A 66,830-nucleotide genomic window follows, 5' to 3' on the forward strand; every position below is an offset into this window, starting at 1 on the left:
AAAAAAATATTTTACATTGTTTAAGAATTAAGAGTGCATGTAAGTATAATTAATAACAAGCAAATAATATGTAAATATAATAATTTAAATAATAATATTTTATAAAGAAATAATAATAATAATAATTTAAAAATAATTAATTAATTACTTACACTTCCACTGGCCGGCCTGCACCAGCTCATCGTTAGCGCCAAGAACGTCAATACGACATCGTCAAAGCCCCCTCCAACTTCCATTTTATAAATCGCCATTTTCTTTTTCAATTTTCAATTTAAAAAAAAAAAAAAAAAAAAAAAATCAACCGCCATGGCCGGACCTTGGCTCTGCCTCCTCTTCCTTCTCATCTTCAACCACCCGCCGTCCTCCGCTGCAGCCACCGCCGCCGAAACCCTCCTCCGCTTCAAATCCTCTCTAACCAACACCGCCGCATTATCAAACTGGAACACCTCCGTGCCACTCTGCACCGGCGACCACCACATCTGGGCCGGCTTGATCTGCAGAAACGGCCAACTCTACGGTCTACGCCTCGAGAACATGAGCCTCGGCGGCTCCGTCGATACAGCCGCCCTAGCCGGCCTGCCAACACTCAGAACTCTGAGTCTAATGAACAATGGGCTTCAAGGCCCATTGCCGGAGGTAAAGCAAATTCCGGCGCTAAAGGCTCTGTATCTGTCGGATAACAATTTCTCCGGCTCGATTCCGGGAGATGCGTTTGAAGGAATGGGGAATTTGCGGCGACTGTATTTGAGCCGGAATCGATTTTCCGGCGAGATTCCGGCGTCGGTGGCGGAATTGAAGAAGCTGGTGGAGCTGGGATTGGAAGATAATTCATTTGAAGGGAGGATTCCGGCGTTTGAAGAAAGGGATTGGAAGTATTTGAATTTTTCCGGTAATCGTTTGGAAGGGGCGGTTCCGGCGGGGTTGAAGAGCTCTAATTTCACTTCGTTTATTGGTAATTTCTTAATCCCAACCTCTTAATTAATTACAATTAGTTAATCACATTTATATTTATATTTTTCAAGGAAATAATAAAATAATTACAAATAAAAAATAAGGAATATAAGCATAATAATATTTATATTTCCATTTAATGCATAATATTTCCGGAGTGTCACGCACGTTGGCTCAAATATCCCTAACCATATTACAAAAGATTATAGTATAAGATTCTTATTCTCAAAGTATCAATTAAATTTCAATTTTAATATTTATTGGTTAAAGAAAATGTCTTATATATATATATATATATATTCGAAAACTATATTATAACATTAAATTTTAAATTTTAGAAATTGAATTTAGGATTTAGGGTAATGTTATATATATAATATATTCGAAAACTATATTATAACATTAAATTTTAAATTTTAGAAATTGGATTTAGAGTTTAGGGTATGTTATATATACATATTATATTATATTATATATTTTCAAAAACTATATTATAATATTGAATTTTAAATTTTAGAAATTAGATTTAGGGTCGAAGGTAATGTTCGAATATTATAATATTGAAATTTGAATTTTTAGAAATTAAGTATTCTTGTTGGAGTTATTAAGATATTTTTACGTTTAATAAAAATTATATTAAAAAAAGTAAATTATATATTAAGAAAATATTTAAGATGGTTATAGGGATACGATATTAAAATTTAAATTTTTAGAAATTGTTTATAATTATAATTATATTTAATTTTATGAAATATTATTGAAGTTATTAAATATTTTAAATTCTTAATTTAAATTTGGTAGAAATAGAAAATGAAAATGGAAAAGCTTAATTTTATTTTTAAATAAATTATTAATAAACAAAATTTGTTTTTTTATTTTTTTTATTTTTTTTATAGGTAACGATTTATGTGGAGAGCCATTAACACCATGTAAATCATCTACAAAGAAGTGGCCCATTCTGATCGGAATCTTCTCCGGCGCCGCTGCCTTAATCCTCATACTTATCCTCCTCCGCTGTTTTTTCCGGCGATCGAGATCATCCGCCGCCGTATACGACGACGCGAAACCCAAGACAAAATTATTCTTCTCTCCCAAAATCCTCTTCAAAAGGTCGGAAAAGACCTACCAATATTCCTCGACCGACTCGGACGAGAATTCGAAGAGGAGCGGTTCGGCCGGATCGGGTCTGAGTTTTATTCGAACCGATAGGCCGCGGTTCGATTTTCAAGAACTTCTTGGCGCCTCCGCCGAAGTTCTTGGCGGTGGGAGCTTTGGGTCGTCTTATAAAGCCGTGCTTTCGAATGGGTCGGCGGTGGTGGTTAAGAGATTCCGGCAAATGAACGCCGCCGGAAAAGACGAGTTTTACGGCCACATGAGGCGGCTGGGACGGCTGTCGCATCCGAATTTGCTGCCGCTTGTCGCGTTTTATTATGGAAAGGATGATAAGCTTTTGGTGTCTGACTTTGTTGACAACGGCAGCTTGGCTAGTAATCTCCATGGTAATTTCTTTATATATATTAATTTGATTTCTATAATTTTAAAATTTATAATAATTTTACGAAAGGTCGAAGGTAATATTACAACTTATTTATTTTCTACAGCTCGGCGCGCACCGGAAAATCCGGGGTTAGATTGGCCGACGAGGTTGAAAATAATAAAAGGAGTAGCGAGAGGCCTTCTCTATCTTCACAATGAGCTCCCCAATCTGAACCTTCCACACGGCCATCTAAAGTCCTCGAACGTCCTTCTCGACAAAAACTTCACTCCATTTCTCTCCGACTACGCCCTTTTTCCAATCCTCCAAAGATCCCATGCCCATCACCATATGGCTGCCTTCAAGTCCCCGGAGTTCACCCAACATAACCAGACTTCCAAGTCGACCGACGTCTGGAGCCTCGGCATTCTCATTCTCGAGACCCTCACCGGCAAGTTCCCTGCCAACTACCTCCGTCAAGGCCAGGGAGCTAATGCTGACCTTGCTGCCTGGGTCGAGGCCGTTGTTCGAGAGGAGTGGACGGCGGAGGTCTTCGACGGCGACATGGTTGGAAGTGGGGATTATTGTGGCTATTGGGATGGAGGGATGTTGAAGCTTTTGAAGATTGGGATGAGTTGCTGTGAATGGGAGGTAGGGAAGAGGTGGGGATTGAAAATGGTGGTTGAGAAGATTGAGGAGTTGAATTTGAATGAGAGGTCTTATGATGAAGACGAAGACTATTACTCTTCCAATGGGAGTGATGGGGCGTTCTATTCTAATTCATCGTTCAAGCGGCGGACAGAGGACGAATCGTCATTTTTGGGGTGATAAATTGTTCGGGAGGCTGAAACGTCAACACGGTGCTCGTGATTTGTGTATTTAATTGAACCCATCACAATGTGACTGCTACCTAATGACTGTTACATAGAGATTCAAGAATATGCATGTTTCTAATAGTTGCACGATACAAGATTCGATAACGTACTCGTTTTTTAGATTGGATAAATGCAAAACAAAATTGTTGTCTAATCCTATCTCAAAATACATCAATTCCCTTAAAGGTAGATTTGATACGCTATTGAACTCAATTTCTCCGAGCTTTTTTTATGAAGTTACATCTTTCTCAACGATCAGGAGTGCTTTCTAGATAGATTAACCATTCCAGAACCAACACATTTTAGGACGACCGTTCCATTGGAAGGATCGGCTTCGATATTAAACATTACCTTCAAGAAGTCTTCAATGTTTCTGAGAGTTTCTATCCCATATGGTGTTAGCTTTCCGACCCGAACCTTCGAAACGTCTGCAGGGCATAATGCACAAAGAAGGAACAATAATCCCTGCAACAAACGAGACATGAATGTAGAGACAAAATTAGGTGAGCATATATATTCATTAAAGTTTGGCAGGGCAAATCAGACTGCAGAGTAAAACTAGCCCCCCTCGTGATATAATACTCCCTCTGAGATCCCACATCGGTTGGAGAGAAGAACGAAACATTCCTAATAAAGGTGTGGAAACCTCTCCCTAGTACACGCGTTTTAAAACCGTGAGGCTGACAGCAATATGTAACAGGTCAAACCGAACAATATCCGCTAGCGGTGGGTTTGGACTTGTTACAAAAATCTATCCTCCTAGGGGGCCCAACGTCCGCGCGGGCACACCACCCAGTGACTGGCTCTAATACCATTTGTAATAGTCCAAACCCATCGGTAGCAGATATTGTCCGCTTTGACTTGTTACATATCGTCGTTAGCCTCACGATTTTAAAACGCGTCTACTAGGGAGAGGTTTCCACACCCTTATAAGGAATGCTTCGTTCCCCTCTCCAACTGATATGTGATCTCACACTCCCAAATTGTCATAACGCAAGCAAAGTGCTCGAAGATCATATATGTTGATTTCAGAGTCTTAACCCTGTTTAATTCTTATTCTTCTAGCAACAAACTAGCACGTCACCGGTTATTTCGCCCAAGCTCTACTCGACGTATCTATCGATTCCACCAACAAAAGCCCTTCAATTATTCATCTTCATACATTGATCTTCTCCCATTGCATTTTTACAAATCTTGCCAATATATGAAATTTATTTTTTAAAAACAATCATCAAACATGTAGATTTTATGTTTTAGAAACAGAAAAACCAAAAAAAAATTCAAAAAAAAGAACACAAAATCAAACGATTATCAAATCGAGCCTTAACTTTTTGTTTTTTCTTATTGAAAATTAAACTTATAAATTGTACTTCCACCTATAACCTATAAGTTTCTCTGTTTTATACCTATTTTCCACCAATGTTCTAAAAAATCAATCCAGTTTTAGAAAATAAAAATAGAAAACTAAAAATGAAAATCATTATCAAATGAGGCTCCTGTTATTGGAGAACACTAACCTGGTGTGTTGAGTCAACTACGCCACCTTGATTAATCTCACCGAGCAGAGCATGCGCCATTTGTTCACCAATATCTTCGGGAGGTGGGAGCTCTTTCTTCTCTTCTTCAAACTCAGTTGATTCTCCAGCATGTCCATATGAAACTGTAGTATCAGCAGATATAAAACAACCTTTTGTAGTTTCCGCGACCAGTGAAATGCCAAACCCAGGTGAGCTGCCATTTAAAATCATCTTTTAAAACTTAAGAACAAGCCAATCTAGGATGGAAATTTGAAGATATTAATTCAAAGGGGGAAAGAACGCATACTTTCCAGCTTGAGGTCCCTTTCTATGATCAGTGAATATGTGCACATCTGGAAGTAGACGATTAAACACTCCACGAGCCGAAGTTATCATAGCATGCTCGAACTGAGAAGAAACTCTAGTTGAAAATGAAACCCCTCTAATGCTTTTGACCATTCCTTCTTCAGTCCAAGATATTGCCTGTACAACATCAACAACCATTTTTTTAATGAGAAACGGAAGAAAAAATATATTAAGTAAACCCAATTGCCATAAAGTGTGTACGTTCGACGACCAAGAGGTCAAAGGATGAAATCCTAGACCCCACATATTGTCAAAAAAAAAAAAAAAAAAAAAACTTCAATGCCATATGGAAGAGGAACCCTAAGCAATGGGAGTATCAGAAAATGTTTCGAGTACCGCAATCCAATCAGTATAACATCAATAAACGCAGCCAACTTCAAACATACTTTCCTCCAATAAGTTCTAAATAAGTTCTAAATTTTTCAGAAATACCCCATTTAATTTAAAAGTTGCAATATTACTCTTGACCTTTCGTAAGCACTATAAAACTACCTTGTGAGTAGAAATCCATTCGAATGCTAGACAAAAAACTCGACATGACGATGACTTCCCAACATTGCAATAACTTGAAACGACATGTGACGAAGATGCTTGTCTGAATAAGTCTAAAAGAATGACATTCCATGTTGGCTTTTTGTTCGACACTCTAATGATTTTTCTACTCCAATAGTAGTTTTAAAACATTTATGAAAGATTAAGAATAATATTGTAACTTTTGAAAGAATAAGAATATTCTCGAGTCAATTCTAATCAACCCAAATCAATTTTGAGATACAATCACACACAGTCAAGTGGATGTGACTGGCTCAATTGTTTAGTTTCTCACAAGTTTATCTAATAACATGATGATATATATAAAATGATGCAACTCACCGATAAACTTCTAACCGTTGGGAGGGTCAAAGTCACTTCTCCCCCACCATGAGGTGGTACTCCACGACTTTCTATTTTCAAGACCACTTCTTTTAGATCAACTCCGAAGTGCTTTAACATGGGCAAGGTCGTTGATTTGAAAGTATCTACCGATGGATCCTTCGAGTCATTAGTAATACCTATAAAAGTAGAATACTAATCAATTAGATTGGAACTATTAAGACTTTCTTTTTCTAAAGCATTGAAATTAAATTCTTTATATAGTTCCAAAGCCGAAATCAATGCCTAAACTTGAAGAGGCCAAAAACTAACTCAGGTAGAAAAACACAAACCTTTCAGATTAATGGAGAGGGGTTTCCTACCAAACAATGCAAGAACAATCAATGGTTCGAGAAAATAACCAATAGCACGACTGGTACCACAATCGTGCACCAAATGTCTCCCACCCATCACAATGCCAGGTTTGTACTTCAATTTTGTGCCTTCAAAATTAGAAAAACAAAACCATATGCATATTGATACAAAGAAAAGAGAACAACCAGATAGAATTAAAAAAAGAATTGAACAACGATGGAAATCATGATTATGAGTACCGGTCTCATTGATTTCGATGAAAGAGTCATCGCAAATCTTCTCCATCAATCGGAGAAACGAGACCTCATGGGGTCGAAGGCCTGGCCAGGTCTCATCTGTTCGAATGTCCTCGATTAGAACCGGAGTGTGGCTCAATGTTGCTAGCAACAACCTTTGCCTCAGAATTTGGCTTCCCTTCAATCGCTTGTACTTTGTCTTCAGCATTTTCTTTCTCCCCTTTTTCTTATTTTCTCAATTAAGAAAAGTTTTAGGCTGAACCCTGATGCAAAATTGTATACATGAGATGCAAAACCACAACAAACATCCAACCATGCTTCAATTCAAAACACAACAATTCTAGAATAATACATATAAATACACAACATGCTAGCAATCGAATAGACTCAACAGATGAAGACTACTCATGAAAATGCCCTAAGTTGCTCCTTAAAACAATTTGAAAAGATATCTAAGCAATAGGGACGAGGTTTTGAGATTAGAAATTAATGTAAAACCCTAAAACGAAGTTGCAAGAGTGATCTGGAAGGATAATCTTACTCGAAATAGCCTTAATCGAACACTCCAACTTAGTTCAAATCTACAACACAAGCTTACGAGAATTACGAACTGATCTAAAACACCTTATATCAGTCCGTGGGCAATGCAAATATATGGTCAGCGGTTCAGCGTCAAACCTTGTCGAATATGAGAAAACTGCTGCTGGTTGCCGCTACTTCGTTCGTCAAGTGGGAGGAAGGAGAAGTCGCCGGACTGCTTTGTACGCTCGGCGGAGAGACGCCGCTAGAAACGCCGCCGCGTGAGTCACAATCGCCAAAAGGAGAGAGAGGCCGCAGTTGCAAGTGTGGCGTGGAAGGGGAACGCGCCGCCGGACGTAATGTAAAGCGTGGCGGGCAGAAGAACGGGATGGTATGAAGGGGTTTGTACGGATGACCTAAGAGGTTTCTAATCCTTCCCACAATTTTCTACTTAAATATATTTACTCTTTACCGCTTTATTTTATTATTATTTTATTTTCTTTATCTTTAAATTTTAAAAAAATAAAAATCTAAAAAACATTTCACATTTTAAAAAATACCTTTAAATTTTAATGTAAAAAAGTTTTATTTAACCAATTTTTTTAATTTAAAAATAAGATAAATATAAATCTCATCGTCTATAGACGAAAATATCTCATAATTTATTTCTAAATTTTTTAATGTTACGAGTATTTTGAAATATAATATTAAAAAAAGTCTTTTTAAATTTTTTTTAAAATTTGAAGATATTATCAAATTAAAAAAAAAATTAAGTATATTAATGAAAATTTTAAAAATTAAAACGGATATTTTTGAAATACTTTCAAAATTTAAAGATTTTACTTCAAATTTTTGAAGTTTAAAAAATACCATTTTAAAATACTGTTAAGAATATTTATTAGATGAGGGGTATTTTTATTAATTTAACATAAATATTATTTCGCACGAATATATATATATATATATGGGCATTTTTATTAATTTAAGATAACTATTATTTCGCACAATTATATATATATTAGTAATTTAAATGTAATTTTTATTTTTTATTTTTACTATGGACCCATATTAGAACATTAATTTTTTTTTTTTTTGAAAATTGTCGGTCTCTTAATTTATTAAATTGTGGTGTCCTATTGTAAATGGCCCGTCTTTTATAACATCTTCTTAATAGTGTCCTATGGTCTATATATCTCTCTTAAACTCGAGCGTCACATTCATATTCCTATTCGTTGTTCGAAAAATTGTCTGGTCGAAAAAACATTTTAATTTAATTGAATTATTATTATTTTTATACACAAATAGACATAATACCATATATATCCATTAAAAAAAAAAAAAAAAAAAAAAAAAAAAACAAGACAGGAAAACGACAAATTGTAACGAGAAAAAACGACAAATCCGAAATCCCACCCGGACTATGGCTCCCTCGAGTTGGCTTGAAAACAAAAAATGAGGCCGCAAATCGTGGCTCTCCCACCCTTCGCCTCCATAATCAGCCATACATACGCCCAAAAGACAGGGACAGCGCCAGAGAGAAGGAAGCAACCCAGTTGCTTCTTCATTTTTTTTTTTTTTTTTTTTGGGTTCATTTCTTCTTCTTTGTTCTCTCTGTTTGTGTTTTTTTTTTTTTTTTTTTTTTTTTTTGCTGCCATTTTTGTCTGTGTAGGTTAAGCTGAGAAATGTGGACTCAGAAATATGCAAAGGAAAGGAAAGAGGTGGTGGTCGCCAGCAACCAATTGGTCGGAATCGCCATTGACAAGGATAAAGGAAGCCAAAATGCTCTCAAATGGGCTACTGAGAATCTCCTTCAAAAGGGCCAAACCGCCATTCTTATCCATGTCAAGCTCAGATCTTCGTCCCATTCAGGTTCTTCTTATGCTTCCTCTGGTAAGGGAAATTGTCGGTTGATTGTCTGTTTAATCCCCACGAACTGGTTCCATTTTGATTGACAAATGGACCCCAATCCGTCCTTGGTGGCACGTTGCCTTGTGTCCACCCTCCTTCGGGGTTCAGCCTCCTCGCTAGCCCATCGCTTGGTGTATGACTCTAATATCATTTGTAACGCTCAAGTCCACCGTGGTAGATATTGTAATCTTTGAGTTTTTTAAAACATGTTTGTTAGGGAGAAGTTTCTACACTCTTAGGATCTCACAATCCACCCCCTTCGAGGCCTAGCTTCCTCGCTGGCACTTGTTTCCTTTCTCCAATTGATGTGGGACCCTCCAATCCACTCTCTTTCGGAGCCCAACGTCCTTGCTGGTACACCGCTTCGTGTCCACCCCCTTTAGGATTCAGCCTCTTCGGTGGCACATGGCTTGGTGTCTGGCTCTGATACCATTTGTAACAGCCCAAGCCCACCGCTAATAGATATTGTTCTCTTTGGACTTTCTCTTTCGGATTCCTCTAAGGTTTTTAAAATGTGTATGGTAGGGAGAAGTTTCTATCTTCTAACCCTTACAAAAAATGCTTTGTTTTCCTCTCCAACCGAGGTGGAATCTCACAATCCACCCCCTTCGAACCCCACCGTCCTCAATGGCACTCGTTCCATTTTTCCCATCGACGTAGGATCCCCCAATCCACCCTCTTCGGGGCCCAGCATCCTTTCTGTCACATCGCCTCGTGTCTACCCCGCTTTGGGGTTCAGCTTCCTCGTTGGTACATCGTCCAGTGTCTAGCTCTGATACCATTTGTAACAGTCCAATCCCATCACCGTAGATATTGTCCTCTTTGGGCTTTCCGTTTCAGGCTTCCTCTCTTTAAGATGCGTATGCTAGGGAGAAGTTTCTAGCTTCTAACCCTTACAAAAGAATGTTTTGCTTCCCTCATCCAACCGATGTGGAATCTCACAATCCACCCCCTTCGAACTCCAACGTTCTCGCTGACACTCATTCCGTTTCTCCAATCGACGTCGAGGTCCAACGTCCTTGTTGTCACATCGCCTCGTGTCCACCCCGCTTTGGGGTTCAGCCTCCTCGTTGGTACATCGTCCGGTGTCTAGCTCTGATACCATTTGTAACGGTCCAAGCCCACAGTCGCAGATATTGTTCTCTTTGGGCATTTTCTTTCGGATTTTTCTCAAAGATTTTAAAACGTATCTTCTAGGGAGAGGTTTCTACACTCTTATATCGTTCCCCTCTCCAACCAACGTACGATGTCAGATCTCCCATATAATGATCATTTTTTTTTGTCTGACAGGAAAGTTTGAAACAGGGTAACTTTGTTTTTTGCTTGGTTTTCATGCCATGTTCTTCAAACTTACAAGCTCAAATAGCTTCCATGAAAGTCATATTGTTATGTTTATTGGGTGCAGATTTGATGTCCAACAATGGCAGTGGCAATGTTTTAGTAAGCAACGAAATCGACCCGAGCACGAGGGATTTGTTCCTTCCTTTTCGATGCTTCTGCACCCGAAAAGATGTAGGTTCTCCTCTTCTCTTTTATGTTTAACGAAACAAAACGAAACGAAACGAAGAATCAATCAAACCGTGTGGAATTCACCTCATTTTCTCTGGCATTAGATATTCTGCAAAGACATTGTTATTGAAGATGTAGATGTTGCAAAAGCATTGATTGAATATGTTACTCAAGCTGGAATCGACACTTTGATCGTCGGTACCACGACTAAAAGTGGCTTCTTGAGGTTCGTTATTCGTTTCGTAAATTCTTCCCTCAGCTCGTTTGGTAACATTCTCGTTTCTTATCGTTCGTTTTCAAACTTTCATACACAATACAAACGAAAACGAGAATGTTACCAAACGACCCCTTTAACTTGTTTCGATGTTTCATTTGTTCGAGTTCGAAAGGAACTGAACTTTCTTTTCTTTGGGCTATTTCCCGATACCATTTTGTCTCGAAAGATTCAAAACGACAGATATTCCAGGCACAATTCTCAAAGGAGCACCAGATTTCTGCAATGTTTATGTCATATCAAGAGGGAAGATCCAAACTATGCGATCGGCCTCACGTCCCGCTCCAACTTCTTCGCCTCTACGAAACTTTTTGCTAAACCAATCCGGTATCAAATCGCAATCATCGGACTCGCAAACGCCTCAGATTCAAAGTATGTCGTAATTCACTTTCTTATGTTTTAGTACACTTATCTACCATGATCTAGCTTAAATAACCGATCCGTTCTTAAGTAGGACCGGAAAAGCCTCCCATCGAACCAGCACGAAGATCACACGAAAACATCGAGTTCAGGTCGGTGACACGTTTTAGAAACTGTTATTATTATGACATCTTATTGAGTTTGATATATTAAGGATTGTTATGCAAATTGTCTTTGGGAACAGGTCTCCATTCACTAGGAAAGGTTACAATGGCAAAATGCCAGGGGAAATGAGTGTGCCGGATACTGATATTTCTTTTGTTGGCTCGGGAAGGCCGAGCGTCGACAAATTGTTCCCGACGTACTATGATGCCGTGGATCCAGGACGAATGCCCCCACGACTGTCGAATGGCACCGATGGTGATATATATCATAGCTTTGAATCGCAGCCGTTCGGACGCAAATCATTGGATGTAAACTTACAAGAATTTTCATCGATCTTCTCGGAAGGCGAAAGATTATCGACTTCGTCACAGAGTATGGTAAGTGCTAGATTATAGAGATTGATTTGATTCTCGTCCCGTTCACGAGCTGGGAAAGATATTGAATTCGTCGTATAAAACGACGATACGTCGATGACTGCAGGAAGAAGTAGAGGCTGAGATGAGGAGGCTGAAGCTGGAACTAAAGCAAACTATGGAAATGTATAGCACAGCCTGCAAGGAAGCACTTACAGCTAAGCAAAAGGTGAAAGAAGTTAAATTATTGTACGGAAATTGTGAGATCTCACGTCGGTTGGAGAGGAGAACGAAACATTCCTTATAAGGGTGTGGAAACCTCTCTCTGGTAGACGCGTTTTAAAAACCTTGAGGGAAAACCCGAAAAGGGAAAGCCCAAAGAGGACAGTATCTGTTAGCGGTGGGCTTGGATTGTTACAAATGGTATCAGAGGCAAACATCGGGTGATGTGAGGGGTAGACACGAGGCGGTATGCCAGCAAGGACGCTGGGCCCTGAAGGGGGGTGGATTGTGAGATCCCGCATCAGTTGGGGAGGAGAACGAAGCATTGTTTATAAGGGTGTGGAAACCTCTCCCTAGCAGACACGTTTTAAAAACTTTGAGAAGAAGCTCCAAAAGGGAAAGGCGAAAGAGGACAATATCTGATAGCGGTGAGCTATTACTGAAGTTTAAAACAAACTCTTCACATGTATTGCAGGCGATAGAGCTTCAACGATGGAAATCGGAGGAAGAACGGAGAATCGAGGAGGCTAGACTTGCTGAGGAAGCTGCATTAGCGATGGTCGAGCAGGAAAAGGCGAAGTCTCGAGCGGCTATGGAGGCTGCTGAAGCATCTAAACGGATCGCGGAGTTGGAAGCACAAAAGAGAATTAACGCGGAAATTAAAGCATTCAAGGAAGCAGAAGAGAAAAAGAAGGCATTGGATGCATTGGCAAACAACGACGTCAGGTATCGGAGGTACACGATCGAGGAGATCGAAGCTGCTACCGAGTTCTTCTCGGAATCTTTGAAGATTGGAGAGGGAGGCTATGGACCTGTTTACAAGGGTTATTTGGATCACACACCTGTTGCCATTAAGGTCTTACGTCCAGATGCAGCACAAGGAAGGTCACAGTTCCAACAAGAGGTGAGGAACCAAACAGTATCCTAGGATTATACAAATGTTCTGTTTGTTGTAACATAATCTATTAATATGCTTCTTGCATCGTTTATAGGTCGAAGTACTAAGCTGCATCCGACATCCGAACATGGTTCTTCTCCTCGGAGCATGCCCCGAGTACGGCTGCTTGGTCTACGAGTTCATGGCAAATGGTAGCTTGGACGATTGCCTCTTTCGTCGTAAAGAAAAGTCGAAACCTCTTTCTTGGCAACTTAGATTCAAAATTGCAGCTGAAATCGGCACGAGCTTGTTGTTCCTCCACCAGACTAAGCCCGAGCCACTCGTGCACCGTGACTTGAAGCCAGCCAACATCTTGCTCGATTTTAACTACGTTAGCAAGATTAGCGACGTTGGTTTGGCTAGGCTTGTTCCCCCATCGGTAGCAGATAGTGTGACACAATATAGAATGACGTCAACTGCTGGCACGTTCTGCTATATCGATCCCGAGTATCAACAAACCGGTATGCTCGGTGTAAAGTCCGACATATATTCTTTAGGAATCATGTTTCTGCAGCTGATTACAGCAAAACCACCCATGGGATTGACTCACCATGTCGGAAGAGCCATTGAGAAAGGGAATTTGTCTGAAGTTCTTGATCCATCTGTTCTTGATTGGCCAGCTGAAGAAACCTTATGCTTTGCAGAGTTGGCTTTAAAATGTGCCGAGTTGAGAAGGAAAGATCGACCCGATCTTAGTAAGACCGTTCTTCCCGAGCTCATCAGATTACGATCGGTAGCCGAAGCGAGCTTGTATTCGTCGGACAAGGATGGCGTTTAGCAGTCCTGTATTGAATGCTTGTCGGAATTCTACCAGAAGAGTGAACCAAAGCAGTTCATGATCTAGCATAACGCTATGAATTCGGTTCTTGATCATAACTTCTCGTGGATCGTCGTCTCAATCTTGCAATAGCTCGGGCGTCTTACCGTGCTCGTCGTCGTTGTAAGATGTTGATTTCCAAAGAATGATGTCTGAATATATCTCCATTGGGCCAGAAAAGAGATAAATTTTGTAGATAATTTAGTGTTCATATGTAGCATATTTATGTCTAAAGCTGTAAGAAATTTGTCTATTCCTATCACTTTCCTTCTTCATTTGGTTTGACATCCATGCAAGTCCATGCAAATTCTGCCTTTAAAAGTCGCAAAACACTATCCCGAGCGTAAGTCGCTATTAACTTGATGCATTTTATTGGACTCGTTAAGTACATGATCAGGACATAATGTGAGGTCGTGGTCCCCCGTAATACCACTTCGAACGGTTTTGTTTGGTGGCTGAACGATGAGTGCTATTGTACCACAGTGTGTCTTTGTCTTTGTCTTTGTCTAATTCAACTATTTCAAAATCATTTTCGAACATGCGCGTATATCAAAGCAACAAATATGACTCACTTTGTGACACGCGCCCAGCTAGTGTGAATATTACATAAAATGTTATTTTCATTTTTTGTCTAAATATTATAATGACAACCAAACGTCTCATAAAAAGACGAAAAAATAAAGAAGGAAGCAAGAACGAGAGTGATAGAAGGAACCCACATGAATAAAAGAAGCCCGAGCAAGAGCTAAAGCGAGGATAAAAAGAGGGCTATAAATACACCTTTGATCGTCTAAAAACCCCTTCAATTTTCATAATTTTCAATAATATCTTTTTAAAAACTTCATATATATATATATATACATATACATACTAATGTATGATATATACATATATATGTATGTACATGTATGTATGTATATAAAAAAAATATGTTGTCTACAGAAGTTAAATTTGGATGAACTAAAAAAGATCCTCAGGTATAAAGACACACGAAAGAAGCTCAACCTTGAAAAAGAAAGGGGGTAGGCCGACGTTGAACGCTGAAACTTGGGGAGAGAAGCAATGAGACCAATAGAATAGGTTTAGGAGCTCTCGTGTCAAAGCGCGTGAGCCCTACAACTAGCATAGCACAATGTAATATACCCTTTTAACTATTTTAAAATTTAAAAAATTTAAAAAATTTAAAATAAAGTATATTAAAAGCTTTATTTAAAAAAAAAAAAAAAAAAAAAAAAAAATATATATATATATATATATATATATATATATATATATATATATATAGATATCATTTCCGCAAATTTGAGCCTACAGTTCCAAAAAATGAATATTATTTAATGAATAAAAAAGAAAAATAAAATAAAATGAGAAATTAAGAGCTTGAGGTTGAAACTTGAAGAAGACGTTGAGAAAGAACGAAGTAAACGAGGGCAAGAGAGAGAGAGAGTGAGCAGCCCACGAGTTCCGAGTAGATCTTGATTCGTGATGTTGCGGCATTTAGCGACAAGATGGGGTATGAACCCTAAAGCCGATGGCTATGGCCTTTTCCATTCCCATTGTGCATTCACGCTTCCTTTTCTCATCCACCTGTTTCTCTCAAATCCCACACTCCCTCTCTCCAATTTCAGTCCCATTTCGCGAAATTTTCCCTTTTCTTGATCCGCCACAATTTCAGTCATCTGATCACGTGTCTTTTGATCCCGTGAGAATGTGATTGACTGCAATTTCTCAGGTAACTGATTCGTTCCCTCTCATTTCGTTTCCTTTTGTTGATTCATGATTGTCGTCATCACCGTAGGTGATTTGATTAGATCTTTTATCGATATCTATGCGTTTAGATCTTTGCAGGATGTTGATTTTGATTATGAGTCTGCATCTCTTTTTCTATAGGTGATTGATTTTGGGAAGTTTTCGCCGTTTTGATTTTTGACCTAGCCATCGACAATGGATATCCTTGGCGATTCGGATAAAAATTCTTACCGGAGGTATTTCGAATTGTTGCCTTCTGAATTTTGATTCCATTGCTTTTTTTTCTCCTTGGATAACATGTAATTGGGATTGCTTGTGCTTCGTTGTAGTCTTTCAGCGGCCGTATCTTATGGAATTGCTTCGATGGCTATGGTTTTTCTGAACAAGGCCGTACTTATGCAATACTCGCATTCAATGACCCTTCTCACTCTGCAGGTAAATTTTTTCCATTGGGTTTCATTTTGATTTATCTCGTTCTCTTTTTTTAATTGCTTTCTATCTTTATTTGTGTTAGCAATTGGCAACCACATTACTTATTCACTTTGGTAGAAGCATGGGATACACGAAATCCAAGGGGCTTGATATGCAAACAGCTAAGAGAATTCTTCCTGTCTCGTTGTTCTACAATGCAAATGTGGCGTTTGCTCTTGCTAGCTTGAAAGGGGTTAATATCCCAATGTATATCGCCATTAAAAGACTCACTCCTCTTGCTGTTCTGATTGCGGGATTCTTTTCAGGCAAAGCAAGGCCCACCACACAGGTTTTTCCTCAATGCATATTGCTTAGCTCCCTGAAATGCTTGTCTTGTGTAGCTTTGAAATTTGATCTCTCTTTGGCTGTGAAAATCTTCGTAACCATGCCTTGGTATAGTATTACTGTCATCACGATGACTTGTGTTGTAATTGTTGAACCAAAACCATGCTTCGTGTCGAATTCAGGTTATTCTTTCAGTACTCTTGACTGCTGCTGGGGTCCTTGTTGCTGCATTGGGAGATTTTTCATTTGACCTCATTGGTTATAGCATGGCCTTCACTTCTGTTTTCTTCCAGGTATGTTATGAGTTGGTTTTCACTTTTGTTTTTGATAAGAGACTTAAATGGTGTTTTGGTCTAGTGTTATAGTTTATACGGGCGAGGTCAGGTTTTTGGGTTCATCGGAAAACGAGTTGGTGTGCTGTTTTTTACACAGGTCCTAGGGAAAGGAGAGCATTATAAATAAAGAGATGGTGAGTGTGTGTGAAAAGAGAAATATGAATTTTTTTTGGGCTATCCGAGTAGGTTCAAGCTATGGTGACCACTAAACTAGGATTTAATATCTGGTAGGGTTAGATCGTAGTTTTGTGAGAATAGTCGAGATGCGCGCAAGCTGGCTTGGACACTCATAGATATCAAAGAAAAGAAAAAGAAGCTTTTTAGCCCTCTTGAAAGGCAACTATTGAGTTTTGACCTTTGTATTTTTCTTTTCTACGGTATATGTAATGAGTTCCTATCAGTTTTATCATTAGAAATGCTTAAGGACGTCTGATAATTAAATGTTTGAACTGATGAATTCACATATCTTTCTCTCTTTTTGTTTATTCTTTGTTGCAGACTATGTACCTTGTATTGGTAGAGAAATCGGGTGCGGAGGATGGGCTTACTTCTATTGAGATCATGTTTTACAACAGCTTTTTGTCGCTTCCATTTTTGTTATTTCTCATTATAGCTACAGGCGAATTCCCAGATTCTTTATCACTTCTATTTGCAAAGGTCAGTTTCTTTTTAGCCCATTTAATTTTTGTCGAACTCGTTAGTTTATTCAAGACAACAGTTCATAAGGAGAAATGCTAGATTACTGGAGGAGTTTCCCCTCGACCTTTGTTAGTATCGGCATACCAGGCATTCTATGCCTCCTTTCCTCTACTGATGTTTTAAACTATTTATTTGGTATACCATAGCTTCTTTCGGTGGAAAGAGCTGGACTGCTCGATACTGGTGCTTTTGTTGGCATGGACTCCTTTTTTAACAGATCTCGGGGAGTCGAGTTGAAGTTGCTTTTAGAAATGTTTTATGCATTATATTAAGCGGTAATCGTTTGATTGAGGCCGTGAAATGTTTTGTGCTTTTGGTTTATGTCATCAACCTAGAGTTCAAACGGTTAGAACTCACGACTCTTCACAATGGTATGATATTGTCCATTTTGAGCATAAACTCTCACGGCTTTGCTTTTGGTTTCTCTAAAAGGCCTCATACCAATAGAGATATGTTCTTTATTTATAAACCCATGATCAACCCTTTAATTAGTCGATGTGGGACTCCTCTCCCAACATTCCTCAACACAAACACTTTCTTGTGTGATCTAAAAGATCGATTTCAAATGAAACGCGAACTATTGACAGGGCTTGTGCTGTTATTGCATATCTGATATCTCCCATTTAGTATGGATGCCTTCATGGCATAACTATAATTTGCAAATTAGTTAGGATTTTTTCATTGTTTAGGCTGTGTGCTAAGCCTAAGACTATGATCCATGAAATGAAAGGAAAAAAAGATGAGATTTTGCTTGAATGTAGTGATTCATTGCTGCTGTCTGAGTTTGAGATAACTTTTGAGAGTATATATCATTGCATAAAACAGATGTGTTCTAGTTTATAACTATAATATTCTTTTTCAATATTTTCAGAGTAATTCATTCTCCTTTTTGGTTATCTTCCTTCTATCATTGGTGATGGGGATTGTTCTCAACTTCACAATGTTCTTATGTACCATAGTAAACTCCGCTCTAACAACAACGATTGTCGGAGTCCTCAAAGGGGTTGGATCGACAGTAAGCGTTCTCTCTTTCTAGACTTGGTTACTCTATCTTTGTAGCCAATGAGTTATGTTATCTAAACAAAGCTCGTCTCGTTCGTCCTTTTGTTCCACAGACACTTGGATTTGTTATATTGGGTGGCGTGGAAGTGCACGCTTTGAACGTGACAGGATTGGTTATCAACACGGCTGGAGGTGTTTGGTATTCGTATGCCAAGTATCAGCAGAAGAAGAGCAAGCCACCGAAGTTGACATCGACGTAGAGACTCATCATCGTAAGTAAGGTAGTATGGTAAAGATTAAAGTTGGTGACAAAAAAGATATTTAGGTTGCATTTTACTTCATATTATAGCATTTGTGATTCGCTTGTCAAATAAGAATGTAGATGATACAAGCAATTTGTTTTCATTTCATACGTTTTTAGGTGAAAATTGTTGTGCTTGAGCTTGAACCTTACTTGTTATTGTTGCTCGTGGAAACCTAATTTAAATGAAAATATGTGTAACTTTGATCTTAATTCAACTAAACGATTCGATCAAAACTACCTCGAGAGAAGTACTTTGGAAGCTCCATCACTTTAAATGCAAGTCGTAGTAACCTTCTATTTAAGATTTAATATCTTACTAGTTATAATCCATAATATTTGGATGTTATATGACACCGTTCTTCATTTATGGGCCGTATTTTTCTCTCCACGTCTCTAAATGACGTCGTTCTTAAAACGTGCAACTATTCATCTGAAGTTTCACTCAAAATTTAGTGAAAATTGAAGAATTTTTTAATTTTTTACATTAATGTAAATCTACTTAAAATATGTAGTTAAATGATATATTAATTCGTTATTTTGTTTTTTTTTTTTTTGTTTAATAAATGTAGAAATTATAAAAAACAACATTTTTGTGTTTTTATTTTATTAATTTGAAATTTGAAAATATAAAATATGTTTAAATTAAATAAAGCTCAATTTAATTTTTGAATTAAATTATATATAAAATAATATTTTATTAATTATATGATATGGTAAATTAATAATTGTACAAATTTTATAATAAAAAATTAAAAAATTAATTAATAATAATTTATATTCAAATTTTGGAAGAATCAAACATAAACAATATATGAATATAGATATAAATTTATTTGACATGTTTATTTTTTTAAAAATTATCAGTTTATCTCGATATTGATTATTGCATAAAAAAAAGTTCGTTGTTCGAATCTCTATTCATCGCATAAAAATGTTTTGTAAATAATTAATTTTTAATTTTCTTTTTATAAATTATTCAATTAGTTCCTCTCTTCAAAATGGACATTACAAAAATAAAATGAAGATATTTTAACCATTTTTCTCATAATCATCCTCATTGGAGTTGTCTATAAATACCCTCCCACCCGTTGGCTCTTCTAATCGAAACTGTAGCAAAGGAAACCAGACAGGACCGACCATCCGAACACGACCTGAGTCGGTTCCCAGTACCAAATCGACTTACGATTTTCAGGGTTTAGGGGCTTCGTCGTTTCGTTCGATCCTGATTTCTTCCATCATATGTAGAATGGGAGAGGACAGACGATAAGCACTCGAAACACCTGGTAACCCTAATATCCGTTTTTTTGTTTTTGGATCTTTTTGAATCTTGGTATCGCCTGTTCTTCCATCAGCAGTACGTATTTGTATCTTAATTATCGATAAGATTCTGTTCAAGATTTTGAAATAAAATCACTGAATTCGACCTTGAAAATCCTTTTCCTCCTGTTGATCTTGATTCGGGTTGAATCCCTTGGTAGTTTGGTGAAGCAGGGAAATGTATAACGGTATTGGATTACAGACGCCGAGAGGCTCTGGCACTAATGGCCACATTCAGACGAACAAGTTCTTCGTGAGGCCGAAGACTGGAAAGGTTTCTGAAAACACCAGAGGATTCGAAGAAGATCAGGGCACTGCCGGTGTTTCCAAGAAACCTAATAAAGACATTCTCGAACACGATCGCAAGCGTCAGATTGATCTCAAGCTTGCCATACTTGAGGACAAGCTCATTGATCAAGGTTATACAGCCGATGAAATTTCTGAAAAGTTGAAGGAGGTTCGCAAGAATCTGGAGGAGGCTTCAGGTTCTGAGGAAAAAGATGGGCCTTCTGCCATCGTAATTGCAGATAAGAGGTATGATCCTCATGTTTTAATGCATTTTTTGTCTTGCGAATGTTAATACTCTGTATATCTTTTGTTGATTATGATCTATGATCGTATAAGTAGTTTTGCGCCTGGTGTGATTTTCTTATTTTGTGTGCAGAATGGATATCTAAATGGTGTTTTCCTTGATGGAATAGGGTATCAGTGACACAGACTCACCAAATTGCTGCGAGAAAGGAGGAGCAGATGAAAACATTGAGATCTGCTCTTGGGTTGGGTTCTTCAGACGATTCGGAAAAGCTCAAGGAAGGGATTTCTGATTCATCTAGAAGTGGAAGAGAGGGTCAAGATGCTGATACTAAGCGTCGTGAGAAGACAGAACATTCTTTTTTGGACAGAGAATTGAACTGGAAAAAGCATGCCGTTGACGACGATCAGAATGACGATGAAGATGACAAAAAAAGGGTTTCGAAAGAGTTGAAAGGTCATCAGAAGGATAGAAAACGAAGGGCTAAGGATGATTCTTCTGATACTGATTCTGGTGGAAAGCATAAGGGAACCAAGAAGAACTTGAGAGATAATAGAAGGAATGATTCTGAAAGCGACCTTGACAGAGATGTTGACAAGAAGTACACTGCCTCGAGAAAGTCTAAGAAAAATAGAAGGCATGATAGCGATGATTCTTTCGATGCCGATTCCGGTGGAGAACGCAAGGGAACCAGGAAGCACCTGAGAAAAAACCGAAGATATGATCTCGAAGGTGACCAGGACAGTGATGCTGACCAGAAACATATCACTTTAAGGAAGCATAAGAAAAACAGAAAGCACGGTAGTGACGATTCTTCCGGTACTGATTCTGGTGGAGAGCGCAAGGAAACCCAGATGAACATGAGATATAAACGAAGAGATGACCATGAAAGTGATTTCGACAGCGATGTTGAGAATAAATCCACCACCTCAAAGAAGCAGGAGAAAAACAGAAGGCATGATAGTGATGATTCTAATTTATCTACAGATGGTGATGAGTTTGGTATGGGTAGCCACAAGAAAGGCTCTGGTAGACCTAAAAGTCGAAAGGTCAAGAAGAAGCAAAGAAGTCGAAAACAGGAGTCGACTGATGAATCCAATTCCGACAGTGGGATTGATCACAAAGACAGGCAACTGAAGCACAAGAACCAGCATGGTAAAGGGTATGGAGTAGATAGTGACAGCTCTGACCACGACAATTCTGGTTCCGATTTTGGTCGTGACGAGAATAAGCATAGGTATCGTAGCAATAGTACAGGAAAACGCAAGGTAGATAGGGAACCCGAATCGAAGAGTTCAAGAAAGCATCCTAAGGAAGACATTGGGAGACGCAGACACGATACCGATGACGATGAAAGTGGTGGTAAGACAGTCGCAAAGGAAAAAATGGCTGCGGCTAAAAGGAAATATGATGACAGTGATGATTCAGATGATAGAAAGTACCATGGTAAACACAAGAGAGCTAAGAAACATTCTTCCAGTGATGATTCTGATCTAGAGAATAATTTGTACAAATTTAGTCAGCATACGATGAAAAGCAAGAGAAAGTTCGATGAAGGTGGTGAAGATAACCAGCGAGAAGCGAAGTCTAGAAGTCGAAAATCTACACGAGAGTCGGATTTCCATGGGGACCCCAAGAAAGAACCTGAATCAAACAGAAGAACTGGCAGTCGTCGGTATGACGAGGCAAGGGATGGACGGTTCAGGGACGACTCCAAAATGGATAGAAAGTTGACTCGAACAGGAAGGAGATTTACAGAAGAAGAAGAGCACGGAAGTACTCGTCATCGGAAAGCTAATGAGCCTCGCCGGGGCAGTAGGACTGATGAAGCTATTGAAGAGGGAAAAAGGCAGAGCAGATATGAGGAGCATAGAGGGAGAAAACATGAAAGAAGGTAACGGTTCCATGTTCTTCGTAGTTTTGGCTTATTGTCTGTATAAACTCTCTCTACAACTTGAATCATGATGTTTCTACTTTTATGTAATGAAACAACTTGATCTCTTAGGGTGAAATTATATGCTTTAACTAGTTAAACTATACGCTTTACCTCACCGCTCATTTAGAGACTAACTCCCACCTTGCATGAAACCATCTGGACGGTAAGAACTTGTCGGTCGGGATCACTTATAAATTTAGTGTAGGGCAGCTTCAAAGTTCAAAGTTCGATCTCTAAATCAAATGGGTCTTAAGATTTCAAGTTCCAAGTATAAAATCTCACAAATTCCAAGCCCTCACAAAGCTCGAGCTTTGCTATAAGCTTCTTGAACCGCATTTCATATAGAATCACTCAACCAATTCAACAAGTTCCTTTCTTGATGTAAACATTGTGGTCGTTTTTGGAAGAACTAAACTTGAAGGTAATCCAAATCCGTTCATCAACAATCTCTATTTTACCGAATAGAATTGTTCCTAATCCCATGTCGGGAGGGTACGGTCGGGTAGACAAGAAGAACTACAGAGAAAAGGTCCTCATCTTATTCTCGCCTGAAATCTTGTAGAAGAAAGGACTTGTACACTGTAATGTGCATCATTATCACTAAAACATTTTACATCATGTAAAGGAGCAATCAGCAAATTCAAATCTCAACATGATATACAGCTAATGTACGTGAAGAGTGTAAGGTAAACTAATGACTAGCACTGTGGTTGGGAATCAATCAAAACATAAAATCACAAAACCTGCAGCGTTGTCTGTCGTCGTCGTCGTTTTTCTTTCGCGCTTCCAAAGCATCGTCCAGCAAATCCCACAGTCCAGCATTTCATGTCTTCCTCCTCTGTTAAAAGAAAGCACAAAGTTCCAATATATATGCACTTTGCAATCTGAACAACACGACTAACTCGGTTCGAAAATGGATGCATAGAGCGGAGCAGAAATTCAAGCATATGGTTATTACACGATCCATCCAACAAAAAGAAGATTATAAGATCCTAAAACATAGATGCAAAAGAGGGCAAACGATACTTATAATTTTTTAATAGAAACCCGTCCTATGGAGGTTTGAACATTGCTTTCCCGGAACAGTAAGCTGTCTGGTAAACAACACTCCCTTTCAATCAAGGATATTATGCTTTTCCGGTGAACAAGGCTGCACAGCCTATGCTTTGCAAGCCTATCACGATCGACTGTTTCAACCAGATAGTTTATTCATGAGAAAGAGTTCTCACACCTAAGAGAAGTCGATCCTTTTGATTAGGGAGGTCCAATCAAACTTAAAGGAGGTTCCAAGATTTGAAATATTCAGAATCACTCGCACAATGCAAAAAGATAGAAATAAAAAGACATGGAAAAGAAACGAAAAAGGTACAACTTACATCAAAACGCTGTAGTTGTTTTTCCTCGTTACGAACATCTACAAAATTTGCAAATACGCCGCAGGCACCCTCAAAGTTTGGTGCTTCTTAAACGACTTCAGATGAAACGTTAGCAGCCAAAAGCGTTCCACGAAACCCTTTCTCGGTATGTTGCATGTTCATTTTATGATCAGAGAGTTCATCTGTCCATGACATCAAGCATACAAGTTTAGGACATCAACAACCACCTTTTTTTAAGATACGAGACCGATTAGCATAAGAAATTATCGAAAACCTATAAGAACGCTAAGATCGCTGTAAGACGCGTTGCTGGCGGCTACAAGCATAAATGGCAGTACAAGAAAGTGTATTACTTTGTTAGAAGAGCAGGGATAACAGCCACTCACTGTCTACAGTAAGTCATCTATGCCTCAAAAAAGATCTAAGGATGCAGAAGATTCCAGTTACATAATTGGGACGACGCTAGATCACGAGACGGTTAAGTTATTGACGGGTCCTCAGTGAATCTCAAGAATTCAGTGAGCAGGCAAACATACAGAGTTAGTGTATCTAAAATCACCTACTTCATGAAAATGGTCAAAACTCAAATCTAGAATGTGAGATCCTATGTCGAATGGATAGGAGAACAAAACATTCTTTATAAGTGTGTGGAAACCTCTTCCTACCGCGTTTTAAAAACTTTGAGGGGAAGCCCGGAAGGAAAAGCTCAAAGAGGACAATATCGGCTAGCGGTGAGCTTGGGCTGTTGCAAATGGTATCAAAGTCAGATATTGGGCAGTGTGCTAGCAAGGACGTTGGGCTCCGAAGGAAGTGGATTGTGAGATCCCACATCAGTTGGGGAGGGAAATGAATCATTCTTTATAAGAGTGTGGAAACCTCTCCCTAATAGACGTGTTTTAAAAACCTTGAGGGGAAGCCCAGAAGGGAAAGCTCAAAGAGGACATTATCCACTAGCGGTGGGCTTAGGCTGTTACAAATGGTATCAAAGCCAGACATCGAGTGATGTGTCAGCAAAGACGCTGGGTCCCCAAGGGGAGTGGATTGTGAGATCCCACATCGATTGGAGAAGGAAACGAAGCATTCCTTATAAGGGTGTGGAAACCTCTCCCTAGTAGACCTTGAGGTGAAGCCCAAAAGGGAAAGCTCAAAGAGGACATTATCTACTAGCGGTGTGCTTAGGCTGTTACAAATGGTATCAGAGCCAGACATTGGGCGATGTGCCAGCAAGGACGCTAGGTCCCTAAGGAAGGTGGATTGTGAGATCCCACATCGGTTGGAGAAGGGAACGAAGCATTCCTTATAAGGGTGTGGAAACCTCTCCCTACCAGACGCGTTTCAAAAACCTTAAGGGAAAGCTCGAAAGGGAAAGCTCAAAGAGGACAATATCTGCTAGCGGTGAGCTTGGACTGTCACATAGAATCACCGTACACTCTTTTCTTTCTACAGGAATGCTTGTTTTCTTATCACTTTTCAGTTTATAATCTTCCCTTGTTTCCATGATGAGCTTATACTTGAATTTGTGCAACAATTTGAGCAAGAAAATTGTAATTACCAGCAATATCTCGATGTTCATGAATCTCGGAATCCATTACCCATAGTTTGTCCCCAGGAAATATGTTCTTGTCAGCCAGAGTATCAGTTTCCCCATCAATTATCCTACTACCTTTGCGAAGTATCTGGTTTTCCTTCACAACCTGCAAAAACCAGTTTCGACGTGAATTCATAACATAAAACATCGATTTCCCTCGTTTTTAGCTCGTACATACTTTATAACATCTTATTTGAAACATCAAAAGTACACCATAGATCTAAAAAACTGCATTAAGAAGTGTACAAAAGGACATCTGGACCAGTATTAGAACGAGCACTCCAAGCTGCGACACGGTACCTCGTTCGTTACTTCCCCCTAATTAGTTTGTTCCCCTTCGAGTTCGTTTTCAGAGCCAAAATTTTCCAAAAAGGGAAGGAGAGAGTCTAAGTTTTCCCCACCTAAGTGTCTTAAAAGATTAAAAATAGGTTATCTCTAGATCTGTAAGTTTATCATTTGTATAAACATGCAAGACAACATGGAGCATAAAAGATAGTTTCAGCAAACCAATTCAATTGTCATATGCATTCTGTTCTGAAAAGCTTACCCCAAAACATTCCCATATCATCATTTTTAGCTGGTACACTGAAGTCGAACCAGACACTTTTAGATTAACGAAATTCCCCGAGTTTGTCTTCCTTGCACGCTTTGAGATTCGACGATCTGGATCAAAAGTGGACTCGGGAGCTTCCAAAATTGATTTGGGTGCTTCCTTCCCACGAGCAAAGTACACGCAAATATCCTCGCCGATATAGTTTAGTTTCTGCATTAGCTCGCAACTTTCTCGTTCTCCTATACATTCTTCACATACCTGTACTCCATAGACAGACCACTTTAGGACCAATGAAGCAAGCAAGAATTTTGGAATGTTTTGGAAGGAAGCTTAGTGCAATGTGGTCAGTGGCTAAAACACTTTTGTGAGAAATTTGGTTAGAGTAATTGAAGAACTTTTGGTGTAACGGTCCAAGCCCACCCCGCTAGCAGATATTGTCCTCTTTAGGCTTTCCCTTCTGGGCTTCCCCTCAAGGCTTTAAAACGCGTCTTCTAGGGAAAGGTTTTCACACCCTTATAAAGAATGCTTCGTTCTCCTCTCCAACCGATGTGCGATCTCATAATCCACCCCCCTTCAGAGCCAGTGCCCTCACTAGTGGAGGGTCCCACATCGATTGGAGAGAGAAACGAGTGCTAGTAAGGATGCTAAGCCCCGAAGGGGGGTTGATTGTGAGATCCCACATCGGATGGGGAGGAGAACAAAACATTCTACAAGGGTGTGGAAACCTCTTCGTAGCAGACGCGTTTTAAAGCCTTGAGGGGAAGCCTAAAGAGAACAATATCTGCTAACGGTGGGCTTGGACCGTTACATTTGAAACGTTTTAAGAAGCCTGTACGAATCTTTGAAATTTGTTTGGTTTATAATTTCTTCTACGTGTTTTCTCTAAAGCTGTAGCAAATGTTTCTCCCGCCTGTTCAATGGAAATAAAAGAGATTTTTCATGAACTTCTTTGGCCCTGGGCTTGGGAGGATATCTTATCATCTCTCCCTTCTATACATTTAATTTAGTTTGATGAAAAACTTATCTTTTTATGAACAAATTTTACAATTAACCCATGAAATGGAAACAGATTTCGGATTCAGAATTACCTCGGGATCAGTCTTAAGTAGAAGTTGTTTGAAGTCGCCATTGCTAACTTCATCATTGGAGTCGAGATGCTCTGAGGACCCGTCCATGTCGTTCCCTACACAACTACTCGACTCAATCACGGCAGAAATGCAGCATGCCTCGCTACCGTCCCACTCTTCACTGAAGCATTTCCAATCGTTCTCTGAAATGATTGTTAAAACATCTGCCTAAAGTTGAGGCACAAAAAAGAAAGACGTAAAAAAATATGAAATGTAAAGGCATAGATTGTTTTTTACTTCATAAGATTTATAATCGCGTGATTGGGCATGAAGGCATAGAAACTTTTAGAAATTGTTTAGGAAAAGTCACAGTTATGATTACAAAACAAAGGGAAGAAACAGCCCAAGCCTACCGCTAGCAGATGTTGTCCGCTTTGGCCCATTACGAATAGCCGTCAGTCTCATGATTTTAAAACACATCTGCTAAGAAGAGGTTTCCACACCCTTACAAGGAATGCTTCGTTCTCCTCTCCAACCGACATGGGATCTCACAATCTACCCCCCTTGGGGGCTAGTGTCCTCGTTGGCACATTGCCTGGTGTCTGGCTCTAATACCATTAGTAACAGCTCAAGCCCACCGCTAGCAGATATTGTCCGCTTTGACCTATTACGTATCGTCGTCAACCTTACAATTTTAAAACATATCTGCTAGGGAGAGGTTTCCACACCCTTATAATGCTTCGTTCCCCTCTTCAACCAATGTGAGATCTCACAATCCACCTCTCTTGGGGGGGGGGGGAGGGGGAGGGGGCAGTGTCTGACTCTGATACCATTTGTAACAGCTTAAGCTCATTGCTAGCAGATATTGTCCGCTTTGGCCTGTTACATATCACCATCAGCCTCACGGTTTTAGAACGCGTCTGCTAGGGAAAGGTTTCCACATTCTTATAAGAAATGTTTTGTTCCCCTCTCCAACCGACGTGGGATCTCACAATCCACCCCCCTTGGGGATTAGCGTCCTTGCTGGCACATCGCCCCGCGTCTGGCTCTAATACCATTTGTAACAGCCCAAGCCCACCGCTAGCAGATATTATCTGCTTTGGCCTGTTACATATCACCGTCAGCCTCACAGTTTTAAAACGCGTATGCTAGGGAGAGGTTTCCATATCCTTATAAAGAATGTTTCGTTCCCCTCTCCAACCGATGTGGGATCTCACATTAAAAATGATAAAATTAAATAAACAAAAACAAAACAAAATGATGTTGCAAAGGAAGACGATTGATGAATTTAACAAGCAGCATAGAAAAAAACGAGTTCGCATTCAAATAAACTCGAGCAGTATACGTACATGGGACTTCTGCTGCACCGTACCACGTTTGTAGATCAGGTCAGGAGGTCTTTCAAGGAGGCGTGAATGCTGCATCCAAATATATGTTCGAGTCAAATTGCTGCAATTACTCGAAAATTAAGAAATGAAAAATCTTATTACCTTTTCACACCTCAGAAAATTGATCACACCATCCAAATTTTCCGGCTTCTCTACAAATGAAGCACTCTTTCCACTTGCATTGATGTAGTTTCTCCACTTTGAAAGCCACAATGTAGGAACCAAATAATAGTTGCAATACAGAGAAAGTGGAATTAACTTTCCAACGGCTAGTTTTTCGTGATTTTGTCGCTGTTTAAGCTTCACTCCTCTGAAAGATAAAACGTGTTAAGTAATTCTTCGAGCGAATCGACCACAAAGTTCACTTGAACATAATGAAATGACCTTATAGAATCTTCCATGACTGCCACTTCAGATAATTCCTCACTGCACAGAGAACATTGTCTTGCATCTGAGGGAAAAGTTGGAAGCCCTCTAGGATCATCAGGTTTTACAGTAATAGCATCTTCATGTATGAAAAACCAGAGTTCGTCTGGAACCAGCACTCGTTTAGCTCCAGCAGCTTGCTCGGGCAAAAGTTGTCCATGAGGACACCTTATCGAGGCTGTTGGTTCGGAATCAGCTTCGGAAGGAGCATCAAGAATTTTCCTTTTAGCCCATTGTTGCAACCTACAAGTATGAGAAATAAACATGATTTGACTCAGAGATCATGAGTACTACATAGAAGGTTCTGGCTCAATAGTGTTTCAATTGGTAGTCTACTTCATCCCTTGATTTCTCTACAGGTCGTCCCACGGAGCATGGACATCTCCAAAATGAAGAGGCTCCTTGTTAGGGAGGTTCCGATCGACATACAAGAACAAGAACGTTCCGATCAGCATACAAGTTTATCGAAGGTGGGGCATTCCACTCCCTCTTCTGTTTATTTCATCTCTTCGACGAAATAGTTTCGTACTCCAAAGATAGTAATATACAAGCTTTAAGATGGAGAGAAGAAACGAGAAACGGTAACGGTCGTGAAAGTAGCTAAATTGCAGGTAAGAAAATGAAATCAGCATATCACAAGGCCACAAGTTTGAACACTCAAGCAAGAAGCAAGTCAAATTTCTAATGAACCATCAACTAAGCAGCATGATAAGATTGTCCCAAGAATTTTGAAACAATACCATGTCCTGGAAACAAAATATGTTCCATCTGGATAATTGCCCAAAAGCGCAGCTAACGCAATTTCTTTCATTGATATTCTTCGGTCCCGGTAGCTGTCGGCACAAACTACGTTTCGAGCACCAGAAATAAGGCAATCCATACAGATATCTTCATTGGTCAATTTGGGACCCCCACCATACTAAATTTTACAAAACAGCAGTCAGCCATATAAAAAAAAGCAAATTCAGGGTAAAAAGAACGTCAAGAACAATCACACGAGGATGAAACCCTGAGGCTAACGAGAGATAAACCGACGCATAGAATTCTTTACGGAGCAATTTAAGCGCATACCTTGGAGAATAGCTTGTCCCAAGCCTTGATGGACAATCTCTTTATACATGTTACCTTTGACATTGGAACTTTTCCATGCAAACACTGTATGGGTGAATTATCAAGAATGCTGCAAACCATAACAAAGGAAGGGGTAACAAATTAAAAGAAGTTAGATATCACTGGAAGTTGTCAAGAAGAAGCACTAGCACATGACCATCCAGCAAGCCAAAAGGACAGAAACTAGAACAATTTCAATGATCAGTACAAATATTATTTCTGTACTTACGGTGGGGAGACCTTATCAGCCCACTGGCGAAGCCAATTTACGGAAATCCAACAAAAGGGTTCGTCGAGCGAGTGAACAGGGGCTTCAGACAAAATCGATCGGACCTCCTGTCTACGATCATTGATACAACCCAGTTCAGCTTCCTTCTTCGATTCATATTCTTGGCAAGCTATCACATGCGATTCGTTTACACTACTTATCTCATCACACAAATGTGATGGAAGAGACAAGCCATCCTTGAAAGGAACCATGTTACCTTCTACTTCTTTATTGTTAACATTAGAGCTAGTCACTTTGTTTGTGTTCTTTCCCATGCACCTTAAATTATACATCAGCATGTAGGCATCATTAGATGAAAAGACGTCAGTAGGACAACTAATACCAGATTCTGTTGATTGCTGAAGAATCCCGTTCGTTCGATTCCTTTCAGCAGTAACATTTACTTCTTCCTTGGAAACCAACGGAACGGCTAACTCAGTTCGAACAGATTTAGAATTAGCATTTGATGATTTTTCTCCAAATGGATGATATCCTAATTTGGAAACGTGTTCGTCGTCAAATTCCCACCACTGCCCTGTATTTTCATCCTTGATGTGAGCTACGTAATGGCCGCTGTTGACAGCAGTTCCTCTGTGAATCAGAACGGCCGACAAGTGATATATTGATTCAGACTGAGAAGACTCAGCTAGCCGTTCCCGCATATCTAACACTTCAGGAAAATAAAAGGCAGATGTGATTTTCTTCTTTGTTGTAGTCTGCTGACACAAAACAAAAATAACGATCAAACCCGAAGGAAAAGTTCGAACCAAACATAGCCAAAAGTCAGTGACAAACAGCTTATATCAATAGTCAATGGTTTTATCAAAAAGCAATAAAGAGATGTTATGATTTTCAGTACCTTTGGAAGAAAAACGCATCGTTTAAGCTGAAAATTTAGAACGGGGGGCAGTGTACGTAGCTTGATACTGCGAGTCGCATTAACTCTTGATTTACATGACTCACAAAAATATTGATTATCACCATGAAGTTCTTCCACACTAAGATAATCGTCTAAACTCTCGTCTAAACTTTTCAAGCCAAGAACATTCAACTCCAATTCATAGAAGTCCTCCATTTTGGAAGAGGCTTCTGAATCCTTTCCGCAGTGTGAGCACCTAAATATGAAGCAAGATATCATTATCAACTTAAACTTGGATCAACTGAAACCTAGATTAAATTGTGCAAAGTAGTTAACAAATCCCGTTCATTGGATTCGATTCGCATGCATTATTAATTAGTAAAGCTATTGAGGTGTTGTAACTAGACTCTGGCAAAACAAATTCTACTTACGTAGTTACATGAGACACGCTTCCACGGAAAAGATCTTGAACAATAGTCTTTGCTTTAGAAACTTTCGAGTGACTCAAGCAATGCTCGAGCAGAGAAAGAAGCAACGTCAGGAACTCGTGACTATCCTGCTGAACTCCATTATCCAACTCCAGTGTTTTGATGAAAGGGAATGAATCCACATAAGCCATCTTACTCGCGTGCAGGAGAGCAAAGAGCCATACAAGCTGATCTAGAACTGGATTTTGTTTCAAAACATCCGACTCAATCGAAAAAATGCCTTCCCTGAAGCACTTGTTCATGTAGAGACACTGAAGGATACTATTAGCATAGCATGTCGCACCAAGATTCGTAAGACCAGCAGGAAAGTCGAGAGAAGTACGTTGATCCTTAGAAGGATCTGAACCAAGAGCTTGCACAATTTCTGACATCTTCTGCCATAGGCCAACCTTCCTGCTACCAGTAGGAGGTGGAATCAGCCCACAGAAACAATTCGGGTTATCCTTAGTATTCAACCGACATCCTTGACAACTCGGCTTCCAGATCATATAGAGCTGATTGATGTCATCGTCGGTCACTGCCCCAGATGAGTGAATTCTTCTGTAAATGATTAAACTCAATTCAAAACTCCTTAATACAGGTTCAAATCTGTGCAACAGATGGAAATCAAAATAACTATTACCTCAATATGTCGGAACTGTTATCGACATTGTCTTCTTGTTTATGCCTTTTGTTCTTACTACGAGTAGTTGGTCGGCTCATCGCGAGGACAAACTAATACTGATTACAGAAATAAACCCAGAACACCATTTCAACTCAATGTAGTATTCATAACATAGAATAGCATTTATATCACATAAACTTATATAACCAATAATCATCTATGTCAGATTAAAAATTGCACTTAGAAATATATGATGATTCACGAAGTTTGCAAAAACTTCAGCAACCAAAGCCAAGACTCTGCTAGAGTAAAGCACCCGCATGAACAAACCAAACCTACATCGAAATAGAGCCATTGGCACAAGCAAATTTCCCTCGAAAAGTACAGAGAAAGACAAGTTCCATTGGCACAAGAACAAGAACGCCCACAACATTCTGTACTTCAAATTTAAGGGAAAAGAAACATAAAACAATCAAATGGCAACGAAATGGAGTAAAATACGAATTGGGATTATTGCGCGCGAAGAAGAACAAAATAAAAGCAAACCCAGAAAAGAAAATCCAGTTCCATTAAAAGGGTAGCGATGATCTTAAGCAAAGAATTGAGAGGTTTACCAGGAAGTGGAGAAGCTTGGTGTGAGCTGAAGGTAGAAGAAGATCATCGAAGGAAGAAGGGCATGAAATTAGGTGAAAAAACAAAAGCTATGTACCGGTGATTGGAGTTTGTAAGGCAGCAATTGTTTGGATTAATTTGAGAAGAAATTATGTTGTGGCATTGTTTACTGTGATGAATTATGAAAAAATAGTGACGAAAAAGGGAAAAGAGAGGTTATGAAAAAATAGTGACGAAAAAGGGAAAAGAGAGGTTGCAGGGTCTGTGAAGGGTGGGGGTCAGACCGGTCAGAGGAACAGAACGGACTTCAGGAGAGAGAGAGAGAGAGAGAGAGAGAGAGAGAGGACGGCGTTTGAGAGGGACAACTGTACATTTCTTTTCCAATTTTCCCATTTCTTGTAAAAAATTGGATTTCGAGGCTTCTACAAATGGGTCGGGTCGGGTCGGGTCGGGTCGTTGCGGGTTTCACCGTCTTAATTTCATTTTTTTCCTCTTATTTTTCATATACGTCATATTTTGGAATTTAAAAAATAAATGAAGTTTATCCAATCGAATTATGACGTCATTATTATATTTTTTTTCCCACTCTTTTTTAAAGGATTCTTTGAATGAACAATACATTCAGAATGAACAATATATTTGTGAATGGTACATTTTAAATGATGCACAATAAGAAATGAAATATCATGTGAGGTTAAGAAACTCGATAAGGGAAGTAATTTCTCTCAACGTCATATAGACAATATTAGTAGAGGATGCTCCTCACGATGTGCCAATATAGCTCGTTGAGAGAATGAGCATCTCCCGACTTTTTGATCGCTCGTAAATACGATGTTAAGAAATAGCTAACTTCTCCTAACGCCGCACTAGTTTGAACGGCATTAAGAAAAGTTTGTTTTAAGCCCCTCTCGCTTCTATCACAATAGTTATGAACAACTTCATATTGTCCCTTTCAAATGATTTATTAAAAATCATTTTCACTGTTAAACGTAATTTTGATCGAAATTACTTCAAATCAAACCTATCAAACATGTTGAAACAGAACAGTAAGAGGAATCCTTGGCAGTATACCCATTGCTACTGAAAACAGTCCTCCAAACTTTAGGGAGAACAACACGAGTCATTGGCCCGATAGCCCTGGCGCAATATCCCCCCCATTGCCCCGACTTAGCACGACATTTCATCGCCATCTCCTGTACATGTCCTCTGAAGACGAAACTTACTCCCTACACACGCCCTCTGATCCATCCAAGTACCAAACGAACTCGAACATATGCATTGAATGTCTTCTTTTCTAGATTCCTTCAGTTTGGGGTGAGCTGAACGTCGGAATGCGATTAGAAGGTAGGCTGGACAGAGGAAAAGAACAAGTCGACTCCATTATCGAGGGTCGAACGAACTCTCTTTCACCAACACCACCACAACTTCATTAACTTGTGTCACCAGTTTATCTCTAAAGTAATTGGCATCAACACTGTTACTCAAACCACGACTTTCTCTGTAGCATCGCCAGTGTTCCAGGCTTTGACAGCATACACCAAAGGCCAGTGTACTGCTAGATGGTCCCCTTAAGAGCAATGGCAGTGTAAGCGATAATGTACCGTATAATGAATACTTCGTCTCATTCAAGCTTCGAGATCAATGAAAGAAAACATAGTTTGTTTGCTACTCACCTTCGTCGTTCACCACTAACTCGACTGATCAGCAGTTTGATAAGGTGAGGATCTAACCATGTAGTAAGGAGTAACTCCACCACTTCGCATTATACAAATGAAAGTTACTGCATTCAATTACGGGTCACGTTATAATGTGCCTCAAGCTCCTCAATCACAATCCCGGCAGCATACTCGTTATAGAGCCCGACCTTCACAATTAGGCCAGGCATACACTTGTGCCACAGTTTCAAGTCTTATCCCATCAATGATGTTTCCTACAATAGGAGCCAAACAGCTTATAATTCATCTCCGAAACACTTTCCGAATCTGCTCCTCGCTTAGATGCTTACTGCTCAGGGTGTTGGATTTCTTGCACCATATGTGCTTAACACAGCAGTGAAGACAGTGAAAACAGTGATATTACTGCTGAGGGTGAGAGCCCTGGCTTCAATGATATTAACGCTTTGATATCCTGCTGTGCTTTCCATGAATCTTGGAATCATGACAATGTTATGCACATTGAGAAGACAACAGACTCCAAAATAGTGTACAAAGCATAGCATAGACGCTTACCTCGAGGAGGAGCACATCTGAAATGTCCACAAACAGAAGGCCGAATCGTTACTTGGTCGGTAAATGAGAACTAACGTCGATCTCCTATTATTCCGAGCCAAAATGGCAATAGTAGTGCTGTAATCTTGAATAATCTTGTGTTAAACAGCTCCTCAAGCCATTATTGTCATCCACCTTTGATAAAACTTAAATGCCATGTCAGGCTCTCCTATTCTACGGTACTTTTCAAAAATAACTTTAAATGGAACAATATCCATTGGCAAACCAGATTCATGCAACTTCATAAATAGATCTTCTGCCTCCTTCATTTCACCACACATACAGTGACCTCTTATTAGTTCGGTGTACGTTATCTTATCTGGTTCGTATCCCTTTCGCAGCATTTCATCATATAATTGAAGTGCAAAATGAATTTGTCCACACTTATAAGCACCACTTATCAATAAATTATAAGTAACAACGTCTGGAAAAAGACCCAACAAAACCATATCCTTTTTCAGAGAATAAGCATTAAATATGTTACCTCCTTTAATTTGTGCGTGAATCAACGCATTGAACGTAAATACGTTTGGTAGCACACCAGTGGTCAACATCTGATCCCTGATGGAGATCGCGTTGCTTAAATCTCCATACCTTCCATAACAATCAATTATCAGGTTCCAGATATGAGGCTCAGGAACCATTGATCTTTCTAACATGGAATGAAGAAACTCATTAGCTTTGATAACATCTCCACTAATGCATAGACCTTGAATAATCATTTTGTACGAAATTTGATCTGGAGAAACACCCATTCTTGACATGACATCATGGATATAGTACGCCTCGCCAAATTGGCCCTCTTTACAAAGATCACTGATTAGAGTGTTGAATGTAAAAATATCAGGAAGAAAACCCCTCTTAAGCATATCAACAATATAGCCGAGTGCAATTTTCTTGTCTCGATTCAAACAAAGCCCGTGAATAAGAACATTATATGCAACAGCATCGACCTTTGTCTTCTTTTCAACCATCTCATCCCATAAAGCAATAGCCTGCATCATATCTCCACTTTTAAAACAACCATCCATCAGAATAGTTGACGTGATTGCATCGTCCGTTGTCTTAATATCATCATCTAGGATATCTTCAAGAAGCTTCCAAGCATCGTCCAAGAGACCTCTCTTGCACAATGCATGTAAAAGTATGTTATAAGTGATTCTACTTGGCCTAATACCACCATTAGCCATCGTATAAAATAGGTCGAGAGCTTTATCCATATTCCTACAAAGGCAGAAACCCTTAATAATAATGTTGTATGTGGCACAATTGGGAGAAGGACCCATTTCTAACATTTCCCTAAAAAGAGACTCTGCGATCTCCATATCACAGTTTATGCACAGTCCATTCAGAAGATAATTGTGTGTAAGTAAATCAACAACAAAACCTTCCCTTATCAACTTTCTGCGAAGCAAAAGAGCTGCTCCTAACTTTCCTTTCAAACACAAATCCCTAACCATGAATGTGTAGTCAGGCTGAACGGCATCCACAATGCATTTCTGAAGACCCGACTTCGCTAAAGATATGCTTTCCCTGCATAATTTGAGGCATTCAACAGATTTTTACAAGATGGTACTTTGTAATCATTGAAGGCATAGAAAATCATTACAATTTGTCTGATATCACAAGACAATTGGAAAACTAATATATTCCATCAGTAGTCAACTTTTTTATTTTCTTATCCTCATTACAACAAGAAATAATAGTACATCAATAATTATGTCATTGAACTAAAATATCGATTAAGAATACTCAACTCTAAAGAAAGAAGCACTTAGCAGCAAAAAACTAATCCAGCTTAATTTGACTGAATATAAAGATGGATGTGAAATGACTCATTCCCCAGAAACTTAAATCAACTGACAATTGTTGTGTACTAATGAAGAAACACGGAGATTAAACGCGGAGGAACCCCGGTTCTTAGAATTCTCAGAATCGAAGCTTTCCCTTGGTTCCCACAAATTCCCTAAAACGTTAAGGAGGTGAGGCCCCCCTGACATACTCTTATCTTTCCTGTGCGTTCTCTTCAGCTAAACCTTCAATTCACGGTCACTGATTATAGCTTGAGTGCAATGTTGACTTGCAACAACTCGCATACTAAGGATAGTTCTATGCTCACTTAAGCACCTTCATTCGCCAAGAAGACAGTGATTTGAGCCCAGAAAATGTGCACTAGAGTATCTACTACTCATTTAATATAGAATTTCCCCAACCAGCTACTTCAGGATGCATAGGCTCGTAGAAAGAGTTGTGGTCGGTGCAAATAATTTGTGGTTGTCACGATATTTAAAGGACATAATCACTCCATACATTAAATAAGGTTTACCAATATTGTAACAGCTCAAGTCCACCGCTAGCAAATATTGTCCTATTTGGGCTTTCCCTTTCGAGCTTTCCCTTAAGGATTTTAAAACTTGTCTGCTAGGGGTAGATTTCCACACCCTTATAAAGAATGGTTGTTCTCCTCTCCAACCGATGTGGGATCTCACATATATGGTATTGTTCCTCAAATAGGCAGGATGGCTTTCATCTATCCATGCTCGCATTGAAGAATAGATGTTCGTGTACTGAGATTCTGAACTACCATACCCAATGAAAAAAAAATCTGATTAAATCATTAAAAAAGAAAAGCAAAAACCACCTCATAGCTTTCAAACGATCCAAACTACCCTTGAGCAGAGCGTCCAACACGTTGAAAACAGCCTGCGGATTTCCTTCGCCCTCAAAATTGTGCTTTTCTGAAAAGCAATCCGAGGATCTCAACTCGCAATTGTCATCGACGGTTGCCATCAAACTTTTAATGGCAGAGGGGAATGAATCCTCATCCTCGTTAGACCTATGAATGTAATGCCCAGAATAAGAAAGCGTAAAGAAGTTCACTGATTCAAAAACAGATCAAGCATTAAAGAAACAAGATGGTGTATTTGCACGAAGAAGATGCTCTCCATTTCTTAACATTAACAAACAAAAGGTCGATTAATTACTGTAAAGTCAATGAAGTTTCGCACTCCTTTCAGCCAAGGCAAACCAAAGACTCGAAGTGTGTAATCATTTTTACCTAGCCGCCTCCTCCATGTTAGGTCGGCCATACAAGATGGCGAACATCCGAGAAAAATCGCGTTTGAGGGAGTTAAGGGCTCCGTTCAAAAATCCAAGCACAATAATGTGGGACGGTGGCGACTCAATTGCTAACTGAGAACAACCAAAAATAACAAGTAAACACCATATAGGAAAATCTATGAACAGAGAAATGTGTGATAAAGGAAAGGTAGAGAATAACTCACCGCCGTAAACGCCATCCAGATTGCCAAATCTTCTGCTCTTGATTTCACTTTGTAGTCCGAAACAACGAAGAAAATACGGGATACAGAAAACCGAAGTTTCGACGATGCCAGTTGAGTCCAACGGCTGAGGCGAGGTTTCTGTAGCCGGCTGTGCTCCGCCGTCGCCCTCGTCGTCGTTCTAAGCAGACTGCAGTCCCATCCTTCCTCCCTTCGATTTGCTTTCAATTTTACATTTTCGGAAATTTCGCATTTTGCTATTGGGCCGGGCCCAATATCGATCGAGTTCGTTTAGCCTGGTTCAAAAACATTGGATCAGCCCAAGCCCAGTACCATTTATAACGGCCCAATCCCAAACCCATTGCTAATAGACACGGTTTACTTTACCCGTGCTTTCAGTCTCACGATTTTAAAACACGTATACTAGGAAGAGGTTTCCACATCCTTACAAGTAATGTTTCGTTCCCCTCTCTAACCAATGTGGGATCTCACAGTCTATGCATTCTAACTAGACGTGGCACAATAACTAAGTTAGTATTAAAAGTGAATCATGTACCGTATATGAATCTGACTCTACGTGACACAATATTACTGTTTAATGTTAATCGTGTACCATTAACGAGTTACTATTTAAGGTGAATCATGTACCCTTTACAAATCCAACCAGACATGACACAATATTCGACAACAAAAATTTTCGAACTAGATATCGCAAAATCATTAAAAAAAAAAAAAAAACATAGGCATGACATCGATCTACGTGTTTATACTAAAATTATAATTTAATTTGTATTAACACAAAGTCACGTGTAACCAATAAGCAATATCCATGTTTAAATAAACAATAAATAGTTTTGTTTAATGAAAAAAATTAAATAAAAGTAATAGCACATCCAAAAACATCGTACAATAATAATAATAATGAAAGGGGTCTACATGGTTCGGGTTGAGTTGGATTTAGGGATTTTTTTGATCGGGTTGGTTGGATTGGTAACCAATCCAAACCGAAACTTTTCACAACCCAATTGTTAATTTTTTTTTAAGTTTTATTTATACACAATTTATAATTATTTCATACAATCTTAAATAAAATATATCAAAAGTTCATAAACAAACCCAGATCAATTTATAATTATTCCAATAAAATTTGGGCTGTCAAAATTTTAAAATTTTATTTATCGACAATTTACCATTACTCCGTACGATAAAATATATTAAAGTTAAATCAACGCTAATTAATCCATAATTATTTGCAATTTTTTTTAATAAAAAACAACAAGAAAAAATTATAAATATGGGTTGAAGTAACAAAAAAAAAAAAAAATTACCAATCATCAAATTAAATAAATAATTAAAATTATAATTAATAAACTTTTGTATTATATAATAAACAATGAATCGACGCTCGTGTGAGTGGTACCACACAAACTCATTGATATAAAAGAAAATTTGTAATATATTTTATATATTTTTATTTGGCTCGAGTCAACCGTTTTGCCCACGAACTCGAAACCGAACCGATTTAATTTGAGTTTAGAAAAATAAATCCAATCCTACTCAAAATGCTAATCCAACTCAACTCAACCTAACTCTTATGGTTCGGGTTGGGTTGATGTGGGTTGTCGCCATAAATAATAATAATTTAAAAAAAAAATGGTGGGACAAAAAATGATTTGGGAAATTTGTACGGGAAGTTAGGCGATCGAGGCGCGCTATTCGTTTGGGTTGGAATCTGTAAACCCACTCAGTTTCTCCTTCTGCATCAACATCAACCAGGAATACTAGAACAACGCTCTCCACTCATCACTCAGATCTCTGCACCTCCCGCCAACTTTGATCTCTCTCGCTCTCGCAACCTTCCCGGCCAGCGTCGTCTCCGCTTGATCAGAGGTACTTTCCTTCTCAATTCGCTTCGTCATTTTGTTTCTGCATTTCGTTTTTTTTTTTCTTATTGCTGTTCATTGTTTCGTCATTGGTATCGGTTCATTCTCCATTCGCCTCGTGATTGTCGCGTTTGGTTTATTTGATCGATGCTTCATTGTTTAATCGCTGGTACTTACTTCTTCAGCTGTATTGTGATTTATGCAATTCGTCTGGTTGATTACTGTTCAGAATTTGTTTGATCATTGCAATGTCCTTCTTCATCTGCCTCGTGGTTTATGCATTTCGTTTATTTGATTGTCGTTCATAGTTTTATCATTGCTCGCCTTGTGATTTACATTTCGTTTATGGTCACAGGTTTATCGCTGCTAATTCCTTGTTCATCTGCTTCGTGATTTATGCATTTCGTTTATTTGATCACTGTTCATAGTTTGATCAATGCTGTTTTTATTTTTTATTCAGCTCTTGATTCTGATCACTTTCTTTTTAATTCTGATCATTAATCCTCACGCTATGTAGGAATGTGGAATCTATTTTGGCAGACAGAATACCCAACCTTGTATTCTTTGAGCTAGATTTCTGTTATATTGTCATTCTTACGAACGGTTATGAATCAATTTGTTTAGGTCATCATTATTGATTGCCTTTGAGATTTTTGATACTTCACGTGTTCTCAGGTTTTCGGTGGTAAATGACGAGTGCTAATTTGCTGTCGTTTGTTTTCACTTTTAAGGGGAGACATCAGGGTAATTGGTGATGAAGTTTTTACTGGACAAATGAGCATACGGCCACTATGCCGTTATGATAAGTTTGATCGTGCATGGCAGCTTGCACTATAGACACTCACAATGCTAGGATCACGTCAAAGGCCATACTTAAAGCCATATGTATACATTATTATTTTGGTTTCGGTGGTCAGCATATTTCTATTTGGCACCTACGTTTTTCCACCAAGAAGCTCTTTCATTTGTTATATCTTTAGTGGGTGTATCAATGGTGAATTTAATCAGCGCCGGCCCACTGCTTCCCGGGAATTAACAGATGCAGAGATTGCATCTCGGGTTGTAATTAGGGAAATTTTGAAGAGACCTCTAGCTCAATCCAAGAATCCGAAAATTGCCTTTATGTTTTTGACTCCAGGTCCACTACCCTTTGAGAAGCTCTGGCATAAATTTTTTGATGTAAGGCTTCACGTTCAACCTTGGAGCTTTATTTTTATTTTTATTTTATTTTTACTATTCAATTTGTATCAGAGTTTATCTGTGTTTTACAATGATATTTTTAGGATAACCATCATCCCCCGCCCCCCAAATTAAATCTCCGTCGGGTAAAATTTTGATTTGTGGAGGATTTGAGACAAAACCTTGGCTCTAATTTGAAATCTCACATTCAGGGAATTTTTAGCTATATATATACGCAAACATGCATGTTGAACTCATCTTTATTGAAGGATTTTGGAAGAAGATGAATACTTATGTAAAACCTTCCTGCACCTTCAGTCAGCTTGACTTTATTGACTTAGGTGCTTAATTCAGTCCTTGTCTTTCAGGGTCATGACGGCAGATTTTCTATATATGTGCATGCGTCTAGAGAAAAAGTATCACATTCAAGCCCCCATTTTGTAGGTCGTGACATTCGCAGTGAAAAGGTGGGTCATGCAGAATCTTTGTTGTTGTCTGCTTGTCTATGTAGTTATTAGTAGTAAAGTAGCCTTATCGGATGCTTGACATGAAATGAATAGAAAGAGGCATAATTCTCTCAAGCCACGGCATTTGATATCTTAAATTGCACATTTTTAACCTGTCTAATCCAACGACGATTTTGGGTTTTCTTGACGTGTCTTAGAATTGTCAATTTGTCTTCAAAAGATGGATGCAAAAGGCTAACAAATGACCAATTGTCGACAATATCGTTCATCCCTTTTGGCTCTGTGTTGTCTTTTGTTCATCAGTGTTGCGTATACACAGAGTTTATTATTTGATTCACAGTGAATTTTTCGGCGAACTTCTTTTCTGGTCTTCTAAGATCCGATGTAGTACTTGAATGTGATAGTTCTTCTGGAAAAGGGTGTCTTGAGAGTGGCAATGGATGTCTGAATATTGTATCGACTTCATGGGAGTCTCTTCTGTCATTATTTGTAATGTCATGTATCAACCCTTGTATTCATGGATGATGGTAATGATGAATTTGTTTGGCTTCAAATATTTATAGCTTATGATGTGAAATAGTTGGTGATTTAAACTATTTGCTAACAATATTCAGGTAGCCTGGGGAGAAATGTCTATGGTTGATGCAGAGAAGAGACTTTTGGCAAATGCACTTATAGACCCTGATAATCAGCACTTTGCTTTGTTATCTGAAAGGTTGTTTTTTTTTTCTTTTTCCTTTTGTCTTTTTGTAGTAGAATATTTTGCGATGCAATAAGTTCTTATCTGATCACTATCTGTACTTCTGTTTCAGTTGTGTACCTCTTCACGAATTCGAGTATGTTTATAACTATTTGATATTTACAAATGTCAGCTATATTGATTGGTAAGGCAACCTTTTATTTTTTCGTTACTTGTTTACTTGAACTCCTTGACCAATCTAAATGACTGTGATCTTCTGCCAATCTGATATTCGACACGTCATATTACAGTTTTGATGATCCTGGTCCCCATGGAAGTGGTAGGTATTCAGAGCGCATGTTACCTGAAGTTGAAAAGAAAGACTTTCGTAAAGGTTCTCAGGTATTCATATATTAATTACTAGTACTACATCCCAATTCAACTGCTCTTATAGTTTCTAAGATCTTCATGGGTATATATATGTGTGACACGGAGAGGTACATGAATGAACCGAGACAACATCTCAATAAGAGCGATTTTGAGGATATGATGACTACGAAAGATTTAAAGGAAATGAAAGTTACTACCTATATTAACAAGGTGCACCTTCCTTTTCGGTGGTTATTTGCAGCAATTTTATGTTGGGTGACTTCCTAGGAATTTTCTTAGGATGTATGTGAGTGAGGACAAATGTCGTGTTGGTTTGTGGGAATATCTTCACTCTTAAGAAACAAGGAGTAGGTAACGTGACCATGTTGTAGGGGATGCAAGGGAATATGGGGTCGTTAAGTATCGAATCCGGATTCCGAATCCTGGGCATGAGTTGTTACAAATGGTATCAGAGCAGTACCTCTCCCAGTAAGATGTGGTTAGGGGACGAACCAGCGGAAGATGGTGGACATGTGACACTTGAGTAAAGGAGGGGTACATGAATGAACCAAGACCACATCTGAATGAGAGCGATCCTAAGTAAGGCTTAAAAGAAATGAAAGTTACTACCTATATCAACAAAGTTCACCTTCCTTTTCGGTGGCTCAATCATAAGAATTTCATGGTTAAGCATGTTTTACTTGGAGCAATTCTATGTTGGTTGACCTCTAAGAAATTTTCCTGGGACACATGTGAGTGAGGACAAAGCATCCTGGAAGGGCTCGTGTTAGTCTGGGGATATTTTCACTCTTAAAATGCAAGAAGTAGGTAACATGATCATATTGTTGGAGATGTAGAGGAATGTTGGAGCTATCAAGTGTCGAATTTGGATTACAAATCCTGGACATGGGTCGTTACAATATGATAAAAAATTGGATATGAACATTGAGTAAATATCATTTTATTGCTCGGTGTGGGGGTGTTGGGAGAGACATTTATTGTATAAAATATGTTCATTTTTGGGAAATTATTCTCACGAAATATGACTCCATTTTCTCCAGGTGGGTAGTAACTTGTAAAGGGAGTATCCTTTTTCCCTCCATTACTTTCTTCTTGTTCTCATCCATTCGAACTGGGATGGATGTTAATGAACCTAAAAATTTGCATCCTTTGTTGAGGATATAAACCTGGCAGATAAAATAAATGCAGTCAGATCCGCATCCCTCCAATCCTTATCCATCTTCAGTTTTTGTATTAAATTCTCTAGTAGATGGAGAGCACTTTCATCACAGCTGTCAATTATGATGACATCTTTAATTTTTTCTCGATAGCATATGGTTGGAATACTCACTCTAAGTATTTATAACGTTGTAAATTTCAGTGGTTTTCCATGAAGCGACACCATGCTATTATTGTGATGGCTGACAGTCTTTACTATACAAAATTCAAGCTTTACTGTAAGGTAATCTATTTGTTGTAATGACCTCATCTGTTGTGATGATTGTAGACCGATTATCAGATTGCTTGTGCTATGCTTGCACGACTTTCTTGCTTTCTTGTAGGCTAGATCTGGAATGTTAGTTCTATATTAAACCACTATATAAAATCAAATACATGATACTTTTGGTTTAATCATGTGGTTTAGCTCTTCAGCTAATGGAATATCAAAATTGGACTGATCAAGTTAACACTTGTTGCACTGACCTGTCTTGTATGCCAAAGCTTTTGTTCATTCCATCTTTGCTTCATGCAGGCAGGTTGGCTGAATATGGTGTACTTTTGCTTAGAAATGGATACTTGAGTGTTGAAGGATATGCTTGATTGTCATATATTAACTTATAAGACAAATACTATAGTGTCATTTTGAAAGGGTATTATTACCTTCGTTATCTTATTCGGCCTACTCTGTTTAATGAGTTTGTCTTCGTTTACTCACATTGATTTGATTGTCGTAAATCTAATACATAATTATTTTTCTTTTTCTTTTTCAAGTCATCACCCATCACAAATCTGTCCATTAACTTGCTTTCTTCTTGCTCGACATTTTTAGCGAACTAAGGATGGCCCGAACTGCTATGCCGACGAACACTATTTTCCAACCTTTTTCAATGTCAGTACATTATCCATCTGTAAATAAACAACTGTGACTCTGTTATATGTGTTTTATCGGTCTAAGCTGTTCTTTTACATCAGATGATCGACCCTGGTGGAATTGCAAATTGGTCCGTAACACATGTAGATTGGACTGAGGGAAAGTGGCATCCAAAATCATATAGGAATCAAGATGTCACCTATGAGCTTCTGAAGAATATTGCTGTACGTGACAGATAAAATTACTTCTTCTGCAATGTTTATGTTTCTAGTATATGAAATCTTTGACTCTGATAAATTTTTATTTTGCTCACAGTCGTTAGATAAGGCCGCTCAAATTACGAGTACTGCACCGGTATGTAATTATTTTAGTTTGGGTTCTGAAGTTAATTTTTCCAGTCATTGGCTTGCTATGTCTCTCCTTTTCCCAGATGGGATCCGGTGCAGCATTATCGTACCGCTTTTTATTTTCCATTTTGGTTTTAAAATTAAAGTCTTTTTGGAAAGGAGCTAAGAAGGATTAGAAACATGCTCCTTTCTTAAACTAGAAAAATCTAAAACAAATATTATGATCATGAAGTTTCCTTTCATTTTCTCCTAGGACTTTAGAATTAGAAAGTTTATACGTATAAAAAGTAAGTGATAAAATGTAACGGCCTAGGTCCACCACTAGTAGATATTATCCTCTTTGGGTTTTCCCTTTCGGGTTTTCCCTCAAGGTTTTTTAAAACGCGTTTGCTGGGGAGAGGTTTTCACACTATTATAAAGGGTGTTTCGTTCTCCTCCCCAATTGATGAGGGATCTCACAATCCACCCCCTTTCAGGGCCCAGTGTCCTCGCTGGCACTCGTTCCTTTCTCCAATCGACGTGGGACCCCCATCAAATCCACCCCCTTCGGAGCCCAACGTCCCTTCTGGCACACCACCTCGTGTCTACCCCCTTCGGGGAACAACCTCCTCCCTGGCACATCGCCCGTGTCTAACTTTGATATCATTTGTAACAGCTCAGGCCCACTGCTAGCAGATATTGTCCTCTTTGGGTTTTCCTTAAGTTTTTTAAACCGCGCTGCTAGGGAGAGGTTTCCACACGTTTATAAAGGGTGTTTCGTCCTCCTCTCCAACCGATGTGGGATCTCACAAAATTTTGCCACTCATGATGCCTTGCCCCTAAATGGTTTGGATACCCCTAAATGGTTTGGATATAACAATGTGTAAATATATGAGTAAAATGTTAATTTTGTTTTAATGGTAAGGAAAATGATTTTAGATGAGTTTAATATGACTGTTGGAGTGTGGAAATAAAAAGTACCTGCACGGTTGGAGAGAGTATTGTAAAAAGCAAGAGAGAAAAGAGATTTTAATTTTTTTTAGTACAATAGCAATTTAGTTAATTACAAGTGATTCAGAAATGATTTTTTTGCTTTGATCCTGCAGAAGAGGGTGATGTTCAAAACCTGCTTGTGGAATGGAGTGAAAAGACCATGCCATCTATTTGCTAGAAAATTTTATCCAGAAACTCTGGGAAAATTGTCCCACCTTTTCTCTAACTACACGGTGGTTGTTTAGGCCATCTCGTTGCCCTCCTCCATCGAGACGTCATTTAAGAGGTTAGAACAATGTGGTTGATAGTTTTATACCGTTGGTTTGATTATACGATAGGATAACTAAAAATTGTATTTTGACCACGCATCCAATCCAATGGTTTTAAAAGGAACAACCACATCACACAATGAATCATGCCCCTATTTCTCACCGATGAGCCTTCTTTCCAGAGCTATAGCTGATTCCTTTTATGTAGAGTCGTAGAAAGTGAACCTGAAGCTGCCATGGTTGGCTGCCTTTCTTTGGCTTGTGGCTTGTCTTCTCAGCCTTAGTTTTATAAAAAGGTTCAATTAAATAAAGACATTGAGCTCATAGATGACACACACCTGATAAGCAAGAACTGAACGTCTCGTTAGATAAAGTAGATGTCTTTTTGCTTCTTGTTTCCTTATTTTTGTGTTGTCATGTTGATGGTGTTACTGTTATTACCTTTTCTTTTGTTTTCTGTTTTCATTTAGATGTCATTTAAAAAGATAGCTTCAGCTTCATTGATTACCGAACCGAACGAGATAATCGAACCTGTTTGAGCTTTGCAGATATTTGTAACTTTGAAAAACAGAGAGACTTGCTTAGTCAGGTCTTCTTTATATGTGAATTCGTAGAGTAAGCAGAGACCCAACTATACGATCGGAGTTTAAACACGTAAACTATGGGTCCCCCGAATATCCATCATCAGCCAACCCCCTTTCCCGACTTTTGTTCTACTAAGCAGTTAATTTTTAATCCCAAGTGACCATATTTATGATCATATGTTTGTTTTGGTACGAGTACTTGAACTCGAGTTAATTGTTTTATTTGTTTTCATTTTTTTGTATGATTGAGGTTCACAACATTGTCCCGAAGAGAAAGTCAACACTTTAGGTGGTAAACACAAGACATTTTGGAATGAATATAGTCGACCAATCAAATTTTAAGCGTTTATATTTTTGTAAGTTATTCAATGCTATTCAATACATTCTCCCCTTACATTATAAGAATCTGATTTATTTGAGCAAAATTCACTTGTGTTATATATTTTGATAAATACTACGCATATATAGTCAAGAAACTGGTTATGATTGTGATGGTCATATGCCGGTGTATCGACATAATCTTGATGTCGTACTTAATTTACATAATTAATTAATGTATATACTAATCGTAAAGAAGCTGTGGTGATAGAAACAAAAGCCATAAATAAATGAGCTCAAAGAGTCAAATAACATAATTGTGATATCAAAATAATGGTGTCCATATTAATACTCAGCATTCAATACGTTTCTTGAATGTCTTAGGTGGCAATCCTTTGGTAAAGTTATGGAATGAACGGTAGCCTCAAAGCTTCCTTCATACCTTGCAGATACCTTTAACGCTTTCTTTGCAGCTTTTGACGGATCCATTCATGGATTATTTCTATTACTACCCAACATGCTACAACATAACTAAAAGCTTCCAACATTTGATGCTTAAGGAACGATAGTCCAAACCCGTCACTAGCAGATGTCGTTATCTTTGTAGTTTTCTTTCCGCGCTTTCCTTCAAAATTTTAAAGCACGTTTAGTAGAGAGAGATTTCTATATCTTTATAAAAAATATTTCGTTCACCTCTTCAATCGATATAAGAACTCACAATCCACTCTCTTGGAGACTAGTGTTCATGTTGACACACTGTTAGGTGCTAGGTGCTTAACTCTAATACCATTTGTAACAACTGAAATCTAACTCTAATACCATTTATAACAACTAAAATCTACTATTAGTAAATATTGTCCTATTTTAGCTACCTTTCCTTCAAGGTTTTAGAACGCATCGAATATGGAGAGGGTCTAGCCCAACTTCAACCAGTCTTGCACTATTCAGTGACTAGCTTTGATACTATTTACAACCGCTAGCAAATATTATTCGCTTTGACTCGTTACAAATTGAAAACGCGTATATTAAGGAGAGGCTTCCACGTCTTTACAAAAAAATGCTTCGTTCACATCTCTAACTAAATCTATAAAATTTTCGTGTATATGAACCTAATTCCAACTCAAATAAGCTTAGATAACTATGTGTATTAAAATTGCTTTTTCCAAATAATGAGCTACTAATATCCAACTTTTTAAATTACGACGGACACATTTAAAATGATCCGGCAGAAAAAACACGTGGACGGAAATTTAGTGATTAAAAAAAAATGAATAAATTAACTCTTGGGACTTCGTGCCGCCATTTCCTTCCACAGAAGAAACCAAACTGGAACTGCGTGGACGTCGTACGACCACCCAGTCAACGGCCACGATCCATTCTCATCCTCCAAATTCATTTCCACCGTCGCTTCAAAATCCCACCGCCGATACCAAAAGCGCGGGAAAACCAAACCTAATCCATCCCATATACTCTGTATCACTGCCAACCAACGGTCACATACACAACTCTCAGTGAAAGTGGAACAGATAGATTGAACTTTGGAGCCGATAAATCTCGTTTCCTCCATTACACTGAGTAGCTCTGTGTTTTTAGGGTTTCAGGTCTTCTTCCATGGCGCCGAAAAAGCGAAGCAAGATCCAGGAAGACGAGACGGCGGCGGCGAAGCCGGTCCCGGCGTCGTCGAGGGCGACGAGAAGGTCGCCCCGGCTGGCGGCGAACTCGAAGGCCGATTTGACGGTGGAGGAGCCTGTGGTGAAGTTGCCGAAGAGGAAGAAGGCGAAACGTGCTCCGAAGGAGAATGGGAAGGCGGAGGAGGTTGAAAATGAGGGAGAGGATCTTGACGCAGCCTCGGAGAAGCTTGGCGTGGAAGCTAAGAACAGAGCGGTTGTGATTGAACATTGGTAAGATTTTTTGGTTCCATTTCTTGCTTGGAAATGAATCGAAAATTGGTTCGGTTAATTTGAAGTTTCAAGTTTCTAGGGTTTGTGCATTGGCTCTAGGAATATGTATAGTGTAATAGTTCAAGCCTATCGCTAGGAGACATTGTCCTCTTCAGATTTTCTCTTTTGGGCTTCCTCACAATCCATGTTTTAAAAATGTGTTTATTAGAGAGAGGTTTCTACACATTGTTAGACGAACATGACTCTCCACAATGGTATGATGATAATGTGTTTACTAGAGAGAGGTTTCTACACATTGTTAGACGAACATGACTCTCCACAATGGTATGATGATATTGTCCACTTTGAGGATAAGCTCTCATAGTTTTGCTTCCCAAAAGGGCTCGTACCAGGAGAGAGTATTCCACTTTGAGTGTAAGCTCTTATGGCTTTGTTTTGGGCTTTCCAAAAGGCCTCGTACCAATGGAGAGAGTATTCTTTGTTTATAAACCCATGATCATTCCCTAAATTAGCCGATGTGGGACTTCCATCATCCAATACACATAAAGCGTTTTGTTCCCCCTCCAACTGATGTGGGACTTCACAATCCACCCCTATTTGGGGTCAGCATTATCGTTGGCACTCATTCCGCTCTCCAATCGATGGAATCTCACAATCCATCTCCTTCGAGTTCCAGTCCTCACTGGCTCTCGTTCCGCTCTCCAATGGATGGAATCTCACAATCCATCTCCTTCAAGGTCCAGCGTCCTCACTGTCACTCATTATGCTCTCCAATCAACGTGAGATCTCACAATCCACTCCTTTGGGGCTCAGCGTCCTTGACACCGGGTAGTGTTGGCCTCTGATACCTTTTAGGGGAAAAACATGTTTCTTTTTAACGTTGTTCCTCTTTGTTCTTGCATTTGCCTCTGCTTTTTGCAATGGAACTTCTAATGAATGAAAAGGAAAAGTACAGTAGTGATTCTTCTGCCTTTCACATGTCATGTGCAGTGTTTGTTTTGTGACACTTTCCCCGTTTTTTTGTTTGTTCCCTTTGTAGCAAGCAGTGCCAATCGTTCAAGAAAAGGGCGATCGAGGTGCAGAATGGTCTAGAGAAGGGTGTTCCTGGAATCACTGTTCTGCTCAACCCTGATAAGGTAACCTTTTGACTTCTTCAACTCTTACATGCTATGCTTAGTAAAAATAATTAATTTGGGTTCTTTATTTTGGTAACCAAGCAGATTGTTCTTCATTTTCCTTCCATCTTGTAGAAGGTGTAGGTTTTAGTTTCCAAGCATAATGCTTTACTTTTTTAAGCTCTCATGTTCTCTGCTGGGTAGAGTCATAGTGAGGTGGAGGTTCTAGAGGGAAATCTTGAGTTTGCGACTTTAGGACTCGGGTTTTCAGCTGATTCACGAGCAAAGGTTAGAATTTGCACTCGGGAATCATTGATTAACTTTGAACTTTTAGGTTAGGGAAACATCGCAGGCATCTATGTATTCCATGATTAGACTATTGGTCACCGACCCATATCTCTACAATGATATGTATTCCATGATTGAGACTTTAGGACTCGGGTTTTCAGCTGATTCACAAACAAAAGTTAGAATTCGCACTCGGGAATCAATGATGAACTTTGAACTTTTAGGTTAGGGAAACATAGCAGATAGGTAATCTATGTATTCCATGATCAAATTGCTGGCTACTACTGGTCCATATCTCTACAATGATATGATATTATCTCTAAATCCCCACGACCTCTCCTTTCCTTACAAGAATGCTATCGATCCCCGAGAATATTGTGAAGGAAACTTAAAAGTATATGGTGAATGTGTTTATTCAAAGCAATTGTTGTTGTTTTTCCCTCTTCTCATTTTGTTTTAATAATTATGCAGCCAAGAAGAGGGTGCTTTGAAATTCGGAGTGAAGATGGCGAGAAGTTTATCAGTCTTCTGGTAATCCTTTTATTTATTATTACTTTCTTGAAACAACCTTCAACTGTCTAGAATTTTCCCATTTATTCTGATAAGTTCACACATAACCTCATTGCAACAATACTCGTTAGACGAGATCAATAAAGTCCCATATAACATCATCATACGTTGCATCGTGTTAGGACATGAAGCGACCGTTTACACGAATGAAGGAACTGGACATGGAGGAGGTAATTTCAGATATCATTGAGAAGATAAAAGGATAATGAGAAAACCCTTGATGATAGATGATATATATGATGACTAATTGGCTGCTGGCTCATAAGGATATTATGCACTGTTCTTTTGTGGGAGTAGCTTTGATGGTGGAAACTTGAATGCCAATGTCAATGTGTGTGCTGGTATTTGATTGCAAAGGTAAAAGCCATCAGGTTTGAACAACAATCACAGGGTGGGTTTATTTTGAATGGGTTGGTCCTTTGTATTAATGATTAGACAGAGTGGCTCCATGTTGCATCTTTATATTGTTTGTGTTTTCTTTTTTTTTTTAATGACCGATGGGTTTTGAGAGGCAATTTTGCACTTATAACACATTGTGGTATTCTAGGTTTTATTTTCTAAATTTATTTCTAAAATAATGTTTTTTTTTTTTTTTTTTTTTTTTTTTTTTTTTTTTTTTTTTTTTTTAAATACCTAGATATCTTCATAAGAGGTTTTTAGTTATAATGTTTGGTTTCTCTCATGTATTCTACCTTTTTTTTAGTTTTTTAATTTGATTAATTACTATTTTAATCTTACAAAATTTTAATACTAAGCTCGTTAAGATTGTATTTTGGCTGAAATTTTAATACTAAGCTCATTAGTCTTAGACCAACAGGTCGACCTATGCTATTTTGGCTGAAGCCTTGGTTAACTAAACAATGTAGTCAATCCTTCAAAGAGTCCTAACTTATTTGACCTAAAGAAACTCTTAGTGTCGATCAAGGCTTTAAGTGTTGGCTAGTGACCAACCATTTGACACTCAAAGGTTTTGAATTGAGTTATAGCGTTTCATAATTATTACGACTCAACAACCTGATGAGATTTTTGTAGGGTGTCTAAATACTCAAATGTACAATTTTTGTAATGTGTCAAAATACTTTGTACAAATGTATGAGTATAAACTTCGAATTTTTAACTACATTTTTATACAAATTTTAACTACGTTCTAAAACAAGCTGAAAAACGTATCTTTAGTTTCTGCTCTTTAAGTTATCTACAAATCCGATTTCTATCCTAATAGAGCAATGAAGTATTGGTAGCTTGACAACACGCTAGTGTTAGTTACTCTAGTTTTGAAGACGTATTGACTCAATAACTTAGTACTAAATACTTTGTGATATTTTTTTGGGTTAGTATAGTCTTTATAATTGATAATTTGTCACAAGAAAAATATATAGATTCGTTAAGAGAACCGAATCCTCAACCTATAACGATCTCTTATGAACTAATCTGTGAAACGAGATATTCCCAAACAGACTAACAAATTAATTTACTAAATATAGTGAAGATGAACACATACCACTGTGTTCTTGTTGTTGCTTTGAGAGAAATTCACGCCCAACCAAGCAATTGCTTTGCCAATCTGTGATCTGCTTGATCTTTTGCTCCTATAAATTCCCCTTTGGTTCTGCAACAGAGACAAGCAGCAACAAAAAAGTTAATTCATTGTTCATTTGACAAAAAACGAACAAAAAAAAGGAAAAAAAAGAATAAGCAGTGAAGCAACGATCATGAATAAGTCCTCGGTTTCGATCTCTGTCACTTTTGTTCTGTTCTTCCTCTTTGCCTGCTCTGTTCCTGTTTCAGGCTTCAACATCACAAGGCTCCTCAATCGGTTCCCTGAATTTGGCGTTTTCAATGGATATCTGACGAAAACTCGTCTCTTCGAACAGATCAACATTCGCCAAACTATCACCATTCTCGCCCTCGATAATGGCGTCGTTCCGAGCATCACTGGAAACTCTCTCGACGTAATCAAGCAGATTTTGAGTGCTCATGTTATTCTCGATTACTACGATTCTGCCAAGTTCAGGAAGCTCTCCACCAACAAGCCTACAGTACTTACTACCATGTTCCAGGCTACTGGCGACGCCGTACGCGAGCAAGGGTTTGTGAAAGTTGTGCTGAACAGGAGAGGTCAAATCGAATTCGGATCTGCTTGGAAAGGCGCGCCGTTCACCTCTATGTTTGTCAGAGCTGTTGCCTCACAGCCCTACAATATCTCTGTTATTCAAATCAGTTCTCCGATTGTGGTCCCTGGCATTGGCCGTTACAATTTGCCTCCTCCAGCGCCTGTTGCACCGGAACCAGATGTTGCTCCTGTTCCCGCTCCGACTCCATTGGCTGATACTCCTTCACCGGCGGACGAGTCTCCAGCCGATGCTCCCTCACCAGACGCCGACTCTCCAGTTCCGACGGCGGATGCACCTGATGCACCGTCGAGTGCTCCTCATCCATCGGCTGATGACGAAGAGGATGCAGATGCACCGAGTCCAGACGACGAGGAAGACCATTCGGCAGCTTCACGTGGCCGCGTCGCCGGCGCCGGAGTGATGGTGGCCGGATTGATGTCACTCTACATGGCTTTCTAAATTCAGAAAATGTGAAGGAACGAAAGAGAAAATCAGAGAGAGAGAGAGAGATATCAACAGCGGAAGAATCGGTAGGATTGTTTATGCCTACAATCATCAAAACATCATATGAAAATGAAAAAAAAAAGGAGAAAAAAAGTCCAATAATGTATGAGTAGACCTTGAACGGCGGGCAGGGTTTTCTTGCTGCCGGACACGTGGACACGTCATACTCAAAATACAAAAAAAGACAAAAAAAAATCTCTCTCATCTTTGTTACACCGTTTTGCACTCCCTTTCTCTACTCCCTTTCTCATTTCGCATCTTTCCTCAAATAATTTGCTAGGATAACTTCATTTGGTTAGAATTAGAACAATCTAAACCATCCTTATTAAATAATAATAAATATTTTTAGATTAAGTTAAAAAGAGAGTAACAATCAACACGGATAACTTCATTTGGTTAGAATTAGAACAATCTAAACCATCCTTATTAAATAATAATAAATATTTTTAGATTAAGTTAAAAAGAGAGTAACAATCAACACGGATAACTTCATTTGGTTAGAATTAGAACAATCTAAACCATCCTTATTAAATAATAATAAATATTTTTAGATTAAGTTAAAAAGAGAGTAACAATCAACACTGTGGAGAGGCCAACGAAGAAAATTAAAAAAACAAAAAAATGGGTCATAGAAAAAAAATAATAAAAAACTTTTCTAATTTGATTAGTTGGATTGAAAGACATAAATCGAATGATCCAAGACTCGTCCATATTCGAAGTTGCGATCGGATCTATTCATTAAAAAGAATCGATTCAATACATTTCTTATGTACCCATAAGTGTTATATTGGATTTGAATTAGATTTCGGATCAATCTATATTGATTGACTGCCTCCATTATGTTGTTGCTAGCAAATACCACTATTTGGTTGTTATTTCTATCAATGAAAAAATTCTCCGTCCGAATCTCCCCTCCCCCGGGAGAACAAACACTATACTAAAACAAAATATGCAAAAATGAGATTTACACCTGTGATGGTAATGGTACACCTGTGAAATAGTACACCTGACTAAAATGATCTTAAAAAATAAAATGCAAATCATGAGCTATTGAATTTTTTTTAATATTCCTTAGATACATGAGATTTGGGATAGTATGAGATGGAAGAAAATTAGATTAAACTCTACTAATCCAAATCATTTCAATCGCCTAACATGACCCATTAAGCCTGAGGGACTGAGCATAGATCGATTATGCATAACCGGAAAAGGGCCCAAAAATTATTTAGACTCACCATATATATCCACAACAGAGATCAGTGCAGGCTTCGAACTAAAATATTATCTTGTTTCTACAACTCTACTTCCTACTAATTTACAACCTTTTAAAAATATATATATATATATATATAGATTATTATTATTATATTAAAAAATTTCAACAAATACCTTTTTCATAATAGATAATTATATACAAATAAATAATCATATAGAATACATAAGAAAAAAAAATATGCTCACTTGCATCATCATTTAATAAATACATCAAACAGACAACAAAGTAAAATATACTCATACGTAGAAGGTATATGAATCACATTTAAACTATTTAGTAATATTGAATAATATCTCAATTCGAAAGACATTCTTCTCCAAAAAAAAAATCAAATAAGAATTTTAAGATTGACATAAAGGAATTAAGAGAATATGACGTTAATTAAGTAATGAGAAAAACAAAGCATATAGAATCACTCGTTAATCGCTATAGATAATTTCAAATATAAGTGAATATGTAAATTTGCTACTAAGATATAATACTTTATTAAATGAGAAAAGTAAAGTATTAATTAAGTTAGTAATGCAGAATCCAAATAATATGAAAAATTAAGGTATTAAATATTCTGTCCTACCTAAACTAAGTAAGATATAAATTAAAAAAAGAGGCATGGAGTACATATACCCTCCCAACTACCCTATTTGATTTCTTCCTTTTTAGCCTTTAGGAATAACTTCCTTAAGGTTGCTTTTAATTAATGCAATTAACTTAGGGCTATGGCGAACATATCCCTAATTTCATGTATTTAAACTAATTAATCTTTTCTTTATGGAGTACCTATCCTGTCACTAAAAGGACGAATAACATTTCTCTCTCTTTTCCCTTAGGAAATGCCATGATAAATTGTTTATAAGTTTATATAATGATAATGCGTAGAGAAAAACATAAATTATGGTTGTCAAGCATTTTCAATAAAAATACTCAATCGATCTAAAAAGTGAGAATCTTATGAGATTCTTGATTCTAAATAAATAAATTTATAGAATAATTCGTTGATTATAAGTAGAATACTAAAACATAAAATTTTAAAACTAGATAGAGGTGAACCATTGAGCTAATGATCTTTCTATGACAATAGGATTTTAAAATAATTATTTTAGAGGGGTGAACTTCAATCTTCTCTATTATTAATTAAGCTCGGATCAAATAGGTGATATACCTCTAAAAAAACAAATAGGTGATATACCTCTAAAGAAAAAAATAGGTAAAAAAACAGGTAGCATGATGACTTGCTTGAGAGATTTGGTCGTTTCAACTCTATGAGGAGAGTTTTAGAAAAGGAAGGATTATGCCTCTCTAACTAAGGTATATCTCTTAATAATAATAGTAAAAGTTTATTGAGTCTAATCTTAATTGAGATTTATTAACTAGATCGTATTCATAAAAATGATGAGTAAGAAAGTAGAAAGAACCGTAAAGGAATTCTCGACAAGAATATTAAGAGAAGCAGAAAAAGGAAGATTATGAGCTTGTAAAAAAAATAATATGATACTCAACCTATAGTAAATACAAATGTAAAGGAAGGGTCTATTTTGTCGTAATACTTCCAAGGAAAAAAAAAAAAAAGAATAAAAAAATTTTATTTTACATCTATAATTTTTTTATTATTTTATTATTATTATTTAATAATATGCATGTACCACATTTATTATCATTCCAGATAATGATTCATTTTTGGAAGAAGACTATATATATTATCCTTCCAATGCAATGTATTCCACTAACTCTCATACCAATTCAATCGATAAACATTAAAAGTTTATCATCCTTGCACTTCTTTTCTTAACATATGAATAGAACATTAAAAATTTTAGTTGATAAGATTGATGTAAATGGCATATCAGAAAGTACCTCACAAGATTCCCATGTGCCGAACCCATGAAAAAGCATACACAGAAATTCGAAGCAAGCTAGTAATTAATAACTATATTTGAATGTAATGATCTACGAATGTGGAGCTCATCAGTATAAGATGCATGATCATAACAAGTTAATTTACTGTAAAGCAAAGCCTCTCTACCCCACGAGGACACAACTGGTCCATGCACCTAAAGGGAATTTTGCCTTTTTCCCACCTTTCCGTCTTTTGTAATTGGGCCATGTTTTTTTGTTGTTCTAACCTTTGTAACAATACCATCCCTCTAAACGAATACAGGACTGTGACACTATTTACATCGTTATAATAGATATGTTTTCTTTTTACAAGGGTTGATTTTAGATTTTAAAATTTATTTGCTCCTAATAATTTAAGATTCGACCGTGTAAAATTATAACTCTTTCGTTGTGATGGCTTCTTCGAATAATTTTTCTACTTTTCGATAGTGGAGGCTAGACAAACCACTTCTGTTTTCTATCCCACAATGGACGATTCTTTATATGCATATAAAACTAGAAAGGTAAAAGCTACCCAAGTTGCTCTATAAAGTTTGTGGTGTATCGTTCATGATTGAATTTTGCAAATTAAATAACTTCCTCCCAGAATCCCTTGGATGATATCTACAATTATAATATAAGTTGATAAACGTAATGTTAGAGAAGCTTTGTAATTAAATAAAACTTAATGCTTGGTGGCTTTTTTGTCCTCCAAAATTCGAACACTCTTGTGAAATGGAAAAGTAATTATAGGCCTACCTCCTACAATATATGTCTACCTATGAAGTTGACGAATAAAAATACTCACTTAATGTCAACGAAAATCTAATTTTTATCCCATTTTGGACGCCCTCTATTCTTCTTATTCCTAATTTACGGAAAGAAAGTGATTCATTTCCCAACTTTGGAAAAAATATTCAAGCACTTTCTGCTTCACTTAGAAATATTCTCGTACATACTCCCCATTAAGTATTAATGACGATAAAAGATTATACTTATATATATAGATATATATACCATAAGTAGAGGGACCTACAACTACAACTATACGTGCACATATTTTTCAGATGGAAATTGGGAAGTGAGTAAATGAGATAAAAACGAATTGGTAAAAAGTAACGGGAATATCTCGATCTTACCTCATGGCAGCCATAAAGAGGAACATGTGTTAAACCTAAAATAGATCATAACTGTATATACTAAAATAGTCTAAGATTTACTAGTTTATGATTTGAAGGGTTTGTTACCAAATCTATGATTTTATGGTTTGTTACCAAATCATAGATTTGGAATGTAATCTTCATTATACGCATCTATAAATACATGAGGTCGTGACCCATATAGGTCATCGTGCCATTCAATCTAACAACATGAAGAAACAAAAAGACTTGCCAGCTTGAAGGTTGAATGGTTAAAGGTATGCATATAACTGCTCTTTTATCTGGAATACAGCCTTTGTAGGGGACACCTTTTCATCCAATCTCGACAATATGAGGACCACCAGATCACCACTTGGCCTCTCGTAGCTATCATTGAAAAAGAAAGAAAGAAAGAAAGAAAAAAACTGATTTAGAAGTCATTCTTGTTGAAGTTAAAATCAGTTTGAAGTTAAAATTGTTCAAAACATAACTTTAATTATTGAAAATCAACTTAGTATTTATTTTTACACTCTTAAACACGATTTTTATGAAACAAAATTTTGCTGGCTTAACATGAACAAAAATGAATAAAGAAAATATGAAAATGGAGGTACACTCGAAACGTGTCTTTAAATTTATGAATTTTTTTCTAGGGAAAATATGATGCAAGCAGATTAAGTCATGCAAAATGCTCGAATTGACGTGCCGGCGGCAGGACCATGTAGCCCACGTGATAGCAAGTGGGTGAAGGTAGGAGTTCTAAGCTTGAAGTTATGAAATAATGACTGAGAAGTTGTAAAGGAAAGGGATATTCATACAGTTGCATCTAAGGTGGTCCTATTGAATAAAGTTACATTAATTATCAAAGTTACAAATTCCTGCTCACGGTGGTATTCAAATATTAATAACAAGCTTGCACAGAAATCAAACAATAATCAGTCTAATATATTATACGTATCTCTCCTCTCTAACCTTTCTTTTCTTTAGTTTAACCATAGTGTGAGGGTAGGGTGGAAATTCAAACTTCTAAGTATATGTTTAACAAGTTTAGATTATCTAATCAGAAATGATAGCATTTTGACTAGATTACTGAAAAAAAAAAAAAAGTACCCATGAAATAAATGAGGTAAACCTATTCATAAGGCAAAAAAAAAAAAACCTTGCAATTTGTAGAAATAACCACGTGTACAAATATTTTGGAACATATAGTTTCGGGATAGAAAGCAAAATTAGATAAAGTGACCAAATTATTTGGTCTCTCGGATTTTTAAGTTTTATTCAAGAATTTTTTTCATGATATATACTTTCACTTTTTTACTAAGGCAATACATTGACATCGATCTTAACCGAGTCCAATGCGTATCTCCAAATATACCAACCCCCTTCACATGGATAGCTCGTGAATAGAAGTGGGTGGCACCTTCTGTTTTTGAATAAAGTACTATATTTTAGAGTAGTGTAGTGCCTATAATTTACAAAGATTCTTCTCTATATAAAGAAAAGTAAAGGTTGAAATAACATATATATATATATAGAGAGAGAGAGAGAGAGAGATTCTTCCTAAAAATCGAACCAAACCACACGGATGGTTCTAGTACCCTAAAATAACACCCTCGAGAGAATCCCTGTACCCTCATATTTAAATGCATTAGGACCCACATTGTATCTAGATTCTATGCCAAAAGCCAGACATTCTTAGGAGTATTTTAATCTTGGTTTTATTTGCGACGTCGATCAATTTGCACATATATAAACCAAACCCACTCCACCCCCTCCTTCATTCACTCCACCAAGTACTTCTCCTACTCCTCTCCAAACATCAAGATCAACCATAGTAAGAAATAATATCATGTCTGGAGTTTGGGTTTTCAAGAACGGTGTAATTCGCTTGATTGAAAATCCTCAAGCAGATTCTGATGGAAGGTTAGGCAACACCAGACGAAAGGTATTGATATACCTTCCGACAGGACAAGCAGTGTCATCCTACTCTTCGCTAGAGGAAATCCTCACATCGTTAGGATGGGAGAGATACTATGGAGGGGATCCAGAACTCTTTCAGTTTCATAAACGTTCTTCCATTGATCTAATTTCTCTTCCTAGGGACTTCGCCAAGTTCAACTCCATTCACATGTATGACATAGTCATTAAAAATTCCAATCTCTTCCATGTTCGAGATGTGTGAGTTGACACCTAGCTTCATCATGTGTTTTTCCATCTCTCATATCATTATATGATATAATATAATCCCCCATGCATGTACCTCATTTAATTCAAGTGTTTGTCTTGCATTTTTATCATCTATTTTTCTTTGGTTCTTCAATCTTATAAAAAAAAATGGCCGTTTCCCTAGTTAGTTACGACATTTCTTAGTTATGCTTAAGCTTTCCTCTGTGGTTATCTTAAATATTTGTGTAGTTTCATCCCTATGATGTATGTTATAATAAGTTCATAATGTGTTTGTATTATATAAATCAATAAAACAGTGCTATGTTTTTTTTTTTTTTTTTTTAACAGTAAAAGGTGTTTTACTCTATAATCAAATCATTGAAAATACTTTTTCAATCAAAATGAGAGTACAGATAGAGACAAATCAATTATCCAATAAAAAAAAAAAAAGGAAATCGAGTGAAAAAGAGGTGGCAATGTATGTAGAACCGTTTATCAATCATATACAATAGGCCCTATGCAGTAGGATTTTGATTGGGAATGATACCTACGAAAGGCAAGTGTGGGTTTTCACGTGACAAACCAAGAATATGTGGCCATGTGTCCAATACGAGGTGAGGAAAACTGGAATTCTTGTTGGCCCTAGGCACGTGCAACATACTCCCCAATTCACACGGGAAAAAAAGCAGTGAGACCTATCCCATAGAAAGTTTCAATTTTTCTTTTTAGATTTTATCATTCTAGTTGAAATTTTTTGGAATGAGTGGATCAAAAGTTTAAATTAAGCTAAGAAGGTAATAAATCGATTCATGAAAGGTAAGTATTATTAGGATGTCCTCGATGTCCTCGACGGCGTACACCTCTAAATTTAATAGAATCATAAGTGATTAATCACTTCCAAACAAGATATCCTTCCATTAATCTAAAATATCTAATGTTATAGAGATCCCCTTCCAATAGAACTTGAATTTTTTGGAATTTAGGTTAGAGTTTGTGTTATGAGTAAATTTGGACACATCAAATCTGACGGATAGAAAACGGGCCTAGATTTTTGGTGCCCAAAATCCTACCTCAAGCTGAATTGAACACATGTGGCGAGCTAAGCCAGACATGTGATGTGCACCTCGCACGCCCATGGCACGATAAAGTGGAAAAATGTCCCGTTCAACCTTTGCCTAAATCGATTTGAAAGAGAGAGGAAAAGAAACTTAGGTAAACCCTATGGATTAGGAAAACACTATTGAAGGTAAATCAAACCAAAACTTCACTCTCAAACTCTCAATTTATGACGTTTTTACCTTTCATTGGAATGTAAGTGACTTGAACCACAACTTTCTTTATTTTGCAGGCTAACTTTTTCTTTTCTCAAAATATTGATTCACAGTTCAATCATGTATAGTGATATTCAGTTTTTCTCATTGGAATTTGTAAATCTAAAGGTTCTATCACAAACACAATCCATCCGGATCAGAGAAAGTATTTTATGTTATAGTATTCCAAGGTTCAACTGTACGGTTCTTTTTATCACCGTAACAGAGTAAGGCTATAGTATGTAAGTTCCATTTAAGACAAATTCTTGTCGTCGTAATGAAAGAATCGACTATCAGCTTCATCAGCTTCAGAATATCTAAATTGCATTAACGCTATGAATGAGTGATGCGCGCAAGGAAAGCACGACTACAATAACCGATTCATCTAGTTTACGAACAGAGCATAGGAAAAAAAAACAATCTAATTCGATCCTAATTCCCAAAATTTCTCAAAATCCTCCAACTAACAGTATATTCCACGCAATCAAACAGTCCAAGAACATCGAGGAGGAGAAAAATGAGAAGTGGAATCCAACATTCTGCTTCTACTATTTGATTTATCTCAAACTATGCAGATGAGGAAACTAATCGAACTAATCAACATTCATTCAAACTTCGCTAGTATTGATCATATTTACCTTCCTACTAATGCTCAGCAAACAAAAACAACAGATACAGCCATAACAGTACTGCAAGATAGATGTAGAACAGACTATTACCGGATCAAAAGCGCGCCAATCTAACTCCATTGCCGCAGAAGAGAGCGACTCCGCGAAAGTCGTTGATGCAGAAGTAGCGAAGAAATCGAGGATATATATATATATATATATATATACTGAAGAGGCAGTTTTGCGAATGGTAATTCATTTCCCGCCAATATTGCCTTTTCTTTTCCCTCCTGATTCCGTAGATTGTGAAACTTTTTTTAAAAAAATAAATAAATAATACATAATTTTGTTAATATAAATCAATATTATTTGTTTAAAAAATACTTTTTAATTTTAAAAAAATTCATTACTACTTTATTACCCAAAAAAAAAACCTTAAAATATTAAAAAATTACATTTGACAAATATAAATTTAGGACACGACTCTGATACCATGTCAATGATCAAGAAAATGTATGATGCTGTCCACTTTGAGTATAAGCTCTCGTTGTTTTGGTCTTCCCAAAATGTCTTATATCAATGGAAATAGTATTCTTTGATTATAAACCGATGATCATTCCCTAAATTTGCTGATGTGGGACTTTTCTCATTGATAGAGCTATCAGCTATTGCATAAGTTCCTTAATATGTCAATTTTTTCCTTGCTTGTCGGGTTTTATTCAAGGATGGGAGTTAAATGGAAGAAAATCTTACAGTGCTTGCTATAAAAGGACTTGTCTGTAACATTACGTAGTCGGCTCGAGTACATGTTCTTTCCAATTATATATATATATACACCATACCATTAACTTGCTTCTTCTTGAGCAAACTTGTTTAAGCAAGGTTCAAGACAAGATAGAAAACCCGATCTCAAGAACACAATCAAAGACGGGGCTCGGCTCGCGTGTTCCTTCTCGACAAAGGAACTCGACCACCGCTGCTTGCTTTGACCGAAGTCTTGCACAGCCACACATCCAACAATTTAATGGATTTTTGTTTTAGGAATAATTTTGAAACGTTTATGACAACTTTTAAAAAATATGCATTTTTTTCGACGAAAAAAGTAAAGGGTGTTTTATTTTTTTTATATAATTTAGTAATATATATATATATATATATATATATATATATATATATATATATATATATATATAATATAATTGGTAGCAGTTGAATAATCTTGCAGTTATGGGGTCAAGCTCATGGGTAATGCAGGCCAATACACAACCGAGGCAAATGATTGTGTCTGTTTGCTTCTGCACAACAGAACAATTGACACACTAATAAAGCATATACAGCGGACGGCAACAAAACAAAACAAATTAGTGTCTTTTTCATGTGATTTACTCAAGTGGTGCTATTTTAATTTAATTAAATTTTCATATTTAACTTTGAATAACTCTAATATTTACGTCCTAAGAACTCAATTTTGATATTGTCAATTTTGAGCATAAGTTTTCATAGCTTTGCTTTGGGCTTCTCCAAAATACCTCATGCCAATAGCAATAGAGAGAGTATTCCTCATTTATAAATTTATAATCATTCCTGAACAACAATCCTCCTCGAACAAAGTACACTATAAGTCTTCTCCTTAATCGAGGCTCGACTCCTTTTTTTAGAGCCTTCGATATTTGAGGATTCACATAGCTAAGTTTTAGAGCATGACTCGCATGACTCTGATACCATGTTAGAAATCACGACTCTCCACAGTGGTATGATATTGTCGACTTTGAGCATAAACTTTCATGGACCCATTATCATTGTCCACTTTGAGCATAAGCTCTCATGACTTTGCTTAGGGCTTATAAACCCATACTTATTTCCAATTTTTTCATTTGTTTGAATCGTTTGAACTATAGTTTAGAAAAGTGGGTCCGAACTTAGTTGGAAGCTACTTATTATGAATAGAAGTTGACTTGTGTCAAAAAAGGTAGCTCTATTAGTATATTTCTCATGATATTTTTAGCTTGATTCCCATCTAAGCATATCTTATGATAATGACATGAGGCCACTCCCACATAAAGTGAAAATAACTGCGAATTAGTTGGAAAATAAAGCCAAACAATTGCAGATTTGACAACAAATATTATGAAAAGCAAGCACAAAACATTCTAGACAAGTTGTACGATTAGAAGCATAGGTTCGGCATCAATCAAGCATGTCGAGAATACGTTGCAAGAATAAGGAAGAGTTCTAAATGAAGCATGGGAACCAAATTTAGATCAGCTGTACACTGTAATAAACCATCAGTTTGGTGCCTTTCAATCCAATCCCTTTTGACAATATTTGAGTGAGCAGAATACATCTTGGGAAAACCCCATAAAGACACCAAACAAAATTGAAAGAAAGAAACCACACAAGGTAAGAACTCAAATGTTTGATGAACATATCATCATCATAATTTAACATGAATCTGATGTCTAAATCGACCCTCTATTACCTTAACTCCGCCTCATTTTCCGACGCTGCGATAAGATCACAAGAAACACACCGAAAAAATGATTGTGAGATGGAAAGGAAAACAGAGACAGTACAAAGACAGTGCAGATTCATGTAAAAGTGTATACCTAATGGCTAGTTGTCGTAAAAGCGGGAGCGACGTCTTCGGGAACTAGGGATCAGGGAGGAACATGAATTGATTAAGTTAGAACAAGAGCTGAAATTCATCTAATTCATAAATTTTAAAACAGATCATCATTTTTGTTTCATTTTTAAGATAAATTTCAGCTAAAAAATTGTTAAGTTCCATGAAGCCTGTAACATATAGCTAGTTATAATGTAATATACTTGAAGTGAAAAGCATTTTCTCACCTCCTATGGTTGGAATTACCCCTTGAAGAGACATTTGTACTCACAATTTCGTCGTCAATATCTTCTACACCGTACTCTGAAAATTCTACCGAGGCCACAAAACTGTCATCGGAATTCGACAAGTCGTTAATCGAACGGCGACTTCCCCGTCTTGTATCGCCAACTCTTGATCTCCTTCGGTTTCGTGAATTCCTGAAATTATCGAATACTTGATACAAGATACAAGAGGTCCACCAATTACCATCATCCCCGGGGAAATCCTCGAACTCATCCCCACTTTCATCGTCCCCATATTCAATCACGTAGTCTCCAAACACCACCCCATGAGGAACTTCAGAGTGAATGGTACTTAAGACATCAATGATCTCAGAGGATTGTTGAAAATTTTCCCAATCTAGTTGTCGAGCAGGATCGATTTTTGAAGGACGGGCATGAGGATGTTCCACCTGAGCATGCTGTTGCAATTCTAAATATGTACCCATAAATCTACATTGTTCCTCCTCACAACAACGCTTTTTTTTATCCAAATGTATGCGGGCCTCATCAACCACCTTCCATCCATTCACATCCCCTCTACACAAAGGACAGCATAATTGGCAATTACCTTCTGGTGCCACCAGCTCGGCATTGATTCGAGGAACTACATCAGATGTTGATGGGGGAGTTGTATTGTGTGCATCTTTAAAACGACCGAGACAATTCGAGTGTAAATGGTCAGTGTCGCACACAAAGGGGCGACATCCTTTATCATACGACGAGCATTGAAGTAGTACAGCATTATGAGGAAAATCCAAGCATATCGAACAAATCACATCATCCCAGTTAGAACCAAACTGATTACTATCCATGAAAGAAATGGGAAGTTCAGCCCACTTTCATAGGAAAATTCGTCCAACAAGAACGAACTATGAACCACTCAATCAAATCGAAAATATTAATCACATAATCAGATTCAAATCATTGATCAACCAGGCCCAAAATGATACTGTGAGAAGTCAAAATAACACACCGAACGCCTTTAGAAGGCCAATTTTTGCAGCACCATAAATGGCCGCACATCTGGAAATAACAACAAAAAAGGAATTTGGCAACAATCAGCAAATAAGATTCCTGATAAAAACAAAACAGCAACCAATAGTTTCAATCCACGCTCTCCCGAAGAAGATACCGAAGAAACCAAGCTTTTCAAACTCAATACGCAACATAAACTCTTACAACAGCAACACAAATTTCTGCTTCGATTTATCAAGAACTCAAGAAACGAGATCTTTTCAAAATGAACACGCAACATAAACTCTTACAAACAGTAAAACAACTTTCTGCTTTGATTTCTCAAGAAACGTTCGGATTCCGAATCTCCGTTTTGTTCCATTCCTTCTAATTGATTTATGAATGTCATCAGTAGGCCACTGATATTATCATATACACGTCTTCTTAAGAGAATAACATGAAATGGCATTTACATTCTATCTAGACAGAGAAACAGAGAAAGAGAGTTAAAGAATCCGAAAGTCAAAACTCAAGAAAATCGTGGCCACCAACCAAGTTTGTAGTAGCCATCGCAACAATAAAAAATCATAGTCAAGGCTAAAAAAAAAAAAAATCTCTGTCCAGAAATGATTTGTTCAATGCTATTACCCAAAGAACACACGCAATTCACAATCAACAAGACAACAGCAACAAATTGGCTCTCAAATCCAACAATTCAAAGCAAAATGATGTTCAGACGAA

At 37.7% G+C, this 66,830-nt stretch overlaps 12 protein-coding genes across 31 annotated transcripts in view; 8 read left to right on the forward strand and 4 right to left on the reverse strand.

Annotated features, from left to right (window-relative positions):
• Positions 1 to 280: 280 nt before the first annotated feature.
• Positions 281 to 3,259, forward strand: LOC111798749 (putative LRR receptor-like serine/threonine-protein kinase At4g31250). The gene is made up of 2 exons (XM_087125555.1): positions 281 to 952; positions 1,848 to 3,259. The coding sequence occupies exons 1-2, from the start codon at positions 307 to 309 to the stop codon at positions 3,251 to 3,253; spliced, it is 2,052 nt and encodes a 683-aa protein (XP_086981681.1). The 5' UTR covers positions 281 to 306; the 3' UTR covers positions 3,254 to 3,259.
• An 11-nt stretch (positions 3,260 to 3,270) lies between these two features.
• LOC111798503 (RNA cyclase family protein) lies at positions 3,271 to 7,574 on the reverse strand. Its single transcript, XM_023681694.2, has 7 exons — positions 7,325 to 7,574; positions 6,650 to 6,909; positions 6,389 to 6,538; positions 6,057 to 6,235; positions 5,125 to 5,300; positions 4,818 to 5,031; positions 3,271 to 3,765 (listed from the first exon to the last, which is right to left on the reverse strand). Exons 2-7 carry the CDS (start codon positions 6,852 to 6,854, stop codon positions 3,556 to 3,558), a joined length of 1,134 nt encoding a protein of 377 aa, XP_023537462.2. The 5' UTR covers positions 6,855 to 6,909; positions 7,325 to 7,574; the 3' UTR covers positions 3,271 to 3,555.
• A 1,019-nt stretch (positions 7,575 to 8,593) lies between these two features.
• LOC111798206 (U-box domain-containing protein 52) lies at positions 8,594 to 13,995 on the forward strand. 3 transcript variants are annotated; one of them, XM_023681214.2, is made up of 9 exons: positions 8,594 to 9,055; positions 10,479 to 10,585; positions 10,687 to 10,808; positions 11,026 to 11,228; positions 11,308 to 11,368; positions 11,461 to 11,758; positions 11,862 to 11,963; positions 12,432 to 12,860; positions 12,949 to 13,995. In XM_023681214.2, exons 1-9 carry the CDS (start codon positions 8,848 to 8,850, stop codon positions 13,669 to 13,671), a joined length of 2,253 nt encoding a protein of 750 aa, XP_023536982.2. In that variant the 5' UTR covers positions 8,594 to 8,847; the 3' UTR covers positions 13,672 to 13,995. The 3 variants fall into 3 exon arrangements, with proteins under 3 accessions (XP_023536982.2, XP_023536983.2, XP_023536984.2); XM_023681215.2 differs by having other exon boundaries at positions 8,595 to 9,055; positions 11,311 to 11,368; XM_023681216.2 differs by having other exon boundaries at positions 8,595 to 9,034.
• A 1,105-nt stretch (positions 13,996 to 15,100) lies between these two features.
• Positions 15,101 to 18,699, forward strand: UTR7 (UDP-N-acetylglucosamine (UAA) transporter family). 2 transcript variants are annotated; one of them, XM_087125564.1, is made up of 9 exons: positions 15,104 to 15,223; positions 15,339 to 15,442; positions 15,601 to 15,695; positions 15,789 to 15,894; positions 15,974 to 16,219; positions 16,398 to 16,508; positions 17,049 to 17,207; positions 18,121 to 18,264; positions 18,365 to 18,699. In XM_087125564.1, exons 3-9 carry the CDS (start codon positions 15,655 to 15,657, stop codon positions 18,509 to 18,511), a joined length of 954 nt encoding a protein of 317 aa, XP_086981690.1. In that variant the 5' UTR covers positions 15,104 to 15,223; positions 15,339 to 15,442; positions 15,601 to 15,654; the 3' UTR covers positions 18,512 to 18,699. The 2 variants fall into 2 exon arrangements, with proteins under 2 accessions (XP_023538163.1, XP_086981690.1); XM_023682395.2 differs by having other exon boundaries at positions 15,101 to 15,442.
• Positions 18,700 to 19,637: 938 nt separating this feature from the next.
• LOC111799021 (uncharacterized) lies at positions 19,638 to 22,450 on the forward strand. Of its 3 annotated transcripts, XM_023682401.2 has the most exons (3): positions 19,638 to 19,838; positions 20,034 to 20,406; positions 20,574 to 22,450. In XM_023682401.2, exons 2-3 carry the CDS (start codon positions 20,051 to 20,053, stop codon positions 22,300 to 22,302), a joined length of 2,085 nt encoding a protein of 694 aa, XP_023538169.2. In that variant the 5' UTR covers positions 19,638 to 19,838; positions 20,034 to 20,050; the 3' UTR covers positions 22,303 to 22,450. The 3 variants fall into 3 exon arrangements, with proteins under 3 accessions (XP_023538169.2, XP_023538168.2, XP_023538170.2); XM_023682400.2 differs by having other exon boundaries at positions 19,638 to 20,406; XM_023682402.2 differs by lacking the exon at positions 19,638 to 19,838 and having other exon boundaries at positions 20,266 to 20,406; positions 20,537 to 22,450.
• A 407-nt stretch (positions 22,451 to 22,857) lies between these two features.
• Positions 22,858 to 32,823, reverse strand: LOC111798592 (ubiquitin carboxyl-terminal hydrolase 26). 5 transcript variants are annotated; one of them, XM_023681836.2, is made up of 15 exons: positions 32,682 to 32,823; positions 32,086 to 32,183; positions 31,407 to 32,003; positions 30,976 to 31,231; positions 30,078 to 30,832; positions 29,810 to 29,918; positions 29,479 to 29,657; positions 28,697 to 28,981; positions 28,415 to 28,622; positions 28,274 to 28,342; positions 26,946 to 27,152; positions 25,852 to 26,115; positions 25,269 to 25,410; positions 23,717 to 23,898; positions 22,858 to 23,178 (listed from the first exon to the last, which is right to left on the reverse strand). In XM_023681836.2, the coding sequence occupies exons 2-14, from the start codon at positions 32,163 to 32,165 to the stop codon at positions 23,804 to 23,806; spliced, it is 3,246 nt and encodes a 1,081-aa protein (XP_023537604.2). In that variant the 5' UTR covers positions 32,166 to 32,183; positions 32,682 to 32,823; the 3' UTR covers positions 22,858 to 23,178; positions 23,717 to 23,803. The 5 variants fall into 5 exon arrangements, with proteins under 5 accessions (XP_023537604.2, XP_086981513.1, XP_023537605.2 ...); XM_023681837.2 differs by lacking the exon at positions 22,858 to 23,178 and adding an exon at positions 23,243 to 23,527; XM_087125386.1 differs by lacking the exon at positions 22,858 to 23,178 and adding an exon at positions 23,243 to 23,571.
• A 550-nt stretch (positions 32,824 to 33,373) lies between these two features.
• On the reverse strand, positions 33,374 to 38,453 carry LOC111799031 (uncharacterized). Of its 2 annotated transcripts, XM_023682413.2 has the most exons (4): positions 38,231 to 38,453; positions 38,005 to 38,138; positions 37,588 to 37,782; positions 33,374 to 36,479 (listed from the first exon to the last, which is right to left on the reverse strand). In XM_023682413.2, the coding sequence occupies exons 1-4, from the start codon at positions 38,243 to 38,245 to the stop codon at positions 35,060 to 35,062; spliced, it is 1,764 nt and encodes a 587-aa protein (XP_023538181.2). In that variant the 5' UTR covers positions 38,246 to 38,453; the 3' UTR covers positions 33,374 to 35,059. The 2 variants fall into 2 exon arrangements, with proteins under 2 accessions (XP_023538181.2, XP_023538182.2); XM_023682414.2 differs by lacking the exon at positions 38,231 to 38,453 and having other exon boundaries at positions 37,931 to 38,065.
• Positions 38,454 to 39,917: 1,464 nt separating this feature from the next.
• On the forward strand, positions 39,918 to 47,417 carry LOC111799202 (glycosyltransferase BC10). 7 transcript variants are annotated; one of them, XM_087125661.1, is made up of 12 exons: positions 39,919 to 40,117; positions 40,786 to 41,289; positions 41,658 to 41,756; positions 42,371 to 42,471; positions 42,569 to 42,640; positions 42,747 to 42,837; positions 44,186 to 44,266; positions 44,855 to 44,914; positions 44,998 to 45,120; positions 45,212 to 45,250; positions 46,329 to 46,501; positions 46,606 to 47,417. In XM_087125661.1, the coding sequence occupies exons 2-11, from the start codon at positions 40,957 to 40,959 to the stop codon at positions 46,458 to 46,460; spliced, it is 1,131 nt and encodes a 376-aa protein (XP_086981787.1). In that variant the 5' UTR covers positions 39,919 to 40,117; positions 40,786 to 40,956; the 3' UTR covers positions 46,461 to 46,501; positions 46,606 to 47,417. The 7 variants fall into 7 exon arrangements, with proteins under 7 accessions (XP_086981791.1, XP_086981787.1, XP_086981788.1 ...); XM_087125662.1 differs by having other exon boundaries at positions 46,955 to 47,417; XM_087125664.1 differs by having other exon boundaries at positions 47,033 to 47,417.
• Positions 47,418 to 48,768: 1,351 nt separating this feature from the next.
• LOC111798102 (uncharacterized) lies at positions 48,769 to 51,813 on the forward strand. Its single transcript, XM_023681069.2, has 4 exons — positions 48,769 to 49,287; positions 50,327 to 50,423; positions 51,162 to 51,221; positions 51,383 to 51,813. Exons 1-4 carry the CDS (start codon positions 48,998 to 49,000, stop codon positions 51,464 to 51,466), a joined length of 531 nt encoding a protein of 176 aa, XP_023536837.1. The 5' UTR covers positions 48,769 to 48,997; the 3' UTR covers positions 51,467 to 51,813.
• A 1,106-nt stretch (positions 51,814 to 52,919) lies between these two features.
• Positions 52,920 to 53,874, forward strand: LOC111798101 (fasciclin-like arabinogalactan protein 14). The gene has a single exon (XM_023681068.2). It carries the CDS (start codon positions 52,973 to 52,975, stop codon positions 53,831 to 53,833), a length of 861 nt encoding a protein of 286 aa, XP_023536836.2. The 5' UTR covers positions 52,920 to 52,972; the 3' UTR covers positions 53,834 to 53,874.
• Positions 53,875 to 59,932: 6,058 nt separating this feature from the next.
• LOC111798104 (flowering-promoting factor 1-like) lies at positions 59,933 to 60,464 on the forward strand. Its single transcript, XM_023681071.2, has one exon. The coding sequence runs from the start codon at positions 60,015 to 60,017 to the stop codon at positions 60,345 to 60,347; it is 333 nt and encodes a 110-aa protein (XP_023536839.2). The 5' UTR covers positions 59,933 to 60,014; the 3' UTR covers positions 60,348 to 60,464.
• Positions 60,465 to 64,486: 4,022 nt separating this feature from the next.
• The window catches only part of LOC111798111 (uncharacterized), a 2,645-nt gene continuing 301 nt past the window's right edge, over positions 64,487 to 66,830 (reverse strand). For 3 of the 4 annotated variants that reach the window (XM_087125167.1, XM_087125169.1, XM_087125166.1), the window contains 3 exons: positions 65,100 to 66,158; positions 64,856 to 64,899; positions 64,487 to 64,753 (listed from right to left, as the gene is read on the reverse strand). In XM_087125167.1, coding sequence (XP_086981293.1) covers positions 64,863 to 64,899; positions 65,100 to 65,947 — 885 coding nt within the window. In that variant the 5' untranslated portion in view covers positions 65,948 to 66,158 and the 3' untranslated portion in view covers positions 64,487 to 64,753; positions 64,856 to 64,862. Of the gene's footprint in view, positions 64,754 to 64,855; positions 64,900 to 65,099 lie in introns of all 4 variants that reach the window. The other variant, XM_087125168.1, reaches the window with a different exon arrangement.

The sequence above is a fragment of the Cucurbita pepo genome, chromosome 7, assembly GCF_057944985.1.
Source record: "Cucurbita pepo subsp. pepo isolate OVF chromosome 7, ASM5794498v1, whole genome shotgun sequence".
NCBI classification, from domain to species: Eukaryota; Viridiplantae; Streptophyta; class Magnoliopsida; order Cucurbitales; family Cucurbitaceae; genus Cucurbita; species Cucurbita pepo.

Bases quoted from the DNA above. Each gene is read 5' to 3' on its own strand.
- LOC111799031 (XM_023682413.2), bottom strand. The intron at 37,783-38,004 runs GTAAAAATGATT...TTACATTCATAG, and splicing joins AACATGGAGGAGGCGGCTAG to GTCTAACGAGGATGAGGATT. The intron at 36,480-37,587 runs GTGGTTTTTGCT...CAAATTATGCAG, and splicing joins GATCGTTTGAAAGCTATGAG to GGAAAGCATATCTTTAGCGA.
- LOC111799021 (XM_023682400.2), top strand. From the start codon at position 20,051: ATGTATAACGGTATTGGATTACAGACGCCGAGAGGCTCTGGCACTAAT. The intron at 20,407-20,573 runs GTATGATCCTCA...TTGATGGAATAG, and splicing joins ATCGTAATTGCAGATAAGAG to GGTATCAGTGACACAGACTC.
- LOC111798206 (XM_023681214.2), top strand. From the start codon at position 8,848: ATGTGGACTCAGAAATATGCAAAGGAAAGGAAAGAGGTGGTGGTCGCC. The intron at 9,056-10,478 runs GTAAGGGAAATT...TATTGGGTGCAG, and splicing joins TTCTTCTTATGCTTCCTCTG to ATTTGATGTCCAACAATGGC. The intron at 11,964-12,431 runs GTGAAAGAAGTT...CATGTATTGCAG, and splicing joins CACTTACAGCTAAGCAAAAG to GCGATAGAGCTTCAACGATG.
- LOC111798102 (XM_023681069.2), top strand. From the start codon at position 48,998: ATGGCGCCGAAAAAGCGAAGCAAGATCCAGGAAGACGAGACGGCGGCG. The intron at 49,288-50,326 runs GTAAGATTTTTT...TTCCCTTTGTAG, and splicing joins GCGGTTGTGATTGAACATTG to CAAGCAGTGCCAATCGTTCA. The intron at 50,424-51,161 runs GTAACCTTTTGA...ATAATTATGCAG, and splicing joins TTCTGCTCAACCCTGATAAG to CCAAGAAGAGGGTGCTTTGA.
- LOC111798503 (XM_023681694.2), bottom strand. From the start codon at position 6,854: ATGCTGAAGACAAAGTACAAGCGATTGAAGGGAAGCCAAATTCTGAGG. The intron at 6,236-6,388 runs GTTTGTGTTTTT...CTACTTTTATAG, and splicing joins CCTCTCCATTAATCTGAAAG to GTATTACTAATGACTCGAAG. The intron at 3,766-4,817 runs GTTAGTGTTCTC...CGTTTGTTGCAG, and splicing joins TAGTTGACTCAACACACCAG to GGATTATTGTTCCTTCTTTG.
- UTR7 (XM_023682395.2), top strand. From the start codon at position 15,655: ATGGATATCCTTGGCGATTCGGATAAAAATTCTTACCGGAG. The intron at 15,895-15,973 runs GTAAATTTTTTC...TATTTGTGTTAG, and splicing joins TGACCCTTCTCACTCTGCAG to CAATTGGCAACCACATTACT. The intron at 16,509-17,048 runs GTATGTTATGAG...TCTTTGTTGCAG, and splicing joins TCACTTCTGTTTTCTTCCAG to ACTATGTACCTTGTATTGGT.
- LOC111798592 (XM_023681836.2), bottom strand. From the start codon at position 32,165: ATGAGCCGACCAACTACTCGTAGTAAGAACAAAAGGCATAAACAAGAA. The intron at 27,153-28,273 runs GTACGTATACTG...CCTCAACTTTAG, and splicing joins CGGTGCAGCAGAAGTCCCAT to GCAGATGTTTTAACAATCAT. The intron at 23,899-25,268 runs GTAATTACAATT...TGTCATGGACAG, and splicing joins TGAACATCGAGATATTGCTG to ATGAACTCTCTGATCATAAA.
- LOC111798749 (XM_087125555.1), top strand. From the start codon at position 307: ATGGCCGGACCTTGGCTCTGCCTCCTCTTCCTTCTCATCTTCAACCAC. The intron at 953-1,847 runs GTAATTTCTTAA...TTTTTTTTATAG, and splicing joins TAATTTCACTTCGTTTATTG to GTAACGATTTATGTGGAGAG.
- LOC111799202 (XM_087125661.1), top strand. From the start codon at position 40,957: ATGCTAGGATCACGTCAAAGGCCATACTTAAAGCCATATGTATACATT. The intron at 42,641-42,746 runs GTAAGGCAACCT...GTCATATTACAG, and splicing joins AATGTCAGCTATATTGATTG to TTTTGATGATCCTGGTCCCC. The intron at 44,915-44,997 runs GTCAGTACATTA...CTTTTACATCAG, and splicing joins ATTTTCCAACCTTTTTCAAT to ATGATCGACCCTGGTGGAAT.
- LOC111798104 (XM_023681071.2), top strand. From the start codon at position 60,015: ATGTCTGGAGTTTGGGTTTTCAAGAACGGTGTAATTCGCTTGATTGAA.
- LOC111798101 (XM_023681068.2), top strand. From the start codon at position 52,973: ATGAATAAGTCCTCGGTTTCGATCTCTGTCACTTTTGTTCTGTTCTTC.